At 39.0% G+C, this 60,948-nt stretch overlaps 1 protein-coding gene across 2 annotated transcripts; it reads left to right on the forward strand.

The window, feature by feature from the left end:
* The first annotated feature begins 57,158 nt into the window (after positions 1 to 57,158).
* On the forward strand, positions 57,159 to 60,428 carry LOC115690059 (probable inactive purple acid phosphatase 29). Of its 2 annotated transcripts, none has more exons than XM_030616297.2 (4): positions 57,159 to 57,499; positions 57,704 to 58,098; positions 58,646 to 59,096; positions 60,176 to 60,428. In XM_030616297.2, exons 1-4 carry the CDS (start codon positions 57,202 to 57,204, stop codon positions 60,190 to 60,192), a joined length of 1,161 nt encoding a protein of 386 aa, XP_030472157.1. In that variant the 5' UTR covers positions 57,159 to 57,201; the 3' UTR covers positions 60,193 to 60,428. The 2 variants fall into 2 exon arrangements, with proteins under 2 accessions (XP_030472157.1, XP_030472159.1); XM_030616299.2 differs by having other exon boundaries at positions 60,182 to 60,428.
* Positions 60,429 to 60,948: the final 520 nt, after the last annotated feature.

Below are 60,948 nucleotides of genomic sequence, written 5' to 3' on the forward strand. Positions count from 1 at the left end.
ACGTCCTTTCCTGGAGAAACTTAGGTTGTCTTGCATATAAAAGAGACCTGTTGCAGACAAAGCGGGAAGAAGGCCGCACAATTCCATACGCGGCCACATTGAGGGGCTTCACAATTGAAACACGCTGCATTGAGAGAAAAGCGAGGGTTGAAGAGAGAGGGGGGGCAGCCATATACAAAGAGAAATTCTCTTTCTCTCTCTCTCGGGAAGCTTTTGGCTCCCACGTTGTGCCTTTTGTCCCCGCCGTTGCCGGGCAGAACATCGCGGAAGTCAAACTATTTTCTGCAGGTTTTCAACGTCAGGTTCGTAGTGACCACCATGCTTCAGCACTGCTTCGGGCATAGCAAGGCCGATAATCACCGGCAGGTTCGTAGTGACCACCATCGCTGTGCCTCTTTCCTGACAACGAGTACAGCCGCACATCCGATGAATCCAGGCAACACCATAGCGGCTTTCGGTCCTTATCGCGCTATTGACACCAATAATTAAACAGGTTATCGACAGTAAAATAAAATTAAAAAATAGGAGATATACAAAGTGATAGAGACAAATATATAAGGGTCATCGAAAGATGACAGTAATCCATAAAAGGTTGATTGTCAAGATTACGAAAGCAAATAGCTAACAACCATTGGAATATCCTAGCGAGAAATTCAAGAATTTGAAATTGAATAGACTGGAGTCGTGGAAGAGGTAAGCGCCACCCAAGTTTCCGTACCAAAAGTCGTCGATGAAAACTGTTACGAGAAGACTAGGTCATCGAAGCTGTCGACGAGAAAAGAAGCACGTGGTTTTATGCACAGTTAATGACGGTTCGACACGAAAGGACAGGTGTCGAGATGAAGAAATGATCGACGACGGTTAACATATGCGGAAGGACAGGTGTCAAGACGAAGAGAAGATCGATGTCGGTTACCATTTGCGGAAGGACATGTGTCAAGACAAAGAAAGAATCGATGACGGTTACCATACGCGAATGGACAAGTGTCAGAATAGAAACGGGAACGATGACAGTTATCTCATAGGGAAGGACAGATATCAGATTCGAGACGAGGTCGATGACAGGTATCTCATGAGGAGAGACAAGTGTCCGAAGCAAAGAAAAGGTCAAACAGACGATTAACCATAATCATGAGGAAAAAGGAGAAAAAGATATGATCGATGGCGATTAATAGACAGGTGTCATGAAATAAACGATGAAGATGAGATCAATAGCGGTTATTGAATGTGATTTGACAGAAGACATCGGAGGATAGTTATCATGCTCACAGTATAAATACTATCCAGTAGTCGGAAAAAGCCCCCCCCGCGAACAGATCAAAATGTTATCTTTCAATTATCTTTACTTTCTTGTAATGCACTTTTAATTTCCTTAGCTGTAGTCATCTATGTTTTAAGCACAGTAGCTCTATAATGTTGTATCGATGGAGTTCAGATGCCGCTAGTCAGTAAGTGAACGAATTTGTCAGGATTGTTTATAAAGTTCGAAGTTCTTGGTGAATTAGATCTCGTCACGGTGCAAATCTGTGTTACTGATCGAAACAAACAAGCTCTTTGTTCACACCTGGATATCTCCTGTCCGGAGTCAGCCACAGAACCCGGTCTCCTCTCATTAAAAACCAAAGAATGACTTTCGGTGAATTATATTTCGTAGCGGGACCAATTCCGGGAAACATAATTTTGGTAACCCGGTGGGACCTGTGTGGTCGATTTGAGTAGTTATAGTGGCACACACAAGGAGCCAGAGTCAGTTGGATCATAGCAACAATGTTGTAGGAAGTAGTGCACCTTCAAATCCTATTGTAGAGCGAGTGACACTCGCGGAGTCATCAAACAGACGGACGGTGACTGAGCAAGGACAAATAAGGGAGGTGGACATCCTTAGACATCTTACTGAGGAGCAAAAAATACAATTGGAACCAAATCCGGTTACAATTGCTACTATGAGGAGAATCATTGAGGAACAACATAATGATTTCGCCAATTTGGTCAGTAGATGTGTAGCTGATATTGTCAGACCATTAATTATCAATACAGTCCATGAGATTACTAATAGGAAAGGTCCAATCGATGGGTTCAATTTAGATGCAAACTGTTCCGGTGGTTCCTCCTGTTCAGATTGGGAGCATTGGCCAGCCTAGCAGCATGTGCCCTAACATTGGGATCACGGCGCATGCTACGTCTCTTACGCCGGTAAGAATTCTTCAAAGAGGGGAAAATATGATTGTGAACTAACCAAGTAGTCATGCGATGTTGAATGAAAATAATTTAGTCAATTTACTGCCAAGAAATGAGAATGTTAATGTCAGTCAATCATCGATCAATGGTAGTAACATAGCTGGACTAGCTCAGATAAATGGAGCCCATGTAAATCTGGCACCCCAGCAGAATTTACTGTATCAGTCGCATGACAACATACAATCGGGTGTTCTTACTGCTCAGTCAAATCTTCCCCAGACACTGTTTAGAGCAAATGTTAACACTGATGCTCAAGGAAGACTCCCAACACTACCACCACCAATACCTCAATATCTAGCTTCACAACCACCACAGTCAATGCCACAATACCCACTTCCACAACCACTACAACCAGTGCCTCAATACCAAATACCGCAACCCTTACAATAGAACATACCTCAAAGGGGCAAATCTTGTTCATACAGGGAGCTCAGACAGTCGCACCACCAGTTATAATCCCGGCTATGTATAATCAACATGCAATCGACCAAATATTATGGCAATATGTTGGTGATATGGGAGGATTTAGGCAAGTATATAGAAAGCCATATCCAGAATGGATGGATGTAGTTCCATATCCAAGGGGGTTCAAGATGCCAGAATTTAATCTGTTTACTGGCGAAGACGATAAATTGACACAGGAGCATGTTAATCGATTTACTGTGCTATGTAGGGATGCTATATATGGAGATCATTGGAAATTACATCTATTTCCATTGTCATTGTCCAAGACTGCTTTTACCTGGTACACATCTATATCACTTAACTTTATATTTTCTTGGGATCAAATGAAAATGACGTTTCATAGTCAATTTCAAATAGCCGTTCCAGAAGTATCCGTCGCGGACTTGTCGGCAATGAGGCAGCAGAATAATGAGTCTATTGATCAGTTTATGTTTTGATTTAAAAAGGCAAGTAATAGGTACCTTGTACCATTACTTGAAAAGATGTTTGCTAAATTTGCGGTCAATGGTTTAAAATTCTCTATTAGGGAAATGATGGTAGGTCAGGCTTATTATGATTTATTCTCATTAGCTACTATTGCTGTGAAACATGAAAGTTTTCTAAAAGAAAAGGATCGAAAGCATGTCAAACATGAGATAAATTTTATCGATGAAGTTTTAATTGATGAAGATGAATCGGAATATGCTGAGGTAGCAGTGGCAAAAATGATGATAGAGAAACCATATACATGCCCTGCATTAAAACCAGCTAAGTTAAAAGAAAAGGGGAGTGTTATGATAAAATCGAAAGATGTGCAGTATTATTCTTTCAATATAAATAAGGTGGACGAGATATTTGATTTGTTTTTGGCTGATGGACAAATAAAACTCACCGAAGGCCAAGTAATGCCAAGCAAAGAAGAACTGGTAGGAAAGAAATATTGCAAGTGGTATCATTCGTGGAGTTATAATACAGTCGATTATATTGTGTTGAGAAAGAATGTTAAAGAAGCAATTTGACAAGGAAAGATCAGGTTTGCAGATAATAAAGAAAAGGCTCCGATGGATGTAGACATTGATCCATTCCCTGTCATGACCGGGATGGTGTCTTTAAAATCTAAAGGTAAAGCAATACAACCAAATCTATGTGCTCGATGCAAAGAAGAGATCAACCACAATTCTTATTCAAAAGAAAGGTCTTTTCCAACGGGAGCTTCCCCACAGAGGATGGTTTCTTAGGATCAATAGAGACACCCGAATTACTCCCATTCAATGGAACGCTAGAGTCGTTCCCGGGCTGTCGAACATGTCGGTAATTCAGGACAACAACCGACAAAGTGGAAATCTTACAAACAAAGGTATGAGGAGGGTGACCCAAGAATTGGAACATTAGGAGAACCTAGTGATAAACTTGACCATTACATCGATTATGGACCACCTTCCAAACATTTAGAAAATGTGACAGCATTTGGATGGGGGGAAGAGTTCGATGATCCGCACCAAGGGGATGCCAAATTGTCCATAATACCTCGACGCCCAAAGACTTTGAAAATACTAAACGACCCACTAGAGGATGAGTGGTACAAATCTGGAGAGATTTAAGGCCCAAAGGCAATATAATAAGGACTCAGAAGAGGAGATTGCAAAGAAAGAAGAAGATGTATAAGCTACAAAGACAGGTTAACCAGATCCATATTACCCAAGTTTCGCCAGCCCCTTATAAACCTAGAAAATTTCGGGCTAGGAATTTGGTGTGGAAGAGGTATCCAGGAGATTCTAACCAGAATAAAAAGGGTAACAGTGAGAAAAACCCCATGGTCAACAATAAATCAGAATTCAGACTAGCTGTGTTATCAAGATTGGTTACTCTTACAAGCTCGTGTATGGTACAAGCTAGGTTGCCTTTATAATTTAGAGTAACCTCAGTGGATTTGACAACCAACGGAGACTCAATGGTCGATGAAGAGGACAAGGCAGAATTCCAATTCGATGATGAAGAACTCGTGGAATTCGAGAAATCATCTTATGAATGGTGTAAACACCTCAGGGTGCTTAATATAAATGATAGGATAGATGGACGCCCAGTTTCTAAGATTCTTGTCGACGGGGGATCTACCCTCAATTTAGTTATGTATAGGTTCTTTAAAAAGATAGGAAAGAAATATGAATAAATTATTCCATCGAATATTCAATTATCCGATTTCACAAGAGAAGTAACAGAGGTTAAAGGCATATTTATAGCTGATTTGACTGTTGGATCGAAAACTTCTAAGACAGTTTTTTGCATTGTCGAGGCAGATGGATCATATAACACTATTACTGAGAAGAGATTTGATTCATGGAAATCAATGTGTACCCTGTACCCTTCACCAAATGTTAGCCTTTTGGAATGAGAGCAGGGTTGAATATGTTAAAGCTAATAGCAAAACTCATATATCTTGGGCACATGCTTAAGGACTAATCAAGATTCTAAAAAAAAGCCCGATGAAAATTCATGTGTCATCGAACCACCTAAAATTGATCCGAAAAATGTAGCATTTTGCTAGTTTGATGAGGGAAATATTGAATGGATCTCTAAAAATGACCTGGCGGGATGTTTAGATAAGGTTGTCCATTGAGATCCTTACGTTGTTGGACGACCTCAATAGGAGTTACACAACCTACAGGGCTGAATTGGGTGAGCAGTCCATAGACGACACCGATTACATAATGGAATTCGAAGAATCACCTCTTAAAGAAGACAATAAAGTGATGGAAGCTCAAGACTCGTTAATGGAGATCAATATTGGCGATTCCCAAAATCGTCGACCAATATTTATTAGTGCATTACTGGACGATGCTGCAAAAGCCCAATTAATTGAATTATTGAGAAAGTATAAAGACTGCTTTGTGTGGGATTATCATGAAGTGTCAAGGCTAGGTCGAGATGTGGTCGAACATAGATTACCAATAAAGACGGGATTTCGACCGCACAAACAGCCACCATGGAGATTTGTACTAGAAATTGTTCATAAAATCAAGGAAGAAGTTAAACGTTTATTGGCAATGGGTTTTATCAGAACTGCACGGCATGTTGAATGGTTATCTAACATGGTCCCAATTAAAAAGAAGAATGGGAAGCTAAGGGTGTGTATCGATTTTCGGGACCTAAATATTGTCACTCCAAAGGATGAATACCAAAAGCCAATGGCGGATATGTTAATCGATTCAACATCTGGCAATGAGATCTTGTCATTGATGGATGGTCATTCAGGTTATAATCAAATATTCATAGCCGAAGAAGATGTCCACAAAATAGCATTTCGATGCCTGGGAGCTATCGAGACGTTCGAGTAGTTGGTGATGCCGTTTGGATTAAAAAATGCCCGAGCAACGTATCATAGAGTTATGAATTTTATCTTCCATGATATGATCGGGGATTTCATTGAGATATATATCGACGACATCATCGTTTAATTAGACCAGGTAAGTCATCTAACTTATCTTGAACGTACTTTTATAAGGATGTGGAAGTATAAATTGAAGATAAATCCTCTTAAATGTGCTTTCGGGATAAGGGCAAGTAATTTTTTAGGGTTCTTGGTGAATCAAAGAGGAATATAAATAAATAAGAATAAGGCAAGAACTATCTTAGAGTTGCCATCACCGTCGACTAAGAAAAAACTACAAATGATCATAGGCAAAGTAAATTTTTGCGTCGATTCATTGCTAATCTGTTGGGTAAAATTGAGGTTTTTTCTCCATTGCTTAATCTAAAAAATTAGGATCAGTTTGTTTGGAGAAGGAACGTCAGCATGCTTTTTAACAAATAAAGAAATATTTGACTAACCCGCTGGTTTTGATGCCACCTAAGTCAGATAGGCTATTGAAACTTTATTAATCGGCAACTAATAGCACTATTGAGAGTATGTTGGCGCAAGAAAATGAGCAAGGAAAAGAACATGCAATATATTATCTCAACTGGATGTTGAATGATATAGAAAAAAGATATACTCCGGTCGAGAAATTGTGTTTATCATTATAATTGGCATGTACAAAATTACACCATTATATGTTGTCGACCACAATTCACGTAACTTGCAAGATAGATGTTATTAAGTATATGTGCCGCTTAAAGTAGTCAAAGGACAGGTGGTCGCCGATTTCATTGCAGAGTATCCATGCGTACATTTAGAAGGAGAGAACAACGAGGACTTGGTCATATTTTGATGGTTCAAGTACGGCGATGACCTCTGGCATAGAAGTTTTAATTGTTTCTCCTCATGGACATCAAACTAAACATATGTTTAGACTCGATTTCAACTGTTCCAATAATCAAGCGGAATATGAAGCCTTGATTGTCGGCCTTAATATATTGGCTAACATAAAGGTATGGTTTTTAAAAATAAAGGGAGACTCTCAGCTAGTAATCAACCAATTATCAGGGAATTACCAATGTTTTAATGAAAACATTATTCGTTATTTCAATATGGCGAAAGCCTTGCTAGATAAATTCTTTGATTATGAATTGGAACATATAAGAAGAAATGAGAATGCGAAAGCCAACGAGTTAGCTCAAATGACATTTGGTTATAAAATATCCAAAGAATTAGCCAGGTTTATCATTACACAAACAAAGACTTTGCCATTGATAGAAAATCAAATCATGATGGTTCAATCTGATGAAGAGCACATCAATGTCAACAAAATGGACTGGAGGATGCCTTTGATTGATTATTTAAATAATCCAGTTGCCAGTAATAGAGGGGAGACAAGTGTTAAAATATTTGTTGCTCGACGAGGAATTTTATCGAAAAACAGTCGATGGCAGCTTGCTCAAGTGCCTAAGTAAAGAAGAGTCAATAGTAGCAACGGCGAAAGTGCATGAAGGAATATATGGTGCACATCGAGCAGGCATAAAAATGAAATGGCTATTAAGACGCCACGACTATTTTTTTGGCCGACAATGACTCAAGATTGTATCAACTATGCTAAACGATGCGAACCGTGTTAAAAACATGGTCCATTGCAGCATGTCTCAGCGTCGATTATGCTGCCCATTATTAAACCATGATTGTTTCGAGGATGGGCCATGGATATAATTGGAAAAATTTATCTTCCATCATCTAAGAAATATAGCTTTATACTGGTTGCCACTGATTATTTTACTAAATGGTTAGAAGTAGTCTCGTATAAAAATATAACTCAAAAGACTATGAGAGAAGTTATAGAAGAGTGAATTATTCATCGATTCGGAATACTAGAGATAATAACATCAGATCATGGCACTGTGTTTATTGGCCAAGAAGTCTTGGGTTTTACTAAGTCTGGGGGAATTAAAATGGTTCATTCTACTCCATATTATGGATAGGCAAATGGACAGGCTAAAGCATCTAATAAAGTTGTTACCAACCTCATTAAGAGACATTTAGAAGAAAATTCGAGACAATGAGATTCACTCTTGTCAACGGTGTTATGGGCTTATAGGACATCAAAGAGGTCGAGTACAGTACAATCTTTGAGAAGTAGTGTTGCCTGTATAGTACAGTCTTTGAGAATGAAATTACAAGGGGGCATGTCTAATGAAGAATACGATGAATTAATGCATAGAAACATCAACGAACTAAGCGAAAACAGGGTTATGGCTTTAGAAAAGTTGATTGCTCATAAAAACAAGGTTATTAAAGCATATAACAAGCATGTGAAAGAAAAACGATTTGATATTGGTGATATAGTTTGGAAAACTATACTAACGCGATGGGCTCAAATAGTGAGAGGTTTGGTAAATGGTTGCCAAGTTGGGAAGGTCCGTCTATAGTTACGGAAATTTTAAGTGGAAATAGGTATCACCTGATGGATATTGATGGGACTAGAGAAATTCCCAGGTCGTTCAATGGAAAATACTTGAAAAAATATTATCCAACGATGTGGGAAATGCAGGAAGAGGTTGAGAACTTGCCAAATTATATATAAGAAGAGATACATCGACTCGTTGGAAACGTTGGACAAATAGGGAATTAGCTGGACAGATAAGTAACTGCTATGTTAGCTACTCAAAAGGACTAAGTTGATCAAGCAAAAGGGGCAGATTTACAAAGATTTTTCAGGAAAGGTCATTACATGATCAGTCTAAATCAATATGACCCCTGAATTTGACTACAAAATTAGACAAACGACTCTCCATATGACGATTCTCTTCTACAGCACGATGATAGGTGGAAGAGTTGGCATGCATGGCTGCATATCCCTAGTTGCTTTCCTTCTCCAGCATTATGAAAGCCTTAAAACAAGCATTAGCTTGCTCTTTCAAGTGATTCACTAGCTCTGTGTAGGAATTGATATCTTCGTCTATTCGAGCCAATAGCTCAGTCACTCCCTTCTTCTCCGTTTCATCTTCTGCTCTCTCTGCAAATGATAGCTTCCCTTGAAGATGGTGACTCACAATGTCCAGCTGCTTAGCTTTGGCAATTTTCGAATAAGACAACTTGGCCAACGCTTCACGAGCAGTCTCTAGGATCTTGTGTCGATCAAAGTATATCTTCTCCGCATGATCGGTTAATTCCTTCTTGTTGAAGTATTCGCTCTCGATGACCACATGGCGCTCGATCCATGATCTGTTCTTTAGAAAGGCTTAGAGCCCATGATAAAAAACCATAAAAAAAAAACTCATCGAAATCAATCCTAAAAGGATGATTGACGGGGAGATGTTTAGGTTCACCTTCTTTCAGGTAAGCAAAGATTTCCCCTAAAATTCCTGGTGGGATGGATATATAAGCATAAGTAAGGCCTAATCGATATGTATACCTGCTCCACAGAGTAATAAACTCTTCAATGAAAGAAGGGGTATTGGAAGCAGAGGAGGATGAAGGCTTAGCCAAAATGGAGGTATTGTAAGGATTCAAGAGGAATATTAGGAAGCAGAAAAGGATTGAAGCGCGGTAACATCAAGTCAAGGAAGTTGCTTAAATAGAAGGCCGAGATGGATGAGCATGATAGAGTCATGCAATATTCAAAGGATGTGAGTAATAGATGGAACTGATAGATTACTTGAACCGGTGGGGGAGTAAAGACACGTCGCCAGATGCTGTTAATACTGGAGGAAATGGAGCGGCATGATGGATGTATAGGAGATCGTGTGCATCAAATTCGCCGATAGTTTATGTGAGAAAAGGGTAGATACAGATCAGTAGAATTGAAAGACGTTTATGATCAACATTGTAACATCCTCAATTTCAATCCCTGGGAAATGGCTATGGTTTAAATTTGGTAGTTTTTCAATTGGAACCAAATTTTTTACTCTTGTTCTGGAAAACCAGTTTCAGATCCTTTGTATCCCTTCATTTTGTTAGTTTTGTGGAAACTTTTGTGATCCGAATTTCCAAACACTTCCTTCTTGAAAGTTTCTCCAAACATCTTGAAGTTTTACATACTTTAATTTCAGAATTTTTGGACTTGATATGAGTAGTACGACAGCTTAATTTTCGGACCGTGTAAAACTGCCCAGAATGGGTATTTCAGTGATGTTCACGCTTTCTTTATTTTATACAAGCTTTTCTGGGCCGATTTTGGAAAAGTTTCCTTCACAAAAGTTGTTGAAAACTTCTTTTTCTATAACATATATAAATTTGGAAATTTTTCGAGATTGTTACACATGTTTTGTCGCCAAAAACCCTCGGAAAATCTTGAGAACTAAGCATGATGCGGGTTGTGATTTTAGTGCCAATGAGTCTATTTCGTGTGACCCGATTGGCCCGAATCAATTACGCAAGAAACCAGCAAATCTAGAAGGCTCTAGGGAGTCCACGGTTTCCACGGTCTGGAAAAATTTAGAAGAGGCTAGAAGATAAGGCTTTGACATGGTCAAAGCTTCTCCTTCAAGCTTCCATTATTAAGGTTCATTAATGCCATTAAATGGCCCTTGACTTAGAAGGCCCATTCATGATGACAAGCCTTAATTAGTTGGACTTTGGAGGCACCATCATCATGACATGCATTAATGGCCTTGAGTAGGGAGCAAGAAAGACTTCTATAAATAGGGAGAAAGAGAGAGAGGGAGAGAGTGTCACGCCCCGAACCCCATCGAGCACGCAACACCCTTCACTGGTCGAATAATGCGACGTCCCAGAAAATCGCCGACCCAAACTCAACTTATTAGAGATTTAAAACAAACAGCGAAAGCCACAAATACTCGGACAAGAATAACTAGGGTTAGAAGGGAGAATAAACATATCCATTACTTAACCATCTTTATACAACATCCATCATATACAATCCATCTCCTATACATGCACACCGTACTATCAACTACACACCATCGATGTCAAAAAGATTGATAGCCTGGGTACCCTATCTCCAAAAATGGAACACCTCAAAAGGCCTACTCCCAGCCCCTATACTAGCCCCTACGCCCTCTGGATGGCGTCCACTCAGAGTCCGACTCCTCACCACCCGAATCTAAATCCCCCTGAACTGTCTGCTCCTCTAAGGATTCCGGCTCGGCTTCGATCTCAATCGGGTTGTTTATATCACCCGACTCCGCTGGAACCTCGACCCGCTCCTCCTCATCTGACCCCTCATCCGACTCGTCCTCCGGCACAAACTCGGGATCGTACTCTGGCACATACTCTGGCTCACCCTCGGGTGCGTCCTCTGGTTCTCCTTTAGGCTCATCTTCGGGCTCTTCTTCTGGGGCCTCGTCTTCTTCTGGTTCCTCCTCGGATATTGCCTCGAGATCCACATCCATCGGGTCGTAACCTGCCTGGGACTCTTCAGGCTCCGGATCAGGCTCGGCCACGGGAGGCTCAGGTGCTGCAGGAGCGGCCTGATGTCCAGATTGCACCAGACTAGTCTCCAAGCTAGTCATCTCTCCGTCAGGAGGGGGTACGGCTGTCGGATCCCAATCCCCTACTCCATCAAAAGGAACATCGAAGCCTCGGACGAGACCGAACTCATCTATCCCGTCTCTAAATATCCAAGCGACGTAGGTATGGGCCTGCCAGAGAGGTAATCCCACATCTACCCAAACTACAGTGGTATGTCTAATCCAGGTCCTATCGTCATTTACCGGGTACTCTACAACATCGTGATCGGTGTGCATAGGAATCCTAAAACGCTGCGGCGGCGGTGGCGGAAGATTCATTGCTCAGGCCGGGGTTCTGAAATTGTTGGTTGAAATAACCATGAGATCACATCTTAATAAGCTGATGTGGACATCGAACCCTATCGAGGAGGAGGTGCTAGGGACCCGTTGTTCTATCCGCTAGGCCCGATCACTCGAGCGAGAGCGAAGGAATTCAAACAAGCTGTCGGCATAATGGTTCAAGATATTTGGAATGGGGACAATCTGGATTCGAAACTTGAAGATTCTGAAGCTTCTTGGCGCAACATGATTACTCTTGGTCCAGCGAATTCCGAAGGAGCTTAGAATTGACAAACTTCGAATTGGCTCAAATTTGGATGGACGCTTGGAAACGGGCCGCTGATCAATACTCACTACTTTAGTAGTGATTGATGACGTTTTTTAGCGATTTGGAGTCGTTTAGATGAACTTTTAGGCCTTTTTCCATTTTTGGACGAATTTTTAGTAATTAAGGTTATTTTTGTAATTTTAATCCTAGTATGATTAGGATTAGGGTTAGCACCCTATATAAGGTTGCTTATAGATTTCTAAGAGGAGGCGGAATTTTATACAGAGAAGTTTTCTTCTTGAGTTCTCTTGAGGACTAGATCTTATCAAGGCTCCTTTGTGGCGATCGAATTCAACTTATCGAGCAAGATCGCGAATTCTCTTGTTCGTGGCGTTATAGCGTGGATTGGTTGACACAGGTTCGTCAATAGGTCGCGTTCATACCGAGATTACCAATCACAGGTTCGATTGGGGGTTGAGGTCAGCAATTCGTAACTCACAGATCTTCGTAGAACGATCATCTTCCGCACAGATTCATATCATATGGTATCAGAGCTGGTTCTACAAGGTCTAGTTATCCTACTTTTACTGCTTTTCATTCATCAATCTAGGGTTTATAGAAATTAGGGTTTATAGAATTAGGGTTCTGAATTTGTTCTTGCTGTGATTTCAATTTTAATTTAGGGTTTTCGGTCCTAGTTGTTTTTTTTTATATTGTACTTGAGTTCGTCAAAAAAAAAAGCCAAAAAAAAAATTCGGCAAAAAAAAAAAGCCAAAAAAAAATCGAAAAAAAAAAAAAACAAAAAAAAAATTTCGGCAAAAAAAAAAATTTCAAGAGGACGACTCGTTTTTTTTTTTTATCATTGATAGTTGGACCGAATAGAAAAAAAAATTTTAGTAGCAGAAATTAAATCTGAATTCGAATTTAGCGAAAATTTGCTGAATTGCTGAGTTGAGCGGTATATTGCTGAATTTGATCTTGCTTGGTGGTTTATCGATTGTTGTGAGGAGCTTGTGAGACTGGATTCAAGTCTGAAAAAAAGAGCTTGCTAGAAGGAAACGAGAGGTAAAAGGCAAGAGTGTGTGAGACTAATTGAGGGAAGAAAAAGCCGAAATTGAGTTAAACACGAGAGGAGTGACAAACACTTTGAGCGGAAAACGTGAGGGAGTGACTAGTGATATTTCTTTTATCTCTAACATTTTCTTGCAGGTTTAAAAAAAAAATGTCAAGCTCAGGCCAGGGAAGTGTGAATCAAAGGGAGGATCGCACTCATCCAAGGGATGATGCGATTCTAGCAGGCATCCAGCAATTGAGTTTACAAATTGAAGCACTTAGCAACCGAGTTGCAAGATGTGAGACAAGACTTGAAGATGACCAAGAGCCACCACGAGGGAGGCCACAAAATCAGCGAGAGGAGCCTAGGGCACAACCTAGATGGCAGCGGCAATTTGATGATGCATATGTATCCGATACAGAAGATGATCGAGATGGCAAGTTTGAGAGGAGAAACGGACGCCGAGGATTTAGACGTCGAGAAGATGATGAGCTTGGCAACATTAAGATGAAGATTCCATCTTTTCAAGGAAAGAATGATCCTGATGCGTATTTAGAATGGGAGAAACGGATGGAGATGGTATTTGATTGCCAGCGATATTCGGAGCTCAAAAAGGTAAAAATTGCAGCTGTTGAATTCACTGATTATGCTATAATTTGGTGGGATCAACTTGTGACTACCAGGAGACGCAATGGTGAAAGACCAATAGAAACGTGGGATGAGATGAAAGCAGTGATGAGGAGGCGCTTTATACCTAGTCATTACCACAGAGACTTGTTCCATAAGCTGCAAAATCTCACACAAAGTAATAGGAGTGTGGAAGAATACCATAAAGAGATGGAGATTGCTATGATCCGTGCTAATGTGGTGGAAGACCGTGAGGCCACAATGTCACGATTTTTGTGTGGTTTGAGCCGAGATATAGCAAGGGTGGTAGAGCTGCAACACTACGTTGAATTGGAGGAATTAGTGGACAAAGCCATCAAAGTTGAGCGGCAATTGAAATTGGATCGAAATTACAAGAGTGGTGGAGGTTCAACCTCGAATTGGAAGTCTAATTGGAAGAGAGACGAGAAGCCGAATTGAAAGGGAAACAATATCAAGACTGAAACTTTGAAGGAGAAGGAGAAGGATGGCAAAGTTGGTTCGAATCCGGCTTCAGGTAAAACTGAAAACTCTAACACTAAAACTCGTGATATTAAATGTTTCAAGTGTTTGGGTAGGGTCATATGGCAAATCGGTGCCACTAACGGGAGGGTGATGATCATGGTGGACATGATGATGTTGAATCGAGAAAGTGAGAGGGAGGAAGAGGATGATGGCATGCCACCATTGGAGGATTGTAGTGATGTTGAGATGCCAGCAAAGGGTGAATTGATGGTGGTTAGGCGTTCTCTTAGTGTTCAAGTCAAAGAGAAGGAGCATCACCAGCAACGCGATAACTTGTTCCATACAAGATGCTTGGTGAATGGTAAGATTTGTAGCTTGATTGTTGATGGAGGTAGTTGTACAAATGTAGCAAGTTGTACCATGGTGGAGAAGTTGGGATTGAAGACGCAAAGCATCCAAGACCATATAGATTGCAGTGGTTGAATGATAGTGGTGAAGTAAAAATATCGAAGCAAGTCAGAGTTCCATTTGAGATAGGGCGATATAAGGATGAGGTGATGTGTGATGTTATACCTATGCAAGCGGGGCATCTTTTACTTGGTAGGCCATGGCGATGATCGAAAGGTACATCATGACGGTACACTAACCGATATTCATTGGTGATGAATCGAAGACATACACATTGGTGCCAATGACACCTCTTGAGGTGTATGAAGATCAATTGAAACTACAACGTGAGGCGAGAGAGAGAGAAAAAGTGATAAAGCGGGGGCTGCGTGGAAACTCGAGACGCAAGTAAAAGGAGAGGAAGATAAGAGTAGAGTGGTAAAAACCAGAGAAAAGAGAGAGAAAAGAAAAGAGAGAAAAGAATTTCTATGCAAAATCGAGTGAAGTGAGGAGAGCTTTGATTCGGACCGACCGATACTTGTACTTTTGTACAAGGAGGCAGCATTACTACTAACAAACTTGACCCGAATTTGCCAAGTTACGTCGTGTCTTTGTTGCGGGAATTTGAAGATGTCTTTCTGATGAGCTTCCCGGAGGTTTACCACCGATTCGAGGCATAGAACATCAAATCGATTTGATTCCCGTGCACCATTGCCTAACCGACCCGCATATCGAAGCAATCCGAAGAGACAAAGGAACTTACGAGCAGTTAGCGAATTACTAAAGCAAGGATATGTGAGAGAGTCTCTTAGCCCATGTACTATTCCTGTTTTGTTGGTGCCAAAGAAGGATGGGTCTTGGCGAATGTGTATTGATTGCCGAGCAATCAATAACATAACGGTAAAGTATCGACATCCTATTCCTAGGCTAGATGACATGTTGGATGAATTGCATGGAGCTTGCATATTTACTAAAATTGATCTGAAAAGTGGTTATCATCAAATTAGGATGAAAGAGGGGGATGAATGGAAAACTGCATTTAAGACCAAGTACGGGTTGTATGAGTGGTTAGTCATGTCATTCGGTTTAACTAATGCACCTAGTACTTTCATGCGACTTATGAATCATGTTCTGCGTGCTTTTATTGGTCGATTTGTAGTTGTCTATTTTGATGATATCTTGATATATAGTCGAAGCCTTGATGAAAAAATTCGAAAATTCGAAAATTCATAAAAAATTTTAAAAAATCATAAAAATCAATTCTCGGTTAATGAAATTCTCAGAAATTCAATTTCCAAAAATAAAAATAAATTTTTTTAAAAATTCACATAATGGTTCAAAAACACTGTGGCCAACCTTAAAAAGTGAAATTTGAATTTTTTGAAGTGCCCAAGTGGCATTTTTAGAAAATCTCAAATTCAGGGGTTATAACTCCTAAAAAACCCTAAAACCCAAAAAAAAATGCAAATCATGAAATGAATAAGCTTCTACAGCTTCATTAAGGTTTGGATGTTTTGATTGATTTTCATTTTTAGAGACCAATTATGATTGATTGATTTGATTGACATTGATTGCGCATTTGATTTTTGATTGATTTTCGATTGATTTTCCTGCGATTAGAATGGATAGAATTAGTGGGTAAGCCTCGGAAATTTGCATGACACGTTAGGCATCGTATCGTTCTTAGGTATCGAAAGGGCATTAGGAATCTCGATTTGAGATCATTAACGTAACCAAGTCCCCGTACTCAGAATCTCTGGTTCGTAGAATCGTGGTATTTCTCCCATACTCCGATTAGGTTTCTAGTCTACCTACTAATAATGACTAGTGACGACTCCAAAATCAAAAACTTAGACTAAATAGGAAATTACCATCTGCTGTCACGTGTGGTATGGTCTGGGAGAGACCCTTATACGGAAATACCTCCTTAGCGCGCAAATCCCGAAAGTCCCAAAAAAAAGAGCGCGGCGCGACTCCGGGTTGGTTTAAATTCGCAAATTAAGCTCAATTTTGACCCAATTTTAAAAATTAAACCCAAAAATTGAACTCCTCATCACATTTTGAACCCAAATATGTGATTTTCCCCAATTTTTGTTACAATCATGTCCAAGATTTTCATATTTTTGTATTCGGGTTAATAAGGTTTTGTTCAATTTGAGGTCCTAATGACCTGATTAGGCAAAATTGATGCCAAAATTTAATTATCCACATCTGATTAACCCTAGAAATGATGGTCTCATGGTTCAACAATTTCATATTGGGCACGATTTCCAATTTAGGCTCAAAATTCCTAATTTTCAATTGAATTTTGGGGATTTCTGATTTCTATGAAAAATTGTGCAATTGGACCAACCATTATGTAATTCAAGGTCCCAGAATCATTTGTTGTGAAGACACTATGACTTAAAAATGACTAGAAAAGATTTAATTGCATTTTTGGTTCAATTCGGGTTTGATTTTGCCCGATTTTGGGAAAAACACATACCCGATTGAGATTTTTCAAAATTGATGATGTATTAATGAAATTGGATTTAAAATAAGACGAATGACTATTTTTATGGAATTTTGTGATTCTATTTGCTATTTTTCTTGATTTTCTCACTTATTTTGACTAAAAGAAATTAAGAAAAAATGCTGGAAAATGCTAAAAAAAATTATTTTTGGTTTAGAAGTAGGTTTCTAAGCTTGGCCAAGATTCCTAGTCCTAATTTCGAGATTTTTGAAAATATGAAAAAAAATGGACTAAAAATCAGGTGTCAGCATTATCCGCTAATCCTAACCATTCTATATGAGGAGAAATCAATCGATAAGGAAATGCACAATCATTTCAAATTACAAACAGCAATCCTAACATTGTCCCTAAAATGGAAAATCGGTCAAAACAATCAAAGCTTGTTCATTTTTAATGGTTGTGTTGTTTTTTGTGGTTTTAGGGTTTTTTAGGGGTTAGGCCCCTTTTGGAGGTTAAGCCCCTTTTAGGGTTTCTAGGGATTAAGCCCCTTTTTATCCCTAAACTAGTGCATTTTCAAAAGAACAACTTGTGCATTTTCTAGGGGTGGCCAACAAGTGTTTTATGAATTTTCCACTTTTTATGGATTTTTTGAATTTTTCGAATTTTTCTGAATTTTTGGGAAATTTTTATTTTTACGGATTTTCTAAAATTTTCATTTTACATGTATTTTTAAGAATTTTTCAATTTTTTAAGGAACTTTCTGGAATTTCTGCAATTTTTTAGGAATTTTTTGGAATTTTTTTGTTTTTTAGGAATTTTTTGAAATTTTGCAATTTTTCCTAAATTTCTGAATTTTTTATTTTTTATATATTTTTTTTTTGATCTTTTTCTGATTTTTATTGTTTTAATGATTTTTATTGTTTTTTATTATTTTTTATTCCCGGGACTAAACTGAACTGGTTTAGATAGGTTTAATTGCGTTAGACTGGCCTGACTGGTGCCTACCAACACTCTGGCAGGGACGATGCCAAAAGGGCATCGTTTTTTGGCTTTTTCATTAGGGCATTTTGAGAAACACTTGGTATGCATTAGGTTAATGTTGTACTTTCATGATCGTGACTTTAGGCTAATCTCTGACGACCCTCCACCGATGCTTCGGCCACCACCATTGATCCTAGGCCATCTACCCAGTACCCAACCTAACCCCACCGGACCGCCGCCGGACCACCACCGGCCAGCGATTTCTAAGCTAAAAACCTATACTTGAAACTATACTAATCTGAACAATCTTACTAATCTAACTAATTATGATCTAACTAACCATTCTAACAATCAAAACAATCATTAAAACAACAAAGTGGATCATAGAAAACTAACTTGGACGGCCATTGGCCATGGAAAGATGCTCTAGTGAGGCTCGGATGCTTTGGCGAGGTGGTGTAAAGGGGGCCGACTCATGGTTTTATGCAAAAATGTGATCCAAAATGCATTAAACAGGAAAGTAATCGATCAAAAACATGATTAAGGGATTAATAAGCACAAAATCAAGAAGAAAATAACATAATCAAGTTCAAAATGGTTTGGGCACTCATTCTGGAATTTCAACAAACAGTTGGCAGGTGATCGGGAAGGAATTTTACCTTCTTCACCGGAGCCTAAATTGGAAATTCCGAACCAGCTGGGGGTGACGGATTGTTCCTCCTGCACCTCCTCTACAAGTCTATGGCTTCGGATTCGCTGGGAAAGTCTTAGACTTGTTGATCAGAGCTGATTTCTAAACCTTCCCGATCAGCCTCTCTCTGTGTGTACAGGGAGGAGGTCACTTGAGAAGGTCAATTTGCCGATGCCTTTCCCGTCGGGATGGCACCGATTACTCTGCCAAGGGGACCTCTACTCCTCCTCTCTCTCAGTTTCTCTCTTTCTCTCTAGTTCTCTCTCTCTCTCTCTCTCTCTCTCTCTCTCTTGCGAATTTCGTTGAGCACCTCTACTGGAACTGCTTCTTCCCCCCCGTTTTTATTCTCCTCCTTGGGGCGGTTTCTGACCTCTAACCGCCTCGAGAAGCCGTTCTAACGGCTCCCCGATGACAGCTGGAGATCCCCAGTTATCTATCCTTCCTTGGCACATGCTGGAATGAAAGGATTAAATCAGTGAAGGGGCGGACCAGACCGAATTTTTCTTTCCCTTCCCAGTGCAAGGCTGAGTCGGGTAAGGAAGATGACGACCCGAGTCGGGTCGGGTAGGATCCGACTGACCCGGGTTGGTTAAAATTGCAAATTAAACCCCCATTTGACCCATTTTCATGATTCTAACCCCAAATTTCGATTACTTGACACGTTTTACCTTGGAATATGGGATCAATTTGAATTTTTATCTCAATTAAGCCCAAAAATCCCAAATTTGAATTCAGTTCAATTGGGTTTTTATTCAATTGAAGGTCCAAATGATCTAATTATGCTGTTCCAAGGCCAAAATTGGATTTCCCATGATCAATTACCCTTAGGGAATGTATAGACTTTGATCGAAAATTTTGAATTGAAAGAAATCCCCAAATTGGGTCTTAAAATCCGTAATTTTCAATTAATTTTGGGGCTTTTCAATTATTTTTTCAAATTGTGAAATTGGACTGACTAATATGCAATTACAGGTTCCAGAATCAATTGTGGTGAAGACACTATAGACTAAAAATGCCTAAAAATGACTTAATTGGATTTTTTATTCAATTAGGGTATGAAATTACCCAAATTTGGGGAAAACATATCCCTAATTGAAATTTTGTAAAATTAAAGTTGCATGGATAAAATTGGAATTAAAATAACACTAATGACTATTTTTGGGAAATTTTTGGACTTCATTTGGTATTTTTCTTGATTTTCTTCCTAATTTTATCAAAAGAAATTGAAGAAAAATTAAACAAAAATCTAGAATTTTTTTTTGTTTAGAAATAGGTTCCTAAGCTTGGCCAAGGTTCCTAATCCTATTTTTTTTATTTTTATGTAAAATTGAAAATTGGACCAAAAGTTAGGTGTCAACAATTTGTTTAACTTTTTGGAATTTTTGATTTTTTTTTTTAAAAATTTCTTTAATTTTCCTACTTCCAGAAGTCAAAATTTCCCATTTTTTTTTCAATTTTCTGAAATTTTTTCTCTTTTTTTTTACGAATTTTCTGAAAATCTTCCAATTTTTATGAATTTTCTGAATTTTTCACATTTTTTATGAGTTTTCTGGAAATTTTCAACTTTTTATGAATTTTCTGGAAAATTTTCAACTTTTTATGAATTTTCTGAAATTTTTTCATTTTTATGAATTTTCTGAAATTTTGCAAATTTCTTGAAATTTCTAAAATTTTTATGATTTTATGACTTTTTATGATTTTTCTGAATTTTTTTTCGAATTTTCTTTTTTTTCTGAATTTTCCTAATTTTTCAGATTTTTCATATTTTTTTTCTTTTTTTCTTATTTTTTATTCCCGAGAATGAACCGGACCAATTTAGACCGGTTCAACAGTGTAGGACTGGCCTGACCGGATTTCGGCTAGCACTCCGGTGGGGACGGTGCCAAAACGGCGCCGTTTTTGTGTTTCTTTTTGGGGCATTTTGTCAAACACTTGATGTGCACCTATGCTTATTGTACATTTTCAACACTATGACTTTAAGCAAATCTTTGATGACCCTCTGCCGGTGCTCCGGCTACCACCATTGATTCTAAGCCATCTACCCAGTACCCTCTATCCACCTAACCCCACCGGACCGCCGCCGGACCATCACCGGTCGTCAAATTCTAGCCCTAAAAGACCTATCCAGAATCTGTCTTAATTAAGATTTTCTAACATTTTTAACTAATTCTAAACCACCTATTCATTCTAACAATCAAAACATCAATTAAAACAACAAATGGATCAGAAATGACTAACTTGGATGACCATTGGTCGTGGCAACATGCTTCGGCAAGGCTTAGGTGCTCCGACGAAGGGATTTATGGGGGCCGACTCATGGATTATGCAAAAATACGATCCAAAATGCACCAAACAAAAAAGTAAATCGATCATAAACATGATTAGGGAATCAATAATCTTAACAACGGGAAGAAAATCACATAATCAAGCACAAAATGATTCGGGCATTTTAACAAACAATTAGCGGATGCTCGGGAAGGAAGTTTACCTTCTTCGCCGGCGACCAAAACTGAAATTCTGAACCGGTTGGAAGCTATAGGATGGTCCTTCTACACCTCCTCTATCACCTTATAGGCTCAGCTTTGTCGAGAAAGACTTGGATTAGACTATCGGAGCTGAGTTTCAGCCTATCCCAATCAGCTCCTTCACTGTGTGCACAAGAAGAAGGTCACCTGAGTAGGTCAATTTGCCGGTGCCTTTCCTGTCTGGACGGCACTGGTCACTCAACTTGAAGGACCTCTACTCTCTCTCTCTCTCTCTCTCTCTCTCTCTCTCTCTCTCTCTCTCTCTTCGGAAATTGATCGAGCAGCTTCTGTGCTTGGAACTCTCCATCCCGCCTATTTTGATCTCCTCCCGGGGGCAGTTTATGGCCACTAACCACCTCGGGAAGCCGTTGTAACGGCTCCCCGTCGACAATTGGACGTCTCCAGCTGTCCAGCCTTGCTTGCACTTACTAGAATGGGTGGTTTAAGTCGGTTAAGGGGCGGGTCAGAACAGTTTTTTTCTCCTCTTCCCAGCATAAGGCTGAGTTGGGTAAGGAAGATGACGACCCGGGTCGGGTCGGGTGGGATCCGACCGACCTGAGTTGATTTAACATTTCAAATTGAACCCCAATTTGACCCATTTTCATGATTTTGAGTCCAAATTTCAATTCCTTGACATGTTTTATCATAAAATATGAGATCAATTAGAATTTTTTTATCTCAATTAAGCCCAAAAACTCCAAATTTGAATTCGGTTCAAGTAGGCTTTTGTTCAATTGAAGGTCCAAATGATCTAATTAGGCTGTTTCAAGACCAAAATTGGATTTCCCATGATCAATTACCCTTTGGGAAGCTATAGATTTTGATCGAAAATTTCAAATTGAAAGAAATCTCCAATCCGGGTCTTAAAATTCCTAATTTTCAATTAATTTTGGGGCTTTTCAATTATTTTGTCAAATTGTGAAATTGGATTGATCAATATGAAATTCAAGGTTCCAGAATCAATTGTTGTGAAGACAATATAGCCTACAAATGCCTAGAAATGACTCAATTGGATTTTTGGTTCAATGAGGCTGTGAAATTACCCAAATTTGGGGAAAACATATCCTCAATTGAAATTTTGTAAAATTAAAGTTGCAGGGCTAAAATTGGAATTAAAAGAAGACTAATGACTATTTTTGGGAAATTTTTGGACTTTATTTGGTATTTTTCTTAATTTTCTTTTCATTTTTACCAAAAGAAATTGAAGAAAAATTAAAGAAAAATCTAGAAAAATTATTTTTTGTTTAGAAATAGGTTCCTAAGCATGGCCAAGGTTCATAATCCAAATTTTGTAATTTTTATATAAAATTGAAAATTGAACCAAAAATCAGGTGTCAACAATTATAAGAAGGACTATGCTCAAGAAGATCGATACTGACCCTATGGAAAACAAAGTTCCTCGAAGAAATTAAAGCCCAAAGGATGGTTTCAGAGAAGGAATTTTCAATCGAAGGGTAATAAAGAGGACAACAAAACTTCCAAAGATCAAATTCATTCTCAATAAGAGGAGGGGTCAGTTTCAAACCAATGAATGGGAGGTATCCCTACATCAAAGAAGATTTCAGGGAAATATACCTGTAACCATCCGTGCACAATGCATAAAGGACCAAAGAAAGAATCAGGATGCTCATTATAAATAGAAGTTTAAGCATATGTAAGGGATTGATATAGTACAGCAAGAACTATCCGACCCAAACCCACATCGAGACCACGGGAGAGTATGTGAGCAACATTGATGAATTATGAAGAAATCGATAGAGTTTTTGTGTAAAAAATGTACCGAGAGAGTCAGCACTGGAAAAAATGCCACATGTTCATCAGAGCTAATTTCCCCTTCAAATTTAGCAAACTTGTCTATGAACTCGTCGTAGGGAAGGTCAAAAGAGGTTATGTCTTGGAAGGGTAAGCTTTCAGAAACTTCTTGACCACGGAATTCAACGAAAGGGAAAAGACCCGTCAAAGTCCAGACATCTAAGAGAGTTATAGTCATTGGACTAATAGGCAGAAAAAGGCAATGTGAAGAAGGCGACTAGAAATTACAAAAGCTACCAATAAGACCATACTCAATCAGGTCGACAAACATGCAACAGAACATCAAAGCTTTATCGATTCTAGCCAGTCGCCACCGATGCTCCATCATACTTTTCATATGTCGGTACCAATGAAAGAATTTCTTGTCGAAATCAGGATAGGAATTAAACCTGTGGTTTGAAGTCAACCAAGCATGAGCATTAATATGACTTTTGTTGGTTGGGAGAACTTCCTGATAGTGACGAGGGAAACACTCGGTGAATGTAGGAGGAGCTGGGGTAGATTTGAGATAAGGACCTAGGATGGTGTGGTCATTCTTGATGTCCTAATTCATAAAGGGCAAAGAAATGCGACCCCTTATTTCATAAGGTTGAAGATCATTGAAATGACTCAGGTATGTGGAAGGCTGAGTACGCGAAGAAAAAGGAAAGTTGGACGCCATAGCTGGAGCTAATGGAATGAAACAAGGGAATGAGAACAGTGGGTATAAATAGACCCAGCATAGTAACCGACTGCACACATGATGAGGGAACGTTGAGAAGTTCAAACAGATAATTCCCGCCATGAGAAATATATGAAGAAGTATTACACTGGACTAGGAAAGTAAAAGAGAATTTCATTAATTGGATTTTTTCTTGGGAAACAACAAATTTTTTACATCACTCTGGAGAGACAGCATGCTACGGTCAAATTTGCCATTTTCAGTTATACAATTGTTCTTGGCTCGGCGATTTTTGGCTTCTACTGCCAGTTGATGCATATGTTCAGATTGTTTGAGCTCTTTGAGGGAAGCAATGTCTTTGTCGAAATCTTCTTCCAATTGAAGTCGTTGTATATGCTTGGATTCCCGTTCCTAACGAAGTATGTCCAGCTGTTGCTCAATTTCCACCTTTTGCCTTTCAAGAAGGGTTTCCTGATCATCGAGTCGAGATATTTCTTCGACTAAGGTGTGAAGGTTAGTTTGTTTTCCCTTGACATTGTGGCTGAGCTCCTCTACAGACTTGTTAATCTCAGAACTAGATTGATCAAGGATAGTCAAGGACATAATCAAGTCATAGTTTAGTCGATAAGACTCTGCTCTATCGACAAAATTTTCTGAGAATTCTTGAAGCTTTATCTTAAGCTCACGAGGCAATACAACACTAGATTTAGCGTCACATAGCTCATTGAAGAAGGATTTTAGTTGATCAAAGGCTATGCGATTATGCAAAATCATGGGAAAACCACCACTGGAAAGATAAAGTAATCTCATTAACTTGATTCCAACCTTCTCGACGGTGACTTTTCTTGGAGAAGTCATGCCATAAGGACTTGGAGTGAAACTCAGCACATGGGAGGCTTCTTCTAACATACGTTTGGCCTTCAAAAGAGATTTTGGAGAATTCCTTTTTTCAACATGATTAGACTGATGACTTGATGAAGGTTGCGTCGAAGAGTCAAGAATGCTCTTAATAGGAAAAAGGGAACTGGCCAAAGGTAATATTGGGATAGAAGATTCAACTCCAGCTAGATGTATGGAAGAACTGTCCAAAGTGTCAAGATCAAGATTCGAAACATTGACAACTTCCTTAGGAGCCAAAATCACCAAACTGACGATGTCGGATCATTCAAAGGTTCTAAAAGTTGAGCAGGATTAATTATCGAGACATACAACAAGTAATAATATAAAGATTGCAACATAAATACCTTGGTCTGTTGCTGTAAGGAGTAACGTGGGTGGATTGACAATAGAAACCTCAAGAGAGGGATCAATAGGATTGTGTGATACATTTCTAGCAATATATGTTCCTGTAAAATCTCATCATATTGCATCAAACAATAAAAGGAAGGAAGCAAAGATAAGAGGGACAGACAAAGATACCTTCATGATCATCTTCAGTACAGGTTGGGTCGATTTGAGGATCCGAGGTATCCAAAGGATTACTGATAGTCATGGACAAAGAAGCTGATGTGGCTGAAGTGTTGAGCCGCTTCTTTTTAATCAATAAAGCAATTGGTTCCCTTGATTCCTTTTCTATTTCTTCCAGAGTTTGATTGGTTGGTAAAGGATCTTTAAAAGCAGAAATACATGGATTTAGAAAATGATTTGAAGACAATGTGCAGAAAGGAGGAATAACAGTGGATAGATACCTTGGCTATGATCGGTCTTTCTCTTGGGAAGAGTTGCTTTTTCTCTAATCTCGGCTTGATCCATTGTTTTGGCATGAGATAGCCGAGTTTGAACAGTGACGCCTTTCGAAAGAATCGTTTCTTTAACCATTTAGACCTTGGATTTTTTGCCATTGACAGTTATCGACGATTTTAAGCTAGGGTCTGGAACATTCACTTGACTGACTGGTTCATCGAAATGGCCTTTTTACCCCTCTTGCTTATGTTCTTTGGCTTAAAGGCACATCCTCTTATCCGGCTCAACATGGCTTGGGTAGCGTCTTCATAAGGGCTTTCGAAGGTGTCGCGATAGCCAATTTTGCGATGAAATGTGGGGCTAGCCTGGCATGCGCTAAGTTTATGTTTGAGACTTAACTCGAGCTCTCTTAAGCTCATATCATGTCGCGACTTGTGATTTAGGTTTTTAACCTGCAAGTGATTTTTATCCAGGAGTCGCCATTATCAGGTGGGTCGATTAGACACCCAAGTAAAGTAATGGGAGAATTGCTTTACTTCTGCAAATTAGAGATTAAATGAGTCTGGGAACTTGGTTACACTAGTTAGATAACTAATGCCCTTTCGGTACCTAATCCTGTTCAAACATCATTTAAAGATGTTCATGCAATCTTCCTATCAATTGTGGATCCTAGGGTCCCAATCCTAACTAGGTTAAGGAAACGACAATCAATATATCTAAAGTGCGCAAACAAATGCCTAGCATGCCTCTAATTGGGCACATGCAAGGTCGAATTAAATTCGCAATTTAAACATACGAATCAACTAATCGTGCAATCAAGCATGGCATTTATCATACAAGAAAGTGAGAAAAGGCAAATCCAAAGCCCAATTTTCATTTTTTAATTTTCTGAAGTTTTAATTTTTTTATTTTTTAAAAAAATATTTTTTAATATTATATTATAATATTATAATAATATAAATGGATCCAGGTCGGATCTCCACATCCGACTCGAGTTCGTCGACCCATAGCCGGATCGGGCCTGATTCGTGGGCCCGATCTAGCTCACAAAAAAGGTCTCAAACCCCTAAAAAAAAAAAGGACTAAGCCAGGCCCAAATCATGTTTTCTAATCTAGCCCAGCCCACTAGATAAAAGAAAAGAAAAGAAAAAAGAAAATCGGATCGAGTTCCTTGCCTAACCCGGATCCGACCCGGATTTGCCCCCTACAGACCTGACTGACCCCTGCATTCCCCTGCATTGTGGGGTCTCGACGGAGGTGGCCGAGATGCCACTCGTCTTAGCTTGGCAACACCTCGCTCCGGTGTCGCCCTAGCCAGCCCAGGTCAAGGCCCGGCCTCTATTCGGATTGTTGTTCCCCGGCCGGCTTTGGTGCCGTCAGCCGGGTTATTTCAGCTAAACTCCAAACGAAACAACGGCGGTGGCTGGGATGCAGTTGACGCCCGGAACTCTAAACACCACAGGGACGCCAAAAAATAGAATGCGACACACGAGGGCGACTTGACGCCGGATTAAATGGACGACCTAAAACCGGATCTCACCTAGCCATTTTGTCAAACACTTGGTGGGCATTAGAAAAATGAATGATTTTTTGCTTAACCGAGACTCAAACATGAGTCGAGGCTCTCAACACACGAACAGTGACATACACAGCAGACAGACGAAGGATGGAATAGGGCCGGGGCTCGCACGAGCCGGACAACCACGAGCTCTGATCTAGCATGCTCAAAACAGAGCAAAATTGAAGCCTGAGAAGACAAAATAGGGGTGGTGGGCAGAGCTTGGGCGAGACTTGCCGTGGTCCCTACCTGACTTGGTGGCGACGGCCAGTAGACGATCTTGACGAATCGAGGTATAGCCAACCATCTCAATGAACCAAAAACCAGGATCCTCGAGAAAACAACTCGAAAATCAAACAAAGACAAAAATCGGTGAATCGGAACCTATTGAGGCTCGGCATAGGGAGAAGACGCGGCAAGGGAGGCATCATCCGCGGCTGAGATATGGTGGTCTCCAGTGAGGCCTTTCCTCCTCTGGTTCTCTCTCTGCTCGGCTCTCTCTCCCCCCGACTCTCTGTCTCCTCTCTCTCGGTCTCACACAAAAATTGACCCCCATCTACCCTCCTCCTCCTTCCCTCTCTCTCGGTCTCCTTCCTTTTAAAGCGGTTAGCGACCTATTATGCTCTAGCTGCCCCTACGCCTGCTCTGCCGCCTACTCTACTCTGTTTTTCTTGCTTGGCCGTGGTGTGGCCTCCCTTGCTTGGCTCTGTTGTGTCCACGGCAAAGAGAGGAAAAACGAGAAGGAAAGGGAGGGAGAGGGAAGGAGGCTGGGCCAAAGAAAGAAAAGGGAGAGAGCTGGGGCCGTGCCCAGCGGAAAAGGGGAAGGGGAGGCCGAGCCTTCCTCGGCCCGGCTTCACCCCCTTTTTTTTTTTTATATTTTATTAATAATAAAAAGAAAATATGTCCTAATAAAGCCTATTAACGGAAATGTACCTAATGTCTATATGCCATGCAGTTAAAATTAAAAATATTTTTTATTTTAGGAATTAAATTTTAATTCCTAAATTTTGCGCAATTTAATTGGGTAATTAAAAAATATGTGTCAACAGCTGCCCCTCTTTGAAGGTGAGCTCGCAGAGGTTGCATTCAAAGATAAAATGACACTTAATTTTGACCCATGCATGTACGATGGATACTATTTTTGGTGGGACAATGGATCCCATTTTTTTCATGACATGATATAAGATGATGCATGCTAAAGTAAATAAAAATATACCTGAGGTTATTTACCTTGCCAGGATGATAGAGTAATTCTAGATAGTTGGTGTGATGTGTCGAGGACTCGAACCTATCTTCGGTTGCTTCGACTGGAGAAATCATTTGTCTAAGAATCGAACCTATCTTCGGTTTCCTCGACGGGATTTCGTTTGTCTAGGACCCGAACCTCTCTTTGGTCGCCTTGACGGAGGAAATCGTTTGTCTAGGACCCGAACCTATATTTGGTCGCCTTGAAGGAAAAAATCGTTTGTCTAGGACTCGAACCTATCTTAAGTTGCTTCGATGAGATTTCATTTGTCTAGGACCCGAACCATTCTTTGATTGCCTTGACGGGGTTTGCTTTGTCAAAGTACCTGGATCTTGTCAGAGATACTTGAAAAGGGCTTGATATGAACAGAGGGGGTCGATCTCATATTCGGGGAGTACCATAACAATTGTAGGTGCTTGGTGAACAGAGGGGGTCAATCCAATGTTTGGGAAGTACAATAACAATCGTAGGTACTTAGTGAACAGAACTCGGGACTCTTGCCGACTTTGGTGTAGTTTTCTCACCCTATCACACCCCAATATAGAGCTACCTAGAGAGCAAGACTAGGTTTTTATTCAACTAATTCGCCTAGTTTAATACCCAATAAGTGGTTTGGTTCAAAATTTCCTCATTTTACCTAGAATCTCTCTTTCCCTCACCCATAACTAGCCCCAGACCAAGTTCCCGCCCTCTTTGTGAAGGTACTTTCGGGCCTTCTTTGACCAACCTCCCGATCTCTGTTTGGAGCGAATGACCTTTGGTTGGAAATTTGTTTGAGTTTATTTTTACTCTCTAGTCAAAGGTTTTGGCTAATTTTGACTGCAAAGTCAAGAATTTTTCATTTGCCTTCAACCGGTCAGCTCTTGGACTCCCGTGTTCTTTTGGGCAAGTGTTTTAGTTGCTGGTTTTATCACGAATCGAAAGGCTATTGAAGAGCAGCTTAACATCTAGGTTTCTAACGAATTAAGCAGCTCTCTATAGACCTTTTTAAAGCCTTCAGGTGTGGATTTACTCAGCTCAGTTTCCTTGCTTGAGGGGATTTTCTTCTTAATGGTTGAGGGCTCTTCAAAACTATTGCCTTTCTTGTTTTCGAGGTGTTGACACTAAACTGTTGCCATAAGCTGCTCTTCCAGTAGTCTTTTATCCATTTTGCAGTTCCAAATGGAGCTGCCAATGCCCATACTTCCCTTATTCATTTTCTTGGTTTGCTCACCGCATCATCCTTTTGCATCTGCAACAAGATTTGGCTGCTAGAGTTGGCTCTACTCTCCTAAGTTCCAACTATTGCCGAGACTACCATGTTTTCTTTCTTTCTCTTCATCCTCTGCTTTGTCTCAATTTTGAGTGCTCTTGCCTTCTTATTTTGGGCCGAAAAAACCGTGCAAATAGCTTGACTAGATTTTGCGAAATGGACCTCCAAACCTTGCCAAATGACCAGTCGGGCTCCTCTGTTTTTACCTTGTGCACAGCCGCATTCCCTCACATTTTGCCTCTTCAATTTCATCCTTGTTTAGTTCAATTCCATGCCTAGTGTTGGGAAAACTCAATCCCCGATCGACACATTCGAAACACATTCGGAACGAATTCGATCAATGCGAAAAACGTGCCCGAGGACCATCAACTTGTATCACCGATCGTATAGGCATATCACACAACGAACATACCCGGTATTGTCACAGATTAAGTGCCACTTTGCGCTTGAGAGTTCTTCGATCGTCTTTCGTACTCGTTTGCGTTTCGAAGCAAAAGTAGAGAAAAATGTTATGTTCGAAGGAGTGTGTTTGCATATGGAAAAAATCACGTTGGTTTATCCAAGGGGTGTCTTCTATTATAGTGATAGGCAAATAACTACCTTGTGGGCCCTTGTGGCTCACGGGCCGGGTTTGGCCCATCTTGGGCGGTCCACCCATTATGGCTTACATCTCCCACTCGCCCATGATGGGCTAAACATAACTCTCTTCCTTGCAAAGTTCATATTGGCAAATAATCCGTGCGACGAGCATACTATGAGACCTCGTTGTTATACATCTGTTATGAATATATAACAGCTCAAATTGGGCATTATCCAGAGTAAAATTAGTATACAGTTCCCTAGATCAATCAGTCACATTTTTTATTTCTCTTTATCTCTTTTAGTATCTCGTATATTGTATTCACAACTATGATTTACTCAAAATCATAATTGGTCGACCTGTGAATACAAATATAGAATGTGACATCATAAATTAAATTGATCTTCCTCTTTCCTTAAACCTCTCCATTTCAGTCCAACTCGCTTTTCTAGAAATGCCCCGTTAGACCGAATTATCATGATCATCGGCAACATTCTAAGATAGCAAACACTAAATAGAAATTTTGAGAATAAGTAAGAGTCGTGAGGGCACTTTAATTGAGAAAAACTATTTTCCTCAAGAGTCTCACACGACTTAAAAATTGAGATCATAATTTTTGCCAACTCTTATCGGTCGTCCAATGCATATGTAATATGAAATACGTATTACGGTATTCTCTCCTTTTCCCATAGAGCGTATGTCTTTACTCTCAATACCGTACAGATGATAGTTTAGACATACTCAATGTCTAACTTGAGTTCACAAATCTACTCTATTCATAAGCGTTTATCAGAACTCACATCTAGCATTAAAGACAGGCAAAGTGAAATATGTGGGTCATTTCACTTTCGGACATAATAATCTATATGTCATCATCTTAACATTATGTTAAGGCGACGTCCATGCTTCAAGCTTGAGCTCTCAATTATCACCTAGATAACAAGCTTAAAACTGTCTCATCTCTATTCATCACACAGTGAGTAGAGGCGATTACCCATATGAGTGGGCTAATCTCTCATCTGTCCGACATACCTTTTCACTATAATGCACTCACCATCGACATTCACAAACGTCATACAAACTTATAGGCATTGATAATAACAAACTTCATTAATAGTGAACATTCTGGGAAAATTACAATATTTAGTACATCATATTCTACACAGTCCTAGAGATCTCACATGACCATGGAAAACTTCTCTAGGAATCGGCTTCGTCATAGGATTTGGTATCATCCTTTGTGTAGATATGTACTTCACGTTCACTTCCTTTCGTGCAACCATGTCCTTGACATAGTTATATTTGATATCTATATGTTTGGTCTTTCCATGGTACTTGGGATCCTTAGTGTACGTTATTGCTGCTTGGCTGTCACAATAGACCAATACTGGGTTTACAACATTCTCAGTAACACCTAAGTGATCCAAAAATCTTCTAAGCCAAACAGCTTCTTGTGCCGCTGCTGATAGAGCCACGAACTCGGCTTCCATTGTAGATAAGGCTACACACTGTTGTTTCTTACTGCTCCAAGATATGGCGCCATTATTCAGTAAGAACACGTATCCGAAAGTAGATTTTCTTTCTTTTAAATCTCCTCCCTAGTCAGCATCAGTATAGCCTTCAAAGTGTAGATCACTTCCTTGATAAGTCAGCGTATAGTCGGCACTTCCCTTTAGATATCTTAGGATTCTTTTGACGGCGATCCAATGTGCTTGACCTGGATTGGATTGGTATCTACTTACCATTTCAACTGCATAACAAATATCAGGTCTTATACACATCATAGCGTACATCAAGCTTCCGACAGCACTAGCATATGGAACTTGTTCCATTTGCTCCTTTTTCTTGTGAAGTCTTAGGACACATTATGTCGCTTAATGCTTCGCCCTTTGCAATAGAAGTATCTATTGATTTACAGTCTTGCATACGAAATCGCTCAAGGATTTTATTCACATACGTCTCTTGTGAAAGGGATAGGGATTTCTTTGAGCGGTCTCTTGAAATCTTAACTCCAAGAATGTATGCAGCTTCACCCATATCTTTCATCTCAAAATTGGAAGATAACCAATTCTTGACTGTATTAACAAACTCCATACTGCTTCCGGCAATTAGTATATCATCAACATATAATGATAAGATCACAAATTGATCTTTGGATCTTTTGATATATACACAATTGTCTTCACTAATCATTACAAAATCATATGACATTATGACATTATGAAAACGTATATACCATTGTCTCGAAAACTGCTTAAGGCCATATATCGATCTCAATAGTCGACACACTTTGTGCTCCCGACCTTTTGTAATGAAACCAACAGGTTGTTCCATATAAATTTCTTCCTCTAATTACCTATTGAGGAATGCAGTCTTTACATCCATTTGATGCAACTCAAGATCCATACTAGCTACTATTGCCATAATAAAGCGAATAGAGGTAAATCTAACCACAGGAGAAAAAGTTTCTTCAAAGTCAACTCCTTCCTGTTGATTATATCCTTTCGCCACAAGGCGAGCCTTATACCTCTCTATTGAGCCATCAGCCTTACGCTTTATTTTAAGAACCCACTTGTTCCCAATAGCTTTGCGTCGTTTCAGAAGGTCAACCAATTTCCAAACTTGGTTTGATCTTAATGACTCCATTTCCTCTTCCATTGCATGTATCCATTTTTTCTTATCAGGGCACTTTAAAGCATCGTTCACATTCTTCGGCTCATCTTCATCTTGTGGAGCGATCATGAAAGCTTCTCCTTCAATGTCAAAACGTCGATGGGGAATCCTATTACGACTTGACTGTCGTATGGAATGCTGTACTCCTGATGATTCACCCCGTTCCATTGCGCTCCCACTCGAATTAGATAATGGTGGTGTCGTCTCTTTAAGTGGTTGCAATTGAGACTGGATTGCATTCAACTCTCCATTTGTCACAATGCTCCCACTAACTTCACTATCACGATCCACAGATTCGTATAGTGAGTAATCACCACTAACTTCACCCTTTTTAGGAAATTCATTCTCTAAGAATGTGACATCCCGTGATTCAAATTCATTTATACTTCCGCTTTCTTGCTCACCTATGAATACATATCCTTTTGAGTGCTCTGAGTATCTTATAAAATACTCTTTTTGCCTCTTGGGCCTAATTTTCCATACTTGTGAGAAGACTCACGAGTATAGGTAGCACAACCCCAAGGTTTTAGAAAGCTTAAATCAGGCTTTCTGCTTGTCCATAACTCATATGGAGTATAAGTAACTAATTTAGAAGGCACATGGTTAAGTATGTAGGCAGCAGTCAACAAAGTATCACCCCAAAAGGTGATGGGCAAGTTAGCTTGCGCCATCATTGATCTAACCATTTCCATTAAGGTTCTGTTTCTTCTTTCCGCAACACCATTTTGTTGAGGAGTATATGGAATAGTCAGCTGTCTTTCTATTCCCTTTTCATCACATAAATTTCTGAACTGATCAGACAGATATTCTCAACCTCGATCGGATCTTAATGCTTTTATTTTCTTGTCTAATTGATTTTCCACTAAGCTCATAAATCTTTTAAAGCAATTTAAAGCCTCGGACTTATGAGAAATCAAATTGACATGTCCGAATCGAGTATGATCATCAATGAACGTGATGAAATAAACAGACCCGTGCCTTGCTTTTACATTCATTGGACCACAGATGTCAGTATGGATTAATTGCAAAGGAAATTCAGCTTTTGTTCCTTTTCCAAATGATTTCCGTGTTATTTTTCCTTCTAGGCAATGCTCACATATGGGCAAATCAACCTTTTTAATATTGCCCAATAAGCCATCTTTAGCCAATCGATTCATTCTTTGTTGGCCAATATGACCAAGTCTAGCATGCCACACATTCACATCATTCTCATAAGAATCAGATGATGTAAATAAGGAATAACTAACATTAACTTCACAATAGTTAACATCTAATATAATGAAACCATCTAAAAAATATCCGGAACCATAATAACTTGTACCTAAAGACAAGTCTATACCATTGTTATGGAAGTTTACATTAAAACCAAGTCTAACTAAAACCAACACCGAAATTAAGTTCCGACGAATCTCCGGAGCAAATAGCACATCATGTAGAAACAATGTGCGTCCACCGCGCATAAGTAGTTGACAGGTGCCAATGCCTCTGACCTCTACTCTTGAATTGTTCCCCACGTATATCCACTTCGTTCCTTGTGGAACTCGTCGAAACTCCACGAAAGCTTCTCTGTCCTTCGCTACATGGTCTGTGGCTCCCGAGTCTTCTTTGGCTCGTCACAGTCGCGAGCAAAGTGACCCTTCTTGCCACAATTGAAACATTTCACTCTTGAAATGTTCTTCTTGAAAGGACGCTTTCCTTTCTCCCATTGGTTGTGCCTCGGTTTCTTCCCTGAAGGACTTGTTCCCTTGCATTTCCACTTCTTTGACCCAGCAGGGTGCTTCCTCTTGGAGCCCGAAACTCCATGCGAGCTAGAACCAGCAAAGTAAATATCAATTTCTGGCTTAGCCGCCATGAGGCGATCCTCTTCCAGCTCAAGATGTCGCATAGCATCCTCGAAGGTCTTGATACCCTCATTGTGGGTCAAATGGATCTTCATGTGCTCCCAGTTTTGAGGTAAGGAACGGATTACTGCCTGCACCTGCTGTTCATCAGTGAGTATGTGCCCGACATCCTTTAGCTCACTAATCATATTCGACATCTGCCTCAAATATTGTTTCATGGTCTTTCCATGAGACATCTTGTATGAGTCGAAACGGATAGTGAGTTGTCTTAGTTTGGTCACAGAAGTTCGACCAAATCTTGATGCCAGTGCAGCCCACATGTCTTTGGCGCTCTAGAAACGTCCGAACTCTCGCATGATGTCATTGTCCATGCTGCTTAGCAACGTAATGCGAGCAAGAGAGTTCTTTCTTTTCCAAACAGCAAAGGCATCTTTGTCCCTCTTGTGTTGGGCAATTGTCCCATCCTCAGGTTCTTACATAATTTGGTTAAGAGCTTTGAGTGCCTCTTGCTCTTCCAGCACATATTGAATCTTGAGACTCCAAATCTCATAATTGTCGCCATTCAATTTTTCTCCCTTATTAAGTTCAGCCACTATGTTCTTAGTTGCTGAAGCCATCGTATCTGAACATTTCAGACACATACGCACGAATTATTAAAGCCTATCTAAATGCTTCATCAGCATCATGATTACATAAACTAATCATATTAATGAATAGTTTCACAATAGGTCTTAGAGTCGAAAGTTCACTATGTTCCCAATCATCGTCTAACAAACCTAATTTGAAATTACCATTAACATAATCATTTATGTAAAGAAATTGGTTCTTCAAAAGTTATTCAAACTTTTAAGAACTTCCCACATATAACATAACACATAATATGGCAATATAAAATGAGAAATCACAAAAATTCATAGCCATATATATATATATATATATATATATATATATATATATATTTCATAACACATTCACAAATGTTTAAGAACATGTAATATCAACTTGAAACATGTACAGAATTGATTCCAAATCCTAAAAGAACAACATCAAGTGTACTAATCCAACACATAGACAGGAAATGACTCATAAAATTCTTTAGAAAATTCAATTTTCTTGGGAACATAAATAGAGGCTCCCGGAAAACCCCTAGATCCGGGCCATGGTTTACACCGAGACCCATTCAATGCAAGGGTTGATGTTCTCCTTGCCCCGACCCTTATGTATTGTTGCAGAAAATTCTCCACAAGCATCTTATAGCTTGGACCCTTTAAGGTTTCTTTAACCTTATCAAGCATTCTTCCCAACTACTCAGGAATATTGCATTTTAGAGCTCCGACCATTACATATTCCGGCATTACAAAACCGTTCCAAATGATATCCTGTATCATTTTGTTGACCTTGCTGATGTGTGTCATCATATCATCTCTAGCATCCCATCGATAAAGAGCTAGCTTGATTCTTAGATTCTTAGGTTCTCAAGCTTCTCCTTTTGAGCTGCCGTTCTTGGGATTATCGGAGTGCGTCTCAAATGTACCATTGTTCCTGCAACGAATGCAGAACAAAGGATTACTTATAATCCATGATACATTAAGATAAAGAATGCTTATTCATATACATATGATCTAACACTTGTATTTCAAAAAACTATGGAGAAATACTAGAGAAAATGCCAAAAAATATACCCCTAAGTACGTGTACATAGGGTTTATCTTGCATTTTCACATTCATAAGTGCAGAAAACATGTAATATGAATATACCATAACGTAGAGCATTCCGATACGAGCACGTCGATACCAAGAACGCCCAAATCGGAGCTCAAATGAGCTCGAACGAGCCGAAAGAACACATAGGGTCATTCTGCCCGGTTTGAACCGGTCCGGTTCGACCGGTTTGATCGGTCAATGGTCAACGGTCAATCGGTTCGGTCAACGGACAACTGGGTCTGGTCAACGGATCGGGGTCAACAGTCAACAGGGTCGGGTCAACGGGTCCGCACTCCCAATGACGTCACGTTGACGTCATCGTCGGCGGTTAGTCGGCGACCGATGAGCCGTTTCGCACGGCCGCGCGAAGGCCTCAAAGCGCCGTCGCGCGCACGGCTCGATGAGCACTTTCTATTTATGCAATAAAATTCAAGTTTTGGCGAAAAACAAAAATCGAAACATGCATGAACAGTTCGGCGACGCGAAGAAAACAAACAAAAACGAGGCCAAAACGAAAAAACAAGCAATATACACTTCAGACGATACATTTGCATGATCGGGAAACAAGTAAACGGGCTCTGATACCAATGTTGGGAAAACTCAATCCCCGATCGACACATTCGAAACATATTCGGAACGAATTCGATCAATGCGAAAAACGTGCCCGAGGACCATCAACTTGTATCACCGATCGTACAGGCATATCACACAACGAACATACACGGTATTGTCACAGATTAAGTGCCACTTTGCGCTTGAGAGTTTTTCGATCGTCTTTCGTACTCGTTTGCGTTCCGAAGCAAAAGCAGAGAAAAACGTTATGTTCGAAGGAGTGTGTTTGCATATGGAAAAAATCACGTTGGTTTATCCAAGGGGTGCCTTCTATTATAGTGATAGGCAAATAACTACCTTATGGGCCCTTGTGGCTTACGGGCCGGGTTTGGCCCGGTCCACCCATTATGTCTTACACCTAGTTAAGACAAAATTCCTTAATGGTGCAAGAAAAATGTGGTTGATTTAGAGGAACATACCAATGGGAAAAGTTGAGTTTGGTTGGCTCCCCTCAAGAGTTTAAGGGATTCAGGAAGGGATTAGGGAGTCCCGTCGTCATTGTTGGTCCAAATTTCTGATATAGTCCAAGGTATCAAAATTATTCTTTAATCACTAAATTTAATGAAATAAATGCAAAATCATACGGGATCGGTGTTTTTGGCTAGGGATCAAATTTTGCCCTTTCTTTGGCAAATTTGATGCCTAATTTTTTTTTTGCAAAATGCATGACCACTAATGTTTGACCTAGGGTTCGAGGTTCTACTACAATGTCTCTAGCTTCTAAATGCAAAGAAATGTAATATAAAATGAGGACGCAAGATGGTGCAAAATCAATGTTTTTTTATTAGGAGTGAAATTTTGCCGTCATCGGTTAATTCGATCCCTAATTGTTATAAAATGTATGGATGGTCTACGGGAGGGGAAACTTAGGTATTTACAAGCTCAAATGTGACTAGTTTCTAAGTGCATAAGGAATCTAACGAGGAAAATGGTCGCAAAAAAATGTGAGATGGCTGTTTTTACTTAGGGTTCAAATTTTTCTGTTATCAAGTGCAAAAGGAATTCAAACCCTGATTTTTGGAAGGGAAAACACCACCAAAAATCCAAACTATGCCACTTGTGATAAATTTACCCTGAACATTTTTTTGTGATACGAAAAACCTCAAACTATGCCACTTGTGACACATTTACCCCACAATACATTTGTCCAAGGGCATTTTCGTCTTTTTCTTTTTTATGTTTTTTTTTCCTTTTTTTTCTTTCTTCTCTCTTCCCTCTGCCATCCTTGGACATATGTATTGTGGAGTAAATGTATCACAAGTGGCATAATTTGGGGTCTTTCGTGTCATAAAAAAAAGTTCAGGGTAAATTTGTCACAAGTGACATAGTTTTGGGTTTTTGGTGGTGTTTTCCCTTTTTGGAAAATGCAACGGTGACCTACAAGCCTACAATTGATGAAATCCAAAATGATGAAGTAGAAGTTTATACTTTACAAAAATTCATATTAGTTAATATGCTACTTTAATTAATTATATTTTTTATTAGAGCCTCTGTGGATTTCCTCATTCATGACATGTTCTTTAGCTAATATGCTACATTAAATTTTTTATTAGAGTCTAATGGCTAATAAAAAACTCGGGAAAAGTGCCAAAAGAGTCCTAAACCTTTTGCATTTGTGCCAATTTAGTCCTAAACCTTTTTTTGGTGCAAATTCAATCCTAAACCTTTGGCATTGGTGCCAATTTAGTCCTAAACCTTTTTTTGGTGCCAATTCAGTCCTAAACCTTTTGTATTTGTGCCAATTCAATCCTAAACCTTTTTGTTTTTGTGCCAATTCAGTCATTCTGGCCAATTTTTGCCGGATTTTGCTGACGTGGATGCCGGCCGATCGGTGGCCGATCACCAGCGCTGACGTGGACAACTTTTAATAATATTTTAATATTTTTTTGAATTTTTATTTACTTTTTCTTTTTTTTCCCTCCCCCCTCCTTCCTCCAGCTGGTTGCCGGACCGGCAACCGGCTAGAGGCTAGAGGCCGGCGAGGTCCTCGCCGGCCACTGCCAAGGCTCGCCCTCGCCAGCGACGACGAGCCTTGCCATGGTTAGGCTGTTAAGGAAAATTCCCAATAGTTTTGAAGTTGACAAAGCTGTCCATGAGTGTTTTGTAAGTCGATAAATGCTTTGAAGTATTTTGATTCGGGAAGTTGTTTTTGGAAGAAAAGCATATGTCAATCTTGATCTAGTTCGTGTTCGGATTGTGAAAGAACTTCAAGCAAAAGAGATTCGGACTCGAGCAGAAGTTCGGACTCGGAACGAGAAAGTTCGGACGCAGAATTTCTTGAGGGCAGCAGAAATTCTTCGGGGACCTTGGCGCTGAAATTATTCGGAGCTTGACGCTAAAATTATTCGGACCTTGAGAATTCGGAACGAAACATAACGGCTAGTGATCTGGTATGGATTTCACGAAGGAAAGTTTTGATTGTCTCAATCTAAGGCTATAATTGATTGACAATCAAACATTACGACAAGTATACATTACAACGGATAAAGCTCTACTTATGGAAACCAAGATTCGATTGTATGGGCGAGAGTCGTGGGATTCAGATTTTATCAACCAACGGCTACTCAATCCATTTTATACAAATCTGTCCAAAGGTGAATATTGGAAGATGATCCGAGAAGGCGTCCAACGGCTAGTTTGGAAGTGGAGGAGTATAAAAGGAGATCAACGAGGAGCGAGAAGGTAGAGAACGAAATCAAGAATCAACAAGTCCAAAGTTTGAGCATACTCCGATTCAATCTCTTGTCTTTCGTGAGCTTAAACGTGTAATCATTTGAGAGGTGTAGACGAGTGTTATAAGTGTGTGCTTAGGTGTGAGATAGTGTGATCTATCGGCTTGGTATAAAGCGCACCGGCTTGGGAGAAGTGCTTGGGTTTAAGCACAACAACTTGCTGTAACTTCTCATTGATTTGATTAGTGGAATCCGGCCCGGTAAGGTACAGCAAGCGTGGGAGAGTGGACGTAGGCTTGCTATAAGCCGAACCACTAAAATTATTAAAACTTGTTTTAGATCACCTATTCACCCCCCTCTAGGTGATCCTTGCTAGCTACATCATAGGCGAGGCTGGACCTTGCTAGATTTGGCGAGGTCGTGCCTCGCCCAGCCGCCGGCGAAGGCGAGCCTCAACATGGCTAGGCGAGGCTGGACCTCACCAGATCTGGCGAGGCCGTGCCTCGCCCGGCGGTCGGCAAGGCTAGACCTCGCCGAGATCGGACGAGGTTGGGCTCTCGGTCCGGCCCCAGCAAGGCTCGAGCCCTTACCCATCGCGCCCTGGCGGCGGGCTCGAGCCTCGTCCGCCACTAGGTAAGGCATGGCCTCGCCAGATCCGGCAAGGTCCAGCCTCGCCCAGCCATGGCGAGGCTCGCCGTCGTGGGCGAGGGCGAGGGCGAGCCTCGTCAGCGGTTGGGGGAGGCACCACCTCGCTAGATTTGGCAAGGTCCAGCCTCGCCCAGCCATGGCGAGGCTCACCTTCGTCGTCGCTGGCGAGAGCGAGCCTCGCCAGTGGCCGGCGAGGTTGCGCCATTGGCCGGCGAGGACATCCACGGCCTCTGGCCGGTCGCCAATCCGACGACCAGCTAAAGGATTGAAGGGGGGAGGGAAAATAAATAAATAAATAAAAATTTTAAAAAATATTAAAAGTTATCCACATCAGCGCCAATGATCAGCCGGCGTGCACGTCAGCAAAATCCGGCCAAAATTAACTGGAAATACTGAATTGGCACAAAGACAAAAAGGTTTAGGACAGAATTGGCATCAATACAAAATGTTTAGGACTGAATTGACACCAAAAAAAGGTTTAGGACTAAATTGGCACCAATGCAAAAGGTTTAGGACTTAATTGGCACCAAAAAAAGGTCTAGAGCTAAATTGGCATAAATGCAAAAGGTTTAGGACTCTTTTGTCACTTTTCCCTAAAAAAACTCAAAGACCATCTCTCTTTATTTTTTACTCAAATTTTATTTGAGCATTATTTGTCACCGTGATGGATGTGATCGTTCACTGTAGAGATTGACGAATAATCTTCAAGTCAACAACTTCTTCTATGTGAACTCTGTTTCGATAAATAAGAAACAAAGTACTAAAATAAGGGGAAAAAAGAATTGCAAGACGTAGGAACCTTCTCGCTGTATTTGTGGAAATCTGCACATCGTTATCGCCACAATTGAATCTAATCTCTTAAATAAACATGGGAGTTTTGGATGAATTTTAAAGAAAGACTGCTCCCATCCGTCTCGGCACCATCGGACCGAATCTCATAGATAAATATAAGAGTTTTCGAGAAGAAAGACCGCTCACATCCTTGTTGGTATCATTGGACTAATCTCATAAATACATACAGGACTTTTCCAGAAATTCTAAAGAAAGACTGCGTGCATCCCTATCGGTACCATCTAATCCAATCTCAATAATTAATATGGGAGTCTTAGAAGAAGTTCAAAGAAAGACCGCTTGCATCCTTGTCGTTATCATCGGATCGAATCTCACACTGTGCTTCGACTCGATGATTAATCTCTATCATCAATTGGAAAAATCCCGGCAATTTCCTTCTTCTTATGACTAGATTATCCAAACTTTCAACTCCATGACGCAAGCAAGTCATCTTATCTTAGGTTGTTAGCACTTACATAAAGTAAGGCTCAATAGTCTAACCATATGATTGAGGGTCCAGGGGCATCCAAAAATCAAATTGTAATTGGAGCACGGTGATTTCCCTTTCCTCGAGAAATTTAATCATCTCCCATTGTGAAAAATCATCTTTAGTCGAACTGCAAATTGTTCTCAAATGAAATAAGAGTGGTTAATTTTTTTTCCTCAACCATTTTCTCAATCTTAGTAAACCACCAACTCGAGTATCCCTTCACGAATTAAGTGCAGTTTCGATCCTCTAAGTTTCATTGATTGTTCGATTTGATTGTCTAACTGTTACTTTATGCAATTAAGTCCTCTATTTTCCTCATTTTGTGCGATTTGGTTTTATTTCTTTTCTTTTATTCAATCAAACCCTATAACTTTTTTAGTTTGTGCAATCATGTGTTTTCCTTATCTGCGTAACTAACACTATCAAATCAAGGTTTCATGTTTTTTATTCCAAGTTTTTTTATTTTGTCAATTTGATGTCGCGTTAACATCAAGATTCACGTGCCATTTTCTACCATATTGGCAATGTCACATCATTAATTAATTTGACGGTTTAGTGAGAGCAGTTAACCGAAGGATTTGATCACACAAATTGAGAAAGTTAGAGAACATGATTTCCCAAAATAAAACTTAGAGGATCGAATCGCACAGATTAAGAAATTTAGAGAATTTAATCGAACAAATTAAAGGTTAGAGAAACCAAAGTTCAAAGTTTAATTACAGGAACGTCGAAACTTAAAGGAGTAATACTTTACCTCACCCTCTCATTCCTTACCCTAGCTCAAATATTAAAAAAAAATGGAAAAGTATGACTATGTGTGTTGACACCTAAATTTTGACTATCAATTTAGGGTTTAATTGCATATAAAATTAGGGGTTAATTTTTAACCCCTAAATAAAAATAATTTTCATTAAATTGCATAGCATGTAGACACTAGGTGCATTTGCATTAGTAGAATTTATTAGAACATATTTTATTTTTATTTTTATTTTTCTATTAAAAAATAATTAAAATTAATTTAAAGATAGAAAAGGGGGTGAATCAGGGCCAACTAAGCCCACCCCCCTTTTTTTTTGTCTTCCTCTCTTCACTCTTGGGCCTCGCCCAGGTAGCTCATTTTATTTTTCTCTTCTCTGGGCTTGGCCCTTCCTTTCTTTGTTCTCTTCTCATGCCCAGCCCACGTCCAATCTTCAGCTTCCTCACATATGCTCGTATGGGACAGAGATGACAAAGGGAAGGAGAGAGAAAAAGAAGCAGAGGGGGGGAAGCTCAAAAGCAGAACGAAACGAGCAGCAGCAGCAGGGGGAGGTCGCGCGCTTCGAAGGGCAGCCCGTGGTCCCAAAGCGAGAGAGGCGCCGTTTCGGGATAAAAAGAAGAGGAGGGACCGAGAGATAGGGGGACTGAAAAAAGGAGAAGAACAGAGAGAGTTTGAGAGGAGGTTAAAGGAGAGATCTTGAGGGTGAGAAAGGAAGAGAGAGCCTCACCCGCTTGCTGGAGAGCCGCCCGAGCTGCCGTCGGTCCTGCCGAGCTTCCAGTCGCCGCGCTTCATCCCGGTCGGTTACGAACCAGGTGGGTCTCCATAGTAGGGGTGAGCAAGATGGATAGTCTAAATTGGTACCGGACTGGACCGACCGGTTTGGTCCGATTCTCGGAAATATCGATTCAGTTCCCAATTCCTAAAAGTGGAACCGGGCAGTCGGGGGAACTGGACCGATAAATATTTATATATTTTCTAATTTTTTCATATATATTTATTTACTTTTAAAATTTTTTAAAAAAAATAGAAAATCTAATCTAATTTCCCCAATTCGTTCTTGCCTTTACCGATAAGTGATTGGTTTCATTGGAATCGGTCCACGGTCTTAAGACTAGCCGGTTCGGTCCCTGATCCTAGAAATTGAGAACCGATCCTCCCGGTTCTGTTCCTGGTTCTTGAGTTAGACCGGACCGGACCGGGAACTTCTCACCCCTACTCCATAGCGTTCTCCTATTTTGGCTGCTCCTCTTCCCTGCCTTTCGGGTGCTGGCACACTGAACCTATTCGGTGGTCGCCTGGCATCACAAAAGGAGGAAAACGTCTTCTTTCATCACCACGAAGTGTTCTTGAGTAATTTTCAACAAGAAACAACCTTTAAATCCCACTGAAATCGGCTTCGAAACCCCTATTTTTAGGTGCCTTGCACTTGTTTGTTGAAATACCCTGATGAAGCTCTTCGAGTTTAAAACTCCGAATCTGGTCTTGCTTTTTTTAGTCGATTCTATGCAAACTGAGACAAGGTTGTGGCTCAATATATTCGATTACGTCTCTACACGTCACGTTTAAGCCGAAAAGCACCCTGAATCTCGGCCTAAAATCTTCACTTGAACCCGCATACCACTTGTTCAATAAAAATGTCTAAATGGAGGTCCGAATCACTTTTTTTAGAATCGGTGCTTGAAACTCGATTTTATGCTTGATTAGTTATCGTATTTGTCGAATGGTGCCTGACATTGCGTTTTCTTTGTGATTTCTCTCGGTTTTGTGGCGTATCTCTCGTCGTTCGAATCGGCCATAGACGAGTCCTTCGCTGGAGATCTATTCCCCACGCCGGCGTTGCTCACGGTCTGATGCCGCTACCATTGGCTCACTATCTCCGTTTCATATGCATGTATGTTTGTTTGTTCGCGTTTTAGCACGTATTGTTGCCACGGGAAATCTGGTGATCGAAAAGTAAAACAAAAACGTCCATCGAAGTTCGCGTTTCAATGGCTGGTGGTTCTGGATTAACGAGGTGGTTCGATGATGGTGGTGTCGAGATTCTGGCTGGAGCAGATTCGACATCGACGCCAGTCGAGGAGGCTAGTTTGGGTCAGTGTGGTGGTCGCCGGTGAACAACTGAGAAGAAGACGTTCTCAGTGGGAGCTCCCGGTGCAGAAGCAGGGGAGAAAACGTTCTGCGGAGAAGACGTCCAGGAGGGCACGCAAAGGGGGAAGAAAAGTAAAAAGAAAAATAAAGAGAAAAGAAAAAGGAACAAGAAAAAAATAGAATAATAAAAAGGGTTAATATCACGAAAAACTTCAAATTAGTACACCTGTAACAATTTTACCCTAAACTAATTTTTTGATCACCAAAAATCTCAAACTGGTACACCTGTGATAAATTTAGTCCAAACAATTTTTTTGACTACCAAAAACCCCACACTGGTACCCTTATGATAATTTTACCTCGAATTAATTTTTTAACCACCAAAATCCTAAACTGGTATACCGGTGACAATTTTACCCCAAACTAATTTTTTGACTACTAAAAACCCAAACTAGTACATTTGTGACAAATTTACCCTCCATTAGTGTCCATTAAATTGGATTAATATCACAAAAAATCACAAATTGATAAACCTGTGACAAACAGAGAGGTAAAACCCCAAACTGGTATACTTGTCAATTACCACGTGTCATCAAACTTAGCAATTTTACGATAACATTTAATGGAAACTAACGAAGGGTAAATTTGTCACAGGTGTACCAGTTTGGGGTTTTTGATGATAAAAAAATTAGTTCGGGGTAAAATTATCACAGGTGTACCGGTGTAGGGTTTTTTGTGGTAAAAAAAATAGTTCGGGGTAAAATTGTCACAGGTATACCAGTTTACGATTTTTTGTGGTTAAAAAAATAATTCGGGATAAATTTGTCAGGGATGTACCAATTTAGAGTTTTTCGTGGTATTAACCGTAATAAAAGATCAATTTTTGAAAATTCGGGCGGGTCAGCTATCCAGGTCCGATCGGGTCAGGGGACATGGTCCGAAATCGTTATTTTATTAATAAAAATATTAAAATATTAAAAAAAATTAAAAATTCCAAAAAAAATCTGAAAATGTTTAAAAATCCAAAAAATATTAAAAAGTCTGAAAAACATTAAAAAATTCAGAAAATTTTAAAAAAATTAAAAAAACATCAAAAAATAAACAATTAAAAAAATCAGAAAAATTCCAAAAAATCCAAAAAAATTAGGAAATGTCCCGAAATCAATTTTTGGCTTAATTTCACTAGATCTTAGTGTTTAATTTCATTCTAAACTTAGTTTAAAATTTGTAAAAATTGAGAAAACCTTTAAAAAAAATTTCCAAAAATTCGGACTAGCCATTAGGGCTTTGCTTTAGGGTTTTTGATTGCCTTTTCTTTTTAGGGACGATACTAGGTTGCTAGTTATTTATTTTCTTTATGATTATCTAGTTGCGCACTTTTAATACATTTGTTGTTATTTTCCATTTTGAGCATGGTTAAGTAGAATCTTAAACTTTTTCAATAGATTGTCCGGTGCGTTAGTTTGTGAATGTTCAAATTTAGGTACCGAAATGGTACTAGTTAGATCGATAGTGTAATCAAGTCCACGATCTTTAGAATCTCTGATTTTCGCACATATCGAGATGACACTTCCACGTCTTGATTAGGGTTTCTAGTCGACCCTTGATCATGGCTAGTGGCGACTCCAATTGAATGTGTAAATTAGACAATTATCGTCGCATGAGGTATGAGGCTTGGGAGTGCCTCGGTCTTTGGATTAATGAACTATTTGGTTTGTCCTTTAAACGAATCAATTAATGTTCACATTCTTCGATAAATACCTTTTGGCCTAATTGATCGGGACGGGGGTAGGTCGCGACAATGTGTGATTGACTGGGTCTTCACAAAATTATCCCTAGGAATCCGGACACCAAGTATAACTAATATATTTCATGCATGGACCGCGTTGAGTCATTCATGTCATTGTGATCTTATGAAAATTCTATTTTCTAGGCGTAGATCACACGATTGGATCTATTTTCACAAATAAATATGGGAGTCTTCGAGGTAGTTTAAAGATAGACTGCCTCGCATCCTTATTGGTACCATCAGATTTAATCTCATAAATAAATATGAGAGTTTTTGAGGAAGTTTAAAGAAGTATTACTCGCATCCTTGTTGTGAGCATCAAATCAAATCTCACATTGTGCTTCGATTTATCAATTGGAAAAATTGGGGCATTTTCCTTCTTCTTATGACATGATTATCCAAACTTTCAACTTCACGTCACAAGCAAGTCATCTTATCTTAGGTCGCTAGCAAGTACAAAAAGTAAGGCTCAATAGTCTAACCAAATGACGGTGGGTCTAGGCACCTCCAAGAATCAAATTGCAAGTAAAGCCCAATGACTTTCCTTTCATCGAGAAATTCAATCATCACCCATCATGAAAAATCAGCTTTAATCGAACCGAAAATTATACTCGAAATGAAATAGGAGTGGTTAATTTTTTTTCGTCAACCATTTTCTTGATCTCACTAAACCACCAACTCGGTTATCCCTTTGCGGATTAAGTGCAGTTTCGGTCCTTTAAGTTTCAATGTTTGTTCAATTTCATCATCTAATTCTTATTTTATGCAATAAGTCCTCTATCTTTCTCATTTTGTGCCATTTGGTTCTACAAGTTTTTTTTTTGTATTCAATCAAACCCTATAACTTTTTTAGTTTGAGCAATCAAGTATTTTGCTTACTCGCTTAACCAACACTTTCGAATAAGGGTTTCTTTTTTCTTTTTATTCCAATTTTTTCTTTTGTCAATTTGACATCACATTAACATCACGATTCACGTGCTTGTTTCTGCCATATTGACAATGTCACGTCATTGATTAATTTGACTGTTTAGTGAGAGAAGTTAATCGAAGGATTTGATCGCAAAAGTTGAGAATGTCAGAGAACATGATTTCTTAATATAAAACTTATAGGATCAAATCGCATAAATCAAGAAAGTTGGAGAACTTAATCAAACAAAATAATGGTCAGAAAACCAAAGTCTAACGTTGAATGGATTAACACTATACTTAACCCTCTCTTTCCTTGTACTAGCTCAAATATGAAAGCTTGGACAAGTATGACTATTTGTGGTTGATTGGGTCTTCACACGCCGAGTATTTTGACCAGTGACCACAATAATTATATTTCATGCGTGGACCGCGTTGACACATTGATGTCATTATGCTCTTATGATAATTTTTTTTGGGTATACCTATATCACATCATTATCATTATCATTATCATCAGTATTTAGTAGGCTTCCTAATTATCATTGAGATTGCCACGTGGCGTTTCGATTGGCAAGTGTTGCCTACCTAGTAGTAAGGTGCCAAAATACAAAAAAGAAAAAAGAAAGGAAGACGCTATTTCCACTCCTTACATGATTAAATCCACTCAATTTTGCCAAAAAGATAAAATCGCTATTAGTTATTCAATTGCATTGTAAAAAGTGGTTGTCTAGTTTTTCTATTTCTAAGTAGGATTTAGTTGCTATAAGTAAAAATTTCACTTTTTTTTTATTGTGGGTATGTCCGGTATATTAAAGGCTTTATGTTTTTTTTAATATATATTGTTAGATGTTACTTCCATTAAAATTAGTTTGGTCCGAAAGAGAAATTTCCAAGAAACTGAACTCTTTTCTAGGTTGTCTAGCAGATTTGTGGATTAGATGTCAAGTAGAGTCTCGGAAAACTTCTAAATAGTATCTTTCTTAACATGATCACTTGTTTATAAACTTTCACTTTTATTGTGCATATCAACATCAAGCCTTTTTCTTATCAGTTGTCTTTTATATACATATACATATAATGAGATGATGAAACAGAAAAATGCTCCTTAAAGATTCACAGTTACATTTTCCAATGTGAAATTTTGAAAGATAATATATAATTAAATAAGAATTTTTTTTAAATGCCAGTGAAATCTCATCATTTTGCATTAGCAAAAATTAATATCATCTTATGAAGTGTTTACTAAAAAACATCAAGATAAAAAAGGGTTTAATAGTAGTATGTACAATAAAATTAAAAGTTTATAACATGTCATTGTGTTAAAAAAATTGTCCATGTCAAAATTTTCTAGACTCTACTTGAAAAATAATTTATATATTTGCTTGACAATGTAGAAAAGAGTTAGGTTTTGTGGAAATTTCTCTTCTTCATAAAAATTATTTCTCGGAAGTAAATCTAAAAATAGAAAAGAAAACATAATGCCTCAAAATACATGGGAGAGCCACAACAAATAAAAATAATGTGTGTGAAATGCTTAATTATAGCAACTAGCTCCTGAATAACAAAAAAACAATAATTGAAGGAAAGTTGATAAATTCTGGGGCAGCCACTTCAAGTTGCAATCGAATAAGGGCAATTTTATCTTTTTAGTGAAAAATGGAGTGAATTTAGTCATGTAGGGTGTGAAAATAGCGCCGTGCAGGATATATTCATTGGAAATATCAATATAAAATAAATATATAAAGTTCTTCGCAGTGCGTGGATGGAGTCTTGAGCTAGTGAAACTTAATCAGGGATAATGTTCCCTTTCTTCGTCTCTGTAAGTGAATTTGTGAATTCTATATTTCTCGAGAAATTCCGTCTAGGTAGTAATTCAAATTCGATGAGAAAAGAGATTGAGCGAAGTTGTCCAATACAACTATTGGTTGATGAGATTAGGGAGTTACGTTATCATTGTCGGTCCAAATTTATGATATTGAGTCCAAGGTATCAAAATTATCATGTCTCTAATCACTAAATGTAATGTCATAGATGCAAAATCGTGCGAAATTGGTGTTTTTGGCTAGGGATCAAATTTTGCCATTTTTTTGGCAAATTTGATTCCTAATTTCTTTTATAAAACACATGACTACTAATTTTGACTTAGGGTCCGAGGTCCTAATACTACGATGTCCCTAATTTATGAATGCAAAGAAATGTAATATGAGATGAGGACGCAAAATGTTGCACAGATGATCTTTTTTTTTTTGTTAGAAGTGGAATTTCACCGTTATCAGTTATAACTTTTTTAGTTTGTGCAATCGAGTGTTTTCCTTATCTGTTTAACTGACACTATCAAATCAAGGTTTCATGTTTTTTATTCCAAGTTTTTTTCTTTGATGTCACGTTAACATCAGGATTCACGTGCCATTTTCTACCAAATTGGCGATGTCACATCATTAATTAATTTGACGGTTTAGCAAAAGCAGTTAACTTAAGGATTTGATCACACAAATTGAGAAAGTTAGAGAACATGATTTCACAAAATAAAACTTAGAGGATTGAATCACACAGATCAAGAAATTTAGAGAATTTAATCGAACAAACTAAAGGTTAGAGAAACCAAAGTTCAAAGTTTAATTACACGAACATTGAAACTTAAAGGAGTAATACTTTACTTAACCCTCTCATTCCTTACCCTAGCTAAAATATTTAAAAAAAATGGAAAAGTATGATTATGTGTGATTGACTCTTCACAAAATTATCCCCGGAATCCGGACACCGAGTATAATTAATATATTTCATGCATGAACCGCGTTGAGTCATTCATGTCATTGTGATCTTAGGAAAATTCTGTTTTTTCTATGCCTAGATCACACAATTGGATCTAATTTCATAAATAAATATAGGAGTCTTAGAGGTCATTTAAAGAAAGACCGCTCGCATCCTTATCAGTACTATCATATCTAAAATCAAAAAGGGAATCTTTTAGGAAGTTTAAAGGACCACTTGCATCCTTGCCATTACCATCGGATCGAATCTCACATTGTGCTTCAATTTGTCAATTGGAAAAATCCAGGCATTTTCCTTCGTCTTATGACATGATTATCTAAACTTTCAACTCGACATTACAAGCAAGTCTTCTTATCTTAGGTTGTTAACAAGTACATAAAGTAAGGCTCAATAGTCTAACCATATGACGGTGGGTCTAGGGGCCTCCAATAATCAAATTGCGATTGGAGTGCGGTGACTTTCCTTTCACCAAGAAATTTAATCATCACCTATTGTGAAAAATCAGCTTTAATTGAACCGAAAATTGTTCTCGAAATGAAATAGGAGTGGTTAATTTTTTTCTGTTAAACATTTTCTTGATCTCACTAAACCACCACCTCGGGTATCCCTTCGCAGATTAAGTGCACTTCCGGTCCTCTAAGTTTCAGTGTTTGTTTGATTTAATCGTCTAATTCTTATTTTATGCAATTAAGTCCTCTATTTTTCTGATTTTGTGCCATTTGGTTCTATAAGTTTTCTTTTATTCAATCAAACCCTATAACATTTTTAGTTTGAGCAATCGGGTACTTGCTTAACTAACACTATCAACTAAGGGTTTCTTTTTTCTTTTTTATTCCAATTTTTTTATTTGGTCAATTTCACGTCGCATTAACATCACAATTCACATGCCATTTTTGCCATATTGGCAATGTCACGTCATTGACTAATTTGATGGTTTAGCGACAATAGTTAACCGAAGGTTTTGATCGCACAAGTCGAGAATGTCAAAGAATGTTATTTCACAATATGAAACTTAGAGGATCGATTCGCATAGATCAAGAAAGTTGGAGAACTTAATCGGACAAAATAAAGGTCAGAAAACAAAGTCTAACCTCGAATGGATTGACACTTTACTTTTTGTTTTTTTGATCAACCAAAGTAGATTTTTATTTATATCATAAACGTGATAGAGTAGTTGAGCCCAGACGCGGGGCATCTTTACAAAGCAAGGCCCGGAGGGCCGGGGTGGGGTAGATGACCGGTTCGGTGGAAGAAGTTGGTTTCGGTGGTTTTTCGCTGCCCGGTCCGCAACCGAATTTGAACTCCTTGGACAATACTCCAACCGCAACAAAGGGAGGTCCACAAGAAGGTCCCCTGCATTCTTTAATGAGCACTCGAATCTCCCAATTGACTTGATCTGCACCCGACAATGTACGAATCAGTTCAAGTCTATCTGACTGAACTATAACTTCCTTCAAACTTCGGTGTTTTGCAAATCTCATTGCCTCTAGTACAGCTAGTGTTTCAACTTGAGCCACCGAGGATGCCTTGATAGATTTTGTAAGTCCATCGACGAGAACCCCGGTGTGATCCCGGCAAATGCACGCTATTTTACCGTCGGTTGATCCCTCCACAAGCGAGCCATCAACATTGATTTTCAGCCTCCCTCTCTTCGGTGCAATCCAGGTTGGTGAAGCTACCCTTTCTCTTCCGTTCCCTATTTTTGCCATATGAATCCCCATTTTTCATAATTTTCTTCCATCACTTGCGCAGCTTCTACATTTTCCTCCGCATTTGGATTTTGGCCTCTAAAGATCGAGTTGTTCCGGGATTTCCAGATATGCCACAGAGTAGTCGCCACCATTTCCAGAGATGGTAATCCATTCTGTTTCTTTGTAAACTTCATTAACCATGCTTCAATTCGAGTTATCCCCTGCTTTGAAATAGATAATTTGAGTTTTGGGTTAGACCATACCTATTGGATCCAGGGACAGAGCAACAAAGTGTGTTATATTGTTTCCACTTTGCTTCGACATAGAGTGCACAATGGATCAGGTACTATTTTCCTTTTCCACAAATTTTCCTTCGTTGGTAATGCGTTCTAACATGTACTCCACAGAAAAATTTTCACTTTTGTGCATACCTTTAGATTCCATATAGAGTTCCGCAGTGCTCTGGGTGTTTGAGTAGAGGATGAGGGTTGTTCTGTCAATTTCTTGCTCGATTCTTACCTGATTAAATTATACCCATTTTTTACTGTGTAGCATCCAGATTTTGTTCCCTTCCAGAATAATTCATCATTTGTTTCCCGTGGTTGAATTGGAATGGCCAGAATTTCTTGCTTTGTTTGTTCATCGAAGAGTTCTTCAAGCTTTTGCTTATTCCATTGGCCCTCTGCAACATCTATCAATTCTGCTACCTTCTTAGGTTCATTAACATTTGCTGGCCCTCCAATCACGCCCCTCTTCAACCATTTATCTTCCCTGATATTTACTCTCTGCCCGTTTCCAATAGACCACATTGTTGAATTTGCAATGGCATCCCTCCCCACCAGCAGACTTTGTCATCCCCACGATGGTCTTGTTCCTTTTTCAGCATGCCATAATTCCTTTTGGCTAAAATAAATTCCCTTCAGTATTCTGCTCCATAAAGTAGCTGGATTTGTGATTAACCTCCAAGCTTGTTTACCCAGCATAGCTTTGTTGAACGTGAGCAAGTCTCTAAAGCCCATGCCTCCCTCATCTTTCCTAGTCTTTAGAATTTCCCACTTTTTCCAGTGCATTCCAGCTCTTGAGGTGCTATTTTTCCACCAAAAATTAGCTATTTTATGCTTTATGGCTTTACAAACAGAGACAGGGATTTTAAATATGGACATGGCATATTGTGGCAATGCTTGGACCACAGTTTTTAGCAAAATTTCTTTCCCAGCCTTTGATATCAATTGTTCCTTCCAACCCTCCAGTTTAGAATTTACTCTCCCTAAAATCCAAGCAAACATATCTTTTTTAGAAGCACCCCAATCAGATGGAATTCCAAGATATTTCCTTGTATGGCTAAATCTCTGGAATCCTCAATTCCCTTACCATGTTATCCCTCAATGACTACGGGCATCCTTTACTGAAAAAAATCCCTGATTTGTTCAAGTTTATCGCTTGTCCAGAAGCATAACAATATTGATTTAGGACTGCTGAAATAGTCTGGCATTCTAATACTGTTCCATTCAAGAAAAAGATGGAATCATCCGCAAATAACAAGTGGGATAAGGTTGGATGATACCTGTTTAACTTAATCCCCTTGATGCTTTCATTTTCCACAGCTTCTTTCATCAGAAAAGATAAATAATTTGTGATCAGAATGAAGAGGTAGGGTGATAAGGGGCCTCCTTGCCTAATACCTCTAGTTGGCTTGAAAAAAGGGAGAGGTTCTCCATTAAGCCTCACACTGAAAGTTACAGTAGATACACATTGCATCACCCATCCAACCCATTTAGTGCAAAATCCCATTTTCAACAGGCTAGCTTCCAAGAAGTCCCATTCCACTCTGTCATACGCCTTTTGCATATCTAGTTTGAGGATAGCTTGGAATTTTCTCTTTCGATTGCGGATCCTCAATTGATGTAGGACCTTGTACAATCATTATATTGTCTTGTATTTGTCTTCCTTTAACAAAAGCACACTGTTCCTCAGAAATCAGTTCAGGTAGCAAAGTTTTTAACCTGTTAGCTAGAATTTTTTAGATAATCTTGTATGCAAAACTGCACAAGCCGATGGGTCGGAATTGCTTTAGTTTTTCTGGATTAGGCTTTTTTGGTACCAAGGAAATAGAAGTTCTATTCAGTATTGGTTCCATGATTCCAGACATGAAAAAAATTTTAACTGCCAAGAATACATCCTGCTTAATAACATCCCAATGGCCTTGAAAGAACATACCATTTAATCCGTCTGATCCAAGGGCTTTAGACGCTCTTAGCTGAAATACTGCTATTTTAACCTCCGCCATTGTTACCTCTGTCACCAAAGTTTCATTTACTTCATCTGTTACTTGCCTGGAAATCTGGTTCAGTATGGGTAATATGTTTCTTTGACCCACAGTGGTATAAAGATCAGTAAAATATGTCATAGTCATCTGCTGAAGCTGATTTTTATCCCTTATCCACTCTCCTTCAGGGGATTGCAGCATGGATACTCTATTCCTGTTCCTCCTCTGAATAATTGTCGCATGGAAATATTTTGTATTTTTGTCCCCCCATTTCAACCAATTGATCCGCGATCTCATCCCCCAATACATCTCCTCGGTCGCCAAAGAGTTTCAATCTCCTGTTTTATGCTCAGAATTTTGCTTTTTTCCTTAAGAACATGAGTGTTATTTGTAATTTCCAGCAGCTCCTTCTTTAAGGATTCGATTTTGTGATGGCTATTCGAAAATTTCTTTTTACTCCATATGGTCAAAACCCTGGTTACCACCTGTAATTTCTCCTTTAAGCCTGCATTTTCCAGAAATGGGGACTGCCATGCCTCCTTTATAATCTTGCTGCACTCCGCTTCCTCATTCCAGTACGCTTCAAAGCGAAATTCTCTTCTTCTTTGTACAACTTCAATTGAGGAATCCAGTAAAAGAGGATTGTGATCAGAACCAATAGCCACTAGTACAAAAGCCTCAACTGCTGGGAATTAAAGCCGCCAGTCTAAGTTGCAGAACACCCTATAGTTGACCCTCTCTTTCCTTGTACTTGCTCAAATGGGAAAACGTGTATGGTTGATTGACACTATACTTAACCCTCTCTTTCCTTGTACTTGCTCAAATGGGAAAACGTGTATGGTTGATTGGGTCTTCACACGCCGAGTATTTTGACCAGTGACCACTATAATTATATTTCTTGCGTGGACCGCGTGGGACTCATTCATGTCATTATGCTTTTATGAGATTTTTTTTTTTGGTTATGCCTTGCCTATATCACATCATTATCAGTATCATTAGTATTTAAAAGGCTTCCTAATTATCTTTCCTTCTTTTTTTAGTTTTTCTATTTCTATGTAGGATTTAGTTGCCATAAGAAAAAATTTCACTTTTTTTATTGGGGGATATCTCACTAAATGTATAAAAAAGACAACTGATAAGAGAAAGGTTTGATGTTGTTATGAAACAAAAAAAAAACGCTATTTAAAGATTTTAAAACTAAAATCACAGTTCCATACTCCAACATGAAATTTTGAAAGATGAAATATAATTAAATCTAGCATAGCCTAAAAATAAGATTTTTTTTAAATGCCAGTGAAATCTCATCATTTTGCATGGGCAAAATTAATATCATTTTATGAAGTGTTTACTAAAAAACAGAAAGATAAAAAAGGGTTTTATAGTAATATGCACAACAAAAATAAAAGTTTATAGCATGTGATTGTGTTAAAAAATTGTCCCCGTTAAGACTTTCTAGATTCTACTAAAAAATAATGTATATATTTGCTCAACAATGAAGAAAAGAGTTAGGTTTCGTTGAAATTTCTCTTCTCCACAAAACTTATTTCTCGGAAGTAAATCTAAAAATAGAAAAGAAAACATAATGCCTCAATATACATGGGATAGCCACAATAAATAAAAATAAAACATTTGAAATGCTTAATTATGGCAACTAGCTCCTAAATAAGAATAGAAAAAAAAAACAAAAAATGAAGGAAAGTAGATAAATTTTGGGGCAACCACTTCAAATTGCAATCGAATAAGGGCAATTTTATCTTTTTAGTGAAAAATGGAGTGAATTGAATCATATAGGGGTGAAAATAGCGCCGTGAGGAAAATATTCATTGGAAATATCAATAAAATAAATATATAAAGTTCTTCGCTGTGCGTGGATGGGGTCTTGAGCTAGTGAGACTTAATCAGGGATAATGTCTCCTTTCTTCGTCTCTGTAAGTGAATTTGTGAAATCTATATTTTTCGAGAAATTCCATCTAGGTAGTGATTCGAATTCGATGAGAAAAGAGATTGAACGAAGTTGTCCAATACAACTATTGGTTGACGAGATTAGAGAGTTACGTTGTCATTGTTGGTCCAAATTTATGATATTGAGTCCAAGGTATCAAAATTATCATGTCTTTAATCACTAAATGTAATGAAATAGATGCAAAATCGTGCGAAATTGGTGTTTCTGGCTAGGGATCAAATTTTGCCATTTTTTGGCAAATTCGATTCCTAACTTCTTTTACAAAATGCAAGACCACTAATTTTTTACTTAGGGTCCAAGGTCCTAATACTACGATGTCCCTAATTTGTGAATGCAAAGAAATGTAATATGAAATGAGGATGCAAAATGGTGCAAAATCGATGTTTTTTTTTTGGAGCGGAATTTCACCGTTAGCAGTGAATTCAATTCCGAATTTTTATAAAATGCAGGAATGGACTATGAGAGGGGAAACTTATGTACGAACAAACTACTACGTGTGTGTCTAGTTTCTAAGTGAGGAAGGAATGCGGCGAGAAAATTGGTCGCAAGATATTGTAAGATGGCTATTTTTGCTTAGGGGTCAAATTTTGCTATTCGATCCCCGGATTTTGGAAAATGCAACAGTGACCTACAGGCAAAAATTTAGGTGTCATCAACCTACAGTAGATGAAATCTAAAAAGATGAAATAAAAATTTATACTTTATAAAAATTCAAATTACTAAATATGCTACATTAATTAACTATTTTTTTTATTAGAGCCTCTATGGATTTCCTCATTCATGACGTGTTCTTTATATGTAAAATTTGTTCAAATTTTGTTTCATGGCTAATACAAAACTCAGACCATCTCTCTTTCATTTAGGGTTAATATCACGAAAAATCCTAAACTGAGACGTCTGTGACAAATTTACTCCAAACTAATTTTTTAACCACAAAAAACCCAAAACTGGTACACCTGTGAGAAATTTACCAAAAACTAATTTTTTTACCAAAAAAAACCCCAAACTGGTACACTTGTGATAAAATTTACCCTTTGTTAAATTAGATTAACGTCATGAAAAATCACAAACTGATAAACCTGTGACAAACAGATGAGTAAAACCCTAAACTGGTGTACCGTCAGCTACCACGTGTCATCCAAATCAGCAATTTGATGGCAAAATTTAACGGAAACTAACGGAGAGTAAATTTGTTGCAGGTATATTAGTTTGGGGTTTTTTATGATCAAAAAAATAGTTTAAGATAAATTTATTACAAATGTACTAATTTTAAGTTTTCCGTATTACAACCCTTCATTTTATATTTGGGCATTATTCATCGCCGACGTTCACTGTCGAAGTCAACTACTCCAATGTGAACTCCGATTTTTTAAAGTAAGTCTTGTTGACTCCGGTTGGTTTTAAGCGGTAGTTCTGTTTCCTTGGGCATCAAGAATATGGAGGAGATGAAGAAGACAATCGGCGCCCGGGGTCTGCTGGCGGCAGCGGCGGTGGTCCTTTGTATGGGTTCTCTCGCCGTCTCGACAGAAGAAACGAAGCAGAAGCAGCTGCGATTCAGGGAAAACGGGGAATTCAAGATACTGCAGGTGGCGGACATGCACTATGCCGACGGCAAGACCACACGCTGCAGGGACGTTCTTCCTTCTGAGATGGCAAGTTGCTCCGACCTCAACACCACCGCCTTCCTCCGTCGGATGATCCTAGCTGAGAAGCCCGACCTCATTGTTTTCACGGGTTAATTCCCTTTCTTCTATTCTCAAATAAATCGAGCTACTATATCATGTTTTGTGCTTGTACGTATTGCATAGGCATACACTCCACACGACAGTCACTTGAGGTGTAGAGACGTTTTGCTGTTACATCTCGGCCTTAGGCGCCAATCTTGATGAATGAAGGTACCCAAAACTAACTGTTTCATACTTTTGCAATGTGATGAAGGGGATAATATCTATGCCTCTGATGCGACCGATGCTGCAAGATCTTTAGATGCTGCATTTTCCCCTGCCATTTCCTCAAGCATACCATGGGCCGCCGTGTTGGGAAACCACGACCAAGAGTCCGCCTTGTCAAGAGAAGGGGTCATGAGACATATAGTTAGCCTCAATCACACTTTGTCTCGGGTCAATCCTACCGGGGTTGATGACATTGATGGCTTTGGGAATTACAACTTGGAGGTCCATGGGGTTGAAGGCTCGGGTTTTGAAAACAAATCAGTCCTCAATCTTTACCTCCTTGATAGCGGAGATTATTCGACAGTTCCGTCAATACATGGTTACGGTTGGATCAAACCCTCTCAGCAAGTTTGGTTCCAACGCACGTCTATGAAGCTTCAGGTATTAATGTTGCCAGTTCCTTTCAAAAGTCTTTACTGTCCTTCTCCTTATATTCAACAGAGTGAACACCGATTCAAAATGGATAGCTATCAAGTGTAGCTTCACAGAAGGAAAAAGTACGAGCGTTGACGTTCTTTTTGGATATCTAATGAAGATAGTTATGTCTGTAGTGAAACAAAAGAATATTAGTCAGGAATTGCATTGACTTCAACGTTTTTGGGGCAAGAAATATAGGTAAAATTCGTTTCTTCCTTAAATAAGCGGAGCTAAAGTACTGAAACAATTTATTGCCTTGGTAAAATATAGGCAGAAAATGCAAACTCGAAACGAGAAAATAATCTTCCTCTCTGTAACATTATCGCGTACGATAAAAATATTATCGTTCATTCAATTTTGTAAAAAATACAAGCGATCATATTTAGGAAAATATTTTCCAAATCATTTGATTTCCGCAAAACAAACCAAGCCTAAGATCCTTCAGCCTTATCCCAACTTGATGACAATAATTATGCGATTAATTAGTTCGTTTTGGGTGTCTCTGTTGCAGAGAGCATATATGAGTCAGCCAGAGGCTCAGGAAGCACCTGCGCCAGGGCTCGCTTACTTCCATATCCCACTGCCCGAGTTTGCAAGTGTCGATTCATCAAATTATACCGGTGTAAATCAAGATGGCATTAGCTCTCCTTCTGTAAACTCAGGCTTCTTTACAACTATGGTAGAAGCAGGTGATGTTAAAGCTGTTTTCACGGGTCACGATCACCTTAACGACTTTTGCGGTGAATATACTGGTATACAGCTTTGTTATGGTGGGGGTTTTGGATACCATGCCTACGGGAAGGCTGGATGGGCAAGGAGGGCAAGGGTGGTGCAAGCAACATTACAGAAAACAGACGAGGCAAGTTGGGGTCCTTTGATGTCAATTAAAACGTGGAAGCGCCTTGATTATCAAAACCTTACTGCCATCGATGTTCAAGTACTTTGGAGCAACAGCACTGCAGGTATTCATTACAAAATCTCAGTCAATATACAGCAATTTCCAGTCTTTGCTCGTCATTCAACAAAAATGCATAGAGGTCTTAAATTGTTTAGAGTACGTACATACAGTGGATATGCTAGACTAACGACCAGTATGATGGGAAGATGCAAGCAGTGAGCATCATTAATCTGTTTGGCCTATTCCCACTTCTTCTCAACTGAAATTGGACATATAGAAGATTTATGACATTCTCATCCTCTGATTATCATGCTGAATTTCACTCAAGTCATATAAAAGAGACTTTCTAGATGCCTATGTTTGAGTCCAGATCGATCATTTTTTACTCTCTGTAGATATAGTTTTTGACATCTGATGCTTAGGAAGCAGGCCCACGGATTTACTGGCCTTTCCTCTATAACTTACTGAATCGCTCCTTCCGTAATTTTTACTCACTACCACGAGCAAGATTTTCTAGCTCCCCTTTGAGACTATCCAACAACAAATAAAGCCTCTCCCATGCTGCAAAGGCAGACTCTCGCTAGATCACATTGAGATTTCAAATTTGCTCCTCTTTAAGTCTATTTTTATCCTCAGTTTCGGGAAAATAAATTCTTCCTCGAATACAGACATCTCACTTGCCTGGGAGAACTCTGAACTAGGAGAATGGATCGATTGCATCATCTTTGCCAAGAGAAATGAGTCCTTGATATATTCCCCGCGACATTTTGGGTAATATTTGTAATGCAAATTGAATGTTGACTGTATCTAAAAGATGCCCGACAGTTCAGTACAAATCAAATACCTGCATGAACATATACAATGGTCATTGCAGATAGTTGATCTGCAACAATAGGAAAAAATAAGGCGAAAAGTAGGAACAGAGAAAAGTTCTAGACGGCAAGAAGGTTCATTTTAACTTACCAAACAGCTCCCTTTCACTTGCACACACGATCGCTTGCTCTCGCAGAGGGAGAGATAGAGTGTCGTCGAACAAAACTCAATTGCATCAACTACTTTGGTAGTTTCATTTGCATAACTTAGTTGGATTCCAGCTTGTATCCTGTTGCTGACTTTTCTCATCGACTCTGCCAATTTTACAAGGAGCAGGCGGTACTTGAAGAGAACTGTGGGAGGAGGAGGAGATCTACCCGTATGCTGGAATAAGACACTCTCTGTCACGCATCAACTCTCCTAGGCTTTTGTTTGCAAGTTCCAACTTTGTATTGCATATTGTATGAATTTTGGAATAATGATCGGTAAGGTGGAATGGGCATGCTTGATACCTGTTCCACTCAGAACTCTTGCGTCTTATTGAAGCTATCAAATTCTTATCAAATTACCGACTTTATTAGAATTACTTATGTACTTTTTTTTCTTTCGATAAAATTATCAAATAGTTCTAGGTTGTTAGTACTTATTCAAGCCATTTACCAAGGTTGATTTGATTGTCTTGTTTCGAGGCACTTTAACATTGAGGCCACAAACCATGTAAAAGAGAGTTTTCATTTTTTCTTTATTTTTGAGATTTGACTTATCTCAGACACGAGTTTTTCAATACACGGGCCAATTTCTTTATGATTCTAAAAAGTCGAGCAACCATCTTTGTGAGTTTTGAGAATACCCCAATTATTAACGAAAATTCCGATTTACCCCCATACTTATATCAAATACTCAAAATACCCCTATATATCGCATTTTGTCTTAAGACATCCCTTATTCTCACCAAAAAGTTTCAACGTGAGTCCCAAGACAGAATAGAGTTTAAAACTACAAGTCAATTCCAGCACAAATATAAAAGTTTAATAAGCTCGTCTGCTAATAAGAACAAAGAATGGGAGTTAGATTTGCCGTAGGTTTGCTGTGCCATAAGCGTC

This window comes from Syzygium oleosum, unplaced genomic scaffold (assembly GCF_021117445.2).
Source record: "Syzygium oleosum isolate NSW1041296 unplaced genomic scaffold, Sole_v2.1 Sole_v2.01, whole genome shotgun sequence".
NCBI lineage: Eukaryota > Viridiplantae > Streptophyta > Magnoliopsida > Myrtales > Myrtaceae > Syzygium > Syzygium oleosum.

What these genes read in the sequence shown, in the direction of transcription:
- LOC115690059 (XM_030616297.2), top strand. Translation starts at nt 57,202, where the DNA reads ATGGAGGAGATGAAGAAGACAATCGGCGCCCGGGGTCTGCTGGCGGCA. An exon ending in CGACCTCATTGTTTTCACGG is followed by an intron (nt 57,500 to 57,703) that starts GTTAATTCCCTT and finishes AATGTGATGAAG; the next exon opens with GGGATAATATCTATGCCTCT. An exon ending in GCACGTCTATGAAGCTTCAG is followed by an intron (nt 58,099 to 58,645) that starts GTATTAATGTTG and finishes TCTCTGTTGCAG; the next exon opens with AGAGCATATATGAGTCAGCC.